The sequence below is a fragment of the Archocentrus centrarchus genome, chromosome 3 (assembly GCF_007364275.1).
Source record: "Archocentrus centrarchus isolate MPI-CPG fArcCen1 chromosome 3, fArcCen1, whole genome shotgun sequence".
Classification (NCBI taxonomy): domain Eukaryota; kingdom Metazoa; phylum Chordata; class Actinopteri; order Cichliformes; family Cichlidae; genus Archocentrus; species Archocentrus centrarchus.
The window spans coordinates 27,911,243-27,983,331 of NC_044348.1; the positions used below are offsets into that span (position 1 = coordinate 27,911,243).

Consider the following 72,089-nt stretch of genomic DNA (forward strand, 5'->3'; position numbering starts at 1 on the left):
CCTCTCATCACAAACCTAATCGTCTCACCCCCTCGGCAAGTACGTGCTGTGCGAATTAAAGCACCCCTGCCCTCTTTTTCGCTTTCTTATTCTTCTTTGTCTTCTTTCACCTCCTCCTCATCATCCTTCCCCTCCTGATAATTTTTGCCTTTTGTATGGAATGGGTGTCCGGCTTTAAGTGGCCAGAGCATTTAAATAATGTGTTTACTTATCTCCATTTAGCCATTGAGCTTCTGACATTTTCAATTTATGTTTACAAATTGCAAACATTAACATGTAAATGTGGAGGATGGCTCACCAGGCTTCCGTATTTATTGAAAAGGGGTCATGAAATGGGACAACAAACCAGCAATGGCACAGCTTGTTCCGAACCATCCGTGTGCATCAACGCCTGTTGTGTAGCGCTATTCTGTTGCTAATGGGCCCAGATACTAATACAGAAAATTGCACTTTTGATAGGCACAAAGGTCTCAGTTTATGTTTTAACTTGTTGATTTGGAATATGTGAGATTTTCTCCCCCACAAAGATAATTATAAAAATTCACAAAACACCATTTTTTCAGAATAATGTCCTTTCCAGAATTAGTGTCTATATATTGTCATTAAATAAATAAATCTGCTGTAACAGTCAGCCTTAAATTATTGGAACTTAACTCTTTAAAGGTGTAAAACAAAAGTTTTCATAAATCACATCTACCAAGTTCTCAGTATCTTAACCGATACGGCAAGCAGACTGCTCGTATGAGTTTTGTTTCTATAACTAAAAGTCTTATGCTGAAGTGTTAACACACTGAGTGTGAAACTTAACAAGCACTACTCCATCCAGCTGAGCAGGAATGCAATATAAAGCAAACAGAAAGAGTGTATCATGGCCCAGCTACTCAACTCCTCTCAGAAGGCTTTTCAATCAAGCCAGAATCCCTAATTCATTTTCTTCTTCAAGCCACAGTTGGTTTCAGTTCAAACCACAATTACATGGACAGACAGAGTGACTTAATTCTCATGAAAGAGAAATGAAAAAGGCGAAGTCTGTATTCAGGAGTTCAAACTACACTTGGTGCAAGCGTGGCTTCTGTAGACTGTAACAGAGACTGCCTGTGGCTGGGGAGAGGAGTAAGGCAGGAGTAATCTATAACTGAGAGGCTAGTAATGAGAAAGATGTGCCAGCCGTCTGCTCACTGTGATAAGATGAGGAAGTTCCCTTAGGGCTTAAAGCATCTCTGACCCAAACAACAACAAAGACAACAAACGGGTTACTGCCCAAACCATTGCTATTTTTTTCCCCCTGTTTTCATCCACCATTTCTATTCCTCCTTCTTTAGTCATCCTTCTCTCCCCACCTCACTAAACTCCTTTGTCTAGAGTTTTCTTTCCCCCACTGTTTCTGTCCTTTAATATCTTTCTTCTTCCTCCATTCTTCTCTCACTCTCCATTCGTGCCTAAATCCAACGCCATACAAAGCCCTGCTGCCATGTAATCAGTTTCATCAGCGTTTTTTATTAGCTAAAGAAGAATACATGGTAATTAAGGGGAGTGCGGCCAAGCATGACGGGGAGAGGCTTCACCCAGGCACTGATGTGGAACAAGAAGGAAAGAAAGAAAAAGAGGAAATGGAGGGGAGAGACTGGGGTGTGCAGGGGCAAGGACAGAAAAAAAAAGGAAACACAGCAGAGAAAGGGCAAAAATGAAAGCGAGAGAACAGAGAGAGAGAGAGAGAGAGAGAGATAAGGATGGTTTGAATGGCGACAGGAAATGAAAGGCTGGAGCGTGAGGGTCACAATGATTTTGGTCGCGCTCTCCAGTGTTGTGTGAAAGCACACGCCATCAGAATGGAAATGAGACTAATGTTGTGCTAATGTGGTCCGAGTCACACTGCACCAGTATGAGGACCTTGGCTGCCATCATCTGCCTAATCCCCTGTGTCCACTTAAATGGCCCATTCAGGACAAGTGCACCATGTGGGTGCTATCGGTACAATGACTCCAGCGTTGTTTCACGCTAGGTCAATTTTTATGTTCTTCACACTAGCTGAATGATACACGTGCTAATGAAGTAGACAAGAGATGCTCCTCATAGCTGAGCATGTTGGTAGTACTGAGAAGCACTGGGATTGATCCAATCCTACTTACACTCTCAGTGCACTTTTTTTTTTCCTGAAGTGCGCTTGACTTCTTGAGATTTATGGCAATATTTTGGCATCATAAGATCAAGGGCAAAAGCAAGTGTCATGAAAGATGCATTTCTAAATGTTTAATTGTCATTATAAGAAAATTACTTGCACACTACAAAAATAAAGTTACCCATAAGCTTTACCATTAGCAGAAATCTTTCATTTGCAGTATAATGAAAGTGTGCGTACGTGCGTGCGCAAAGCCACCGTTTTCCTAGCATAGAATGTTCATTTTATACACAGAGACTTTCAGCAGAAACCGGTGGACCAGAGAGACCCAACTCAGAGTATATTTCCTAAAACATGCCGACCGTTCTGCCGCTGAGCTGTGCTAACATTAATTTTCTGCTGAAACAGCCACTGGCCTGCGAGAGCAAGTTTGCCCAGAGCTGAAATATCAATTATACTGTTCTCCCTGGCAGAGAGTGCGAAGCTTTAATCTTCACACAACCAATCAAAATGTCGTCTGGACTGGACTGAAAGAAAAATTTGTTGGCCACACATAAAAAGGGCAGCAGTTTCAACCCATCCAGTTAATACTGACACAAAGAAAGTCTGTTGGTCAACCATTTTGTTGCCATGCTCTGCTTTTCTGTGTTTCTTTCTTGCATCCTCACTTTCGAATACCACATATTAAAACACCCACTAACCAAAAATGAAAACATTCACCTATATTTTCCTGAGTTTATCCTGGACAGGGTTGTGGGGTTTGGAGCTTGCCCCAATACATGAATAAGAAACCCTGGACAGGTCACAAGACTATGAGAAATGCTCACATTCACACCATCAGCCAAATTGTAGTTTACAGTTCATTTACCCTGCGCATCTGTGGATTATTGGAAGAAACTAGAGCACATAAAATCAATGTATAAATATGGAAGAGACATATTAATATGCAGGCAAATGCATATACTCATATATGCGCTTGCTAAATGTATTAATCCATATTTGAGCCTGATTCAAACAGGAAAGCAAAGACTTAATTCCAAACTAGTCCCTTCAAGATGAAACATTCTAAACATTCTTCAAGCATAGGCAGAAGTAGAAGAACACACACACACACACACACACACACACCCTCTGCCTCCACACAGGCATTATAGACTAAAACGTCCTCCCAATTCCTCTGTCTTCTTCACACAGCACTGGCCCCCACCGAGCAGTAGCAGCAGCCTTCCTGGCTGGCATGTGAAGACTGTAATTTTCCGCCACACTTCCCCTGCTGTTTGCTGGCTTTTTCCTTGGTACCGTGGAGATAGCAAGAGAGCGAGCGGTGAACAAGGTGCGGGCCTCGCCAGCTCTCCTGGCTCCCCACGATTATTAATGCAGCAGCAGCCAGCGTGGCCGCCAGGTTAAAGCAGCAATCAGCACACACTAAATAAGATCATTCACAGCCTCTTTAAAGGCAGACAGACAGAGCTGCATTGAAATACACACACACACACAAACACACACACACACACACACACACAAGCACACAAATACACACCAGCTTGCTCACGGATGAAAGAAGGTGCAGGTGAACGTAAGAAGGTAAAGTGTGCACAGATATAAAAAGTGCCTGTACAGACACAAAGACTGTGACAGACACACAAACACACACACAGTTTCCCACTGCAGCCGTAGAAGCCTGGACTTATTAAAGAGCATATAAATTTATGCAAAAAAAGAAAAACAAGAAAGAAAGAATCAATGTTTGTAATAAAGAGAAAGTTAAACTAATGAGCTGATTAATAACTTTTCTAACACTTTGCAGTGTAAAAAGTATTCCAATTTTTAAAATAGCCAGAACCTTGACTTTATTTATATAACTAAAATTATTGTGAATTAACTGATATGAAAAAGAAACAGTTGCCAGGATCATCAAGGTATCTGGTTATTTTTTAGGCTTGATGGGGTGGTTTTGTCAACAATTCACTACTGCATATAATTTGTATGTATATATACTTGTACTTTTCTTTCCTTTTGAAAACTTGATTGTACTCTGAAATGAAGTAAAATTTAAGTTCTGTTTTATTGTTTATTCTGTGCTGCTTTTTAAACTAAGTAAAGTCCTTAAGGGAGGTGGTACTTGTCAGGTGGTTCGTGCTGTGAATGAAAATCAATAGAAAGGGGGTTGAAGAGTAAACAGATTATTAACACTGTGTTCTGTGGCCATTTCACTGTATTACATACCTCTATGATTCCCAATAGATGACCTGAAGCACAATAGATTTTCAGCAGAAAGTTCTGCAGAAATCCATTAGTAATTTCAACCTGATCAATTATCCACTGAAGCTTATCACGCTCTCAGTTTAGTTTGTTTTGGTGTGCCTCTGTGTGCAATAATGACAAACTAGTTACTGTGGCTGAGTAGATTTTTACAAACAGTTCTGCAGGTTTGTACTAAACCTGAAACTTATATGCAATTGCATTTATTGCATAATATTTGCATTGTTATGATGTAGTATTATAAGTGCTGCACATTAATAAAAACAAATGGAAGGAATATGAATATGAATAGTTTGAGCATTTGTTTTTTAGACTGTATGGTCTTTTAATATCCATCCATCCATCCATTCGCTTCCGCTTATCCTGGTCAGGGTCGCGGGGGGGGCCGGAGCCTATCCCGGCTGTCATAGGGCGAGAGGCAGGGTACACCCTGAACAGGCCGCCAGCCTGTCACAGGGCCAACACAGAGAGACGAACAACCTTTCACACTCACATTCACACCTACGGGCAATTTAGAATAGCCAATTAACCTAACCCCAGTAAGTGCATGTCTTTGGAATGTGGGAGGAAACCGGAGTACCCGGAGGAAACCCACGCAAGCACGGGGAGAACATGCAAACTCCACACAGAGAGAGGGAGAGGCCTGGGCCAAGGTGGAATCGAACCCAGGCCTTCCAGATGGTATTCTATCTGTGAGGCAACAGCGCTAACCACTGCGCCACCGTGCTGCCCCTTTACTTTTAATATAATTTGGCAAAAGGGAATATAGTCTGCTAATTTTGGTCATTAAAATGTTCACACTTGTCCTTGGAAAGTAAAGATTTCCAAAATGTATCCTTATTCTCCCTCTGGGGAAGATTTAGATGAGAAAATCAACTACACTCTCATAGCTGTTGGTTCGATATAAAGGTACAGTCACAACCTTAGCGTTAGCTTAGCACAAACACTGGAAACAGGATAACAGCTATCTTAGATTTGAATATTTTATAAAAAAAAACAAATATACAAAAAATAAGGTTGTGTGCTGCTCAGAACTATGACCTAGCCTGGCAAACTGGTGGTTTGATAATTCAGTTATTGTACAAAAAACCCCAAAAACAAGCATAAATATAGAAGTTCAGTCTGGTGATAGGGAGATTGTTTGACAATTCCCAAAGGTAAGCAGCTCCATATCCTCCTGCTTCCAGTACTAATCTAAGCTAATCAGCTGCTACCTCCTATTCCGACAGCTGCTACTTCATATCAAACAAGAAGAAGAAGAAGAAGAAGAAGAAACAGCCTTTATTGTCCCACAGAGGGGAAATTTGGGTGTAACAGCAGCCGCAGTTATTATAAATATAAATAAAAAAAATATAATAATTCACACTATTAAGAAAAGAATATATATATATATATATAAAATCAACAAACAAGATTAACCTTAATACTACTAATAATAACACTATATACAATGTACATGATGTGCCTGTGTGTTGAACCTTAACAGGCCGGACTATTTACAGTATATTATATATTATCCTACATTGTGTAGGTTATTGTGGTTTTTGTTGGGAGCAGTGATGATTATAAAGCCTTACAGCTGCTGGGAGGAAGGATCTGCGGTAACGCTCCTTTGTACAAACAGATGCGGTGGTATCAAATTTCTCTTTTAGGCCTACAACATACTGCTAAAGGTCAAATTTGACTAACATGTATGAAACTCCACACTTGAAAAGGCCATTCTGTTTTGTGAATGCGTATGAACTGGTGATGGACTAATGAGTAAACATCTAACTTCTATTCATTGGACACTGCTTTGGAGAAAAATCTGAAGTTAAGAAACACACCTGTACCTGTACATTTCTATATGACCTATACTGGCACTACAATGCCAACCAACAATGGTACTTAAGTGTCCTGAATCTTTTCTCTGGCTAGCCATGAGTTTGAACTTTCTTTCCCATAGCATAAGCACACCTATCTGTTCTATATGCCAGTCTATGGTTTTGTAGCGTGACCTTTGGATGAGAGCCATAAAGTCATTCTTCAGGCTCTGAACTTTCTGGGGTATTTCAACGTTCAGCAAGCACAAAGCACAAAGAAAGAGCACTGTCTTCTCATGTGTGATTCCAGGGATTAGAGAATTTTATTTGCACTTGTCCAATCATCTATGGTTTGTTGGTTCAACATGTTGGTATAAAAAACACCGTCAGTGTCATCTTTTTTCTTTCCCCACCAGGAAGTTTGTTTCTCATCTTGCCAAAATATCTCTCCGACTAGGCAAAGTATGTCTCTAAATATAATCACTATGCCAATAACTGTAATTTAATCATAAGTACAAGTTTTGAAAATAATAATTCTCACTTGTTTCTGCCAACAGGCATTTTTTTTTTCTTTTTTTTTTTCATTAACTTATAATGAAGTAAATACTGACTGCCTGGTGCAGTGGCTATAGAATAATGACACCATCAGTATCAGCATCATTCAATCAAGTCTTTGTTTTCCTGGGGGTATGAAACCTTCTAGGGAATTGAAGACTTCATTGTGCAAACAGTTGCAACCTTATTAATCTTACATATACCCTGACAAATACTGAATCTTAAAAAGGAGGACACAAGATAACATTTTTACATTTGTATCCGTTGCAAGATGTATAAGTTTACCCCTTTAGTGGTCTTTAGTATTGTTCTAAACTGTGGGGGGAAAAAAATCAATTATTTATGTCTAAACCTTTGAATTCTGATTGGTACTGAACATTTCATATTTATTCATAAAAGCTTGAAGTGACAATAATGTGTGTGAATTCAAACATGCTGAAGACATGCTTTGTTGATGTGATTATAAAGGTTCATTTGATCTAACAATAAAGCACTTAATTTAAGAGCAAACATCAAGAAGTGAGTTTTTAATTTTCTTTTTTCTAATAATATGATTTGCATTCCCAAACATTACACTTCTGTCCTTTTGTGGATAAGCTAAACATATTTTTCCACACATTAGAAACTAGGATTTTTTAACTGACTTTGCCCTGCAAAGCTGGTGTTGATATTGAGGATTGCTGAATTAATCAGAAACTTTAGCACATGATCATTAGTGACTAAAATAATTCAATTAATATAGAACTAATACAAAAAAAGGCTCCATGTTGCAGGGAGATGATTTGCAGGTGCTGCCTTGTTTGTTTGCAAATATGTCTAGACAGGAAAAGACTTCATCAAATGAAACAATTTGGAACATTGTTGTTGCTACACATCATGCACTTCAATCAGAAAACGACTGTTTAGGCAAAGCAATTAGTCAAACATGTCACCATGAAGAATACTAGCTCTCACTTGTGTTAAAAATAATCTAATAAAATGTATGGAAAGAAAATTCTGGGTCAAAAAATTGATGAATGCAGAGCCCCACAACCTTAATCTGTTCTCCAGATAAAATTCTAGAGTCTTATTTTGTGTGTAAAATCCCCAAACTCTTTCTAAGAAATCCTCTAAGTAACCAGACATGGTGCGGTATTTACACCCTAACCCTGATGTTAAGTGAACAGATAGAAATAGAATGTGCAGACGAAATGAAGTGTGGCAATTTTTCAGTAGTCTGCACTTCTACAAATATGATGGGGCTGAGCAATGGAAAAAGAAAAATAAAGCATTTAGACAAAGAGCGATGTTGAGTGAAGAGATAGCGTGAGCAGGGTAGGTGGGGGAAGAAAAGGTTGGTTATTGTGCTGCACTATCCATGGTGAGGGAGTGAGTGTTTTTCCTGCTCTAAGAGGGTGGAAGAGTAGTCGCTGGGCAGATAGATGGGAGGAAAACGTGCTGCTGTGGCACTGATAAAGTGACTGAGGACCACTACTGCCACACTTGGACAATTCCAAACACAATCTTCTCCTCTCTTTTCTTCTCTTTTCTCTGCTGCCAACCCCTGTTGTTGCAGGCATAATAATGGCTCCTTCTATCTCCTGCCTCTCTCAGTTTATTCTACACACACACACACACACACACACACACACACACACACACACACACACACACACACACACACACACACACACACACGCGCAACCTTCCAATGTCCATCAAGATATGATGAAAAGTAGGAGGGGAGCCACTTTGGGATACAGTATAGCACTGACAACCTTTCATTAACAAGGCCAAATTAGAGGTTTGTAAACCCTCTTCCACCCCAGCTACCCGAGCTCATCCACCTCTATTTTATCCTTTGTGTCAGATTCTATATAGCTGCTTTGTAACATCTTTTAAAACTTAGGAGTGAGAAATAATTTCTAATTTGCACTTACACATTGTCACTGGGATGTAAAGATGCCTTCAGTGCGTACGCCACAAGCTCAGCTAAAGCTGGGCAAAAAAAGACATTAGCACAAAGGTTCACAGTTGACGGCATGCAGATTTGCTGACGCCTGTAATGAAATAAGGCTAGCCGGGTGTGCAAGAGTTGACATTGCGTATAGGTGTACAGCCAGGCATCTGCAAAAGAGCCTCTGCTTCTGCACACAGCCATCATGGCCTCGACAGATTAGAAATTGTGTGTGTGTGTGTGTGTGTGTGTGTGTGGGGGGGGGGGGGTTCACCGCAAATAATGAGAAATGAGTTTTAAATTGTAGCTCAGACGCAGTGAAAAAAATGGGCCTTGTCAATATGTGGTGAGTGTGATGCAGAGAAAAGGGGAGAAGAAGTGAGAGAGTATGTTAGAGGATTTAGGTGTGAGGGAGATAGACAGAGACAGAGAGAGAGGGAGAGAGAGAATTAGGGATCAGGGGATGACTTTGTTTTGGTTTACTGCTTATTACCATCATAATCCTTTGTCCTGTTTTCCACTCTGCAGTCCGGGCACACCTCTCGCCTCGTCTCTGCGTTAGACACTGTGATTGCCTTGTATTTAAGAAGCCTTCTGTGAGCCTCTGTTCCGACAAATGCTTTTCCAATACCAATCACAGCTGAGTGCACCTCATTTGAATCTGTGAAAGGGGTTTTGATTCCATCAGCAGAATGCTCCTCCAAGCGAGGCACAGACCATTCAATACTGAGGCAACGTGTGAAAGCCTTGGAATATTCTCACCTAGTATATGCATATACTGTAAAGGGTTTGGGTGAGGGGTGCCTAGTCTCTTCAAACCACTGTGTTGTTCATTAATCCCCCTTTTATTCACTACACAGGGACTCATTAGATGTTCTCCTTTCTCACATTTGGATATTGTAAGCTGTGCTTCATTTGAGTTTCAAATGTGTGATGAAACAAACATTTCACTCATCGTAAACTCTGATGAGAAATTGAAAAAGGCTAATTGTACACTCTGTTGTAGTGTTTAAAGGTCTTTATACCACCTGCTCACCCTCTAATGTGTGCATATATGTTAAGTGCGTATTGTATTTTACTGCAACTGACTGCACGCTGTACAGACCAGCTGCTGATATCTCCACTGCAGCAGCTTGTTGACCTTCAAACTTATCAGTGCATATCTTTTGTCAAAGCAATTGCCTGCCTTTTGGTCTGTAAGGAGTTTGGATAATGCATCCAAATTAAAATCTTTTGTAAATCCCATTGCTTGATTGCTTGAGAGCCACTGAGAGTTGTTCAACATTAATGGTGAAGGACTTCCTGATTCCCAAAGTAATTTTCTCTTCATTATTCAGGCGTGTATTAGTACCTCTTGTTTTCCACATTGCAATAACACCCTGCTACTAAACTGCCTCATACAACACAGTTAACTCAGAAGACACCCAATGACACAAAGACAATGTTGGGTTCAAATTTAGGTTGGAGCCTTTATATGTGTGCATCAAAATATAATGAAAGGTTCTAGATTTTTTTAAACATCCTAGCCAAAGATCCTGTTTAATTATTAAATTAGTCAATATTTTTACATTATAATATCAAATTTTCAATAATTAATGCAAATAGTAACTTGGATATTATTTTCTGGTGTAGGGAAAAAGAAATTTAAAAAAAGTTTCCATAAAAGTGTAAACGTTAGTTCACATGAGAAGCTATCCATCTACACTCAATAACAGGGAATCATTTTGACCTCAAAAGCCCTAATTTGGCACATTTTAATGCCAGTATTGCATTATGAGCACTGATTATAATTATTACATATTTTAGTGTGTTGCCTGCTCAGTTACAACTATAGTTGTTACTGCAAATGAGCATTAGGCGTCTTGTGTGTTTCAGCCCATCCAGAGTGTAAACAGCTGTAATCATTTAAAAACATGCCTATTCCCAACTGATCAGAAATTTCAAGAGTCATTAGACCCAATTTCTTATTTCTATTCGTTTATTTATACCTCCACTATGAGGTTTATCAAGACATGGCATAGTGTTATTTAAAGTATTGTTTTACAAGAGTAACTCTAGACTACTTAGTCTGGCTCTCCCTTTTCTTGTCTGTTGTGATGACCCTCTCCCCCCTACCCTCCTGCCTGCTTGTTTGTGACACCAAAGATATATTCCACACCTGTGGGCAGTAAGGAGATTACAATTTAAGATGATTTTGAGAAGGAATTTAATTTGTTACTCACATAGCAGAAAGAAAAAAAAAACCTGTGATGTGGAAAAATAAGGCTTCACTTATTGAATGTTGACTTATTAAAAGTACAAAGTAAATAAAATAATTAATAATTCAATTGACTTGCCCTTTTAGCAGGAAAGGTCACTTGAAATGAATATGAAAATTGTGTGAATGATATACTATAGCCATCGAAGTCACAAATTCTGAACTTACATGCTGGACAGTGTTCTGTACCACCATCATTACAGCAGTACTTGCCATCAATTATTATACCATACATAGTGCAGACAAACAGAGTGTTACACCTTCATCCGCCCATGTGTACTGTGCGTTCCATGACACTAATAACACCTCTTTCATTCAGCAGCCCTTACTTGGGGCATTGGGCCATTGCTTTAATCAAACTCTGGTATTGCACGCAATTAAATAAAGAAACGAATTAAGTTAGAGTAAGCAAATTTTCTACTGCTTGTAACAGCCTAATGCAAGATCAAGAAAATTTATCATTGTTAAAAACGTTACAGTTCAGCTTCCTGAAGGGTGGTGCACGACATACACACTGCTCAAACATATCTGTTGTTGTCGTAACATATCGTGCCAACTTAGAATTCCCTAAAGGAATCAATTTACAATCTATGGACAATAATTAGAAATACTCACAGAAAAAAAAATGTTAAGAGAAAAAAAACATTTCCATATTCATCACAATGTTCTCCTGTAATACTGTAAGTTCTGAAAAACTGTATTATTTGTGCTACTGTACATATACAGAAGAAGTCCAGTCCATATTTTCTTCTTCCCCCTTTTTAAAATTATATTAATCTACTTTTAATGTCTTTAAAAAAGATGTAAATTTAGGATAATAATTTAAAGAAGTTTGTTCTAGTTTACTCGGATATGTCCAGTTGTTAAAATACATTTTAAGGATATAAAATCATAGTTCTTGTGCAAATCTTAAAAATAATCTGAGTTGATTCAACAGGAGATAAGCTCTGCATGTAATTTTCCATTGCTATTGACCTTCTGATAAAACTACCAGGTGCAGACCTAAAGCACACTGTATATCATACTTCCAAAAAAAAAAAAAAAATCAAGTGAAACAAAATGAAATGTCAGTATGGTACAAATGTTAACTGTGTTAATTTTTCTGTTACATAAAACACAATTTTATGGTTGACATGGTGGAAGAGGATTAACATCCAATTTATATACCTTTAAAGGAAACAGACTGCTAATGCTGTAGCTTCTAATCCTCCCAGCACTCCAGGCGTGGATGTGTTCAGTCTGCTAGACTGACTCCAAGTATAGTGGCTGGCCTGGATAGCTGATGACTAAAGTAGTGACTGAGGGAGTGCAAAGGCTACAGGGAAATCAAGAGTTGTTGTATCCAGCAGCTAAGAGAGGGACTTGACAGTGTCAAAGGATTATGTACTGTGGGGCTAACAATACTAATGGCACTTCTTTTGCATTATGATAATTGCCAAGACAAAATTGCCACCTAATTTCTCCCTGTTTCTAATTATTGGGCTCTTCAATGTAAGCAGGCAGTGGGAGCAGAACATTGGCAGGCAATTAAACTCCTGCAATTATGGCTCTATTGTAAAGCACAGCTTTACCGAGGATTTGTAGGGCAGAGAGTGATTGCTCTCCGATGCAATTAAATACAGAATAAAGCTGGTGTGGACCTGTGAACAGATTCTTTAAAGTTCACTGCTCTGTTTCCTAACAGCCAGCCACCAGCCAGGAAACCTAAACCAAGTCTGTGAAGGAGGTCACTTGTCCGAGAAGCCATACCGACTAAACAACAACTCCATATCTGTAACTATACCCTTAAGGAATGCACATTTACACTAAGCCAAACCCACATTCAAAATAAAAATAACAAAAACAACCATTTGCATAGAAGACATTTCCAGGGAGGCATGCTGGTAGGAATAGCGCTCTTCGTCCTCTAGTGTGTCGGAGTGAGCAGTGACCCGATGCAAATGTCTGCACTAGGAAGTTTAGCGCTATGAACTGTGAGATACAAAGAAGCGTGGCCATCTGGAAACTCAGTGACAGGAAGGTGTTTATGAGAGACTAGGGGGAACAAGGATCCACAGTCTACTTTGTCTCATTTTGTTGTACAGATGCTACTGAGCCATTGGAGGATTGTTTAAAAGCTGGCTTGAGACTTAGAGGAAGAAGATATAAACTGGTCAATAAAATGGTTAATGTCGGTCAAAGAAATAGGCAAAGCTGTAAGACGTCAGCACTGGCAAAAAAAACCAAAAGCAGCTCTCCATATATAAATATATATAAAATCTGTGTTGGAGAGTTAAACTGATATCTGTGCAAATGACTACGGGCCGTTTTTTATGCAGTTTATAAAGACTAATAATCATCTATTGAAGTTCTAGCTACATTGCTTGCTCACTTTCAAAGCTTTTTTCCCTCTTCAGTTTCTTTGGATGTTGCTGTACCTTGATCTGAGTAGTTGAAGTTAAGCCGTGACAGTGATAGATGATTTATCGGATTACCTACCTTTTTGTTTTCCTGCCCTTTTCCAAACCATTTCCAGGCAATACGTCCCAGATTATTCCGTGAAACATAAAACATGTGGCACATCAGGTTATTTAGTACCTTAAATCAAATATTTTGGAAAAGAAAAGAAGTAAATAAACATATAATACAAGGCCGATTACAGTTTCTATGATGTAAAATGTCTTTTGGTGGCAGTTAAATAGAAATGTAGAAAATTAGCGGATGATGTGTAACACCAAGAAAATTTTCAGATATAACTTAACAGGTGTGAAATGACCAAAGTCTGCAATGTGCAAAAACACTGCTCAAGTAATGATGATATGACTTTAATAAAGAAACAAATGTGAAGTGTAAAGCTATATATCTTAATCCAGGACTTTTCCTAAGTGCTGACATGAAACTACTGAATAAAGTTTAAAAAGAATGATGAGCACAGACATCACCTGCTATCAGTTATCTCATCCTATGCTCCACTACCTTCTGCTGCTGATGTGGATTTACAGCCTGGTTTTGCTAAGGTATCACTGCCAAAGAGAGAATGGGAAATATTCAATCACAGCTAGTTGCTAAGTTTACAAGAGTCTGTCAAATCTGAAGATAGAACACATGTTAAGCTAGCAGTTGGGCTACATACAGACAGCTTTCATTTCAGTCCATACTTAATTCATACTGTTACGAGCTGTGGTTTGTTGTGGTACTATAACATACTGTACAGTACCAGCGGTGGGTGGGAGTAGCTGAAGCAATGGCTTGTTGATCATCTGGTATTGGCCTTTAATCAGATTTTAACTTGTGAAGGTTCTGATTGCACTTCAAGTAATACACATAGTTTTCAACTTGAGTAAAAAGTTATCTTAAAAATGATCAGTAGAGCTAATTTAGCATATTTCCATTTATTTTGCTCATGAGGTGTGAAAATCCTCTTAAGCACTGTGTTCAAGTCCTAATAGATCAAATTTCAGCATGCTCAAAGTGAATTCATGGTGCATTAAAAACAAAACATTTTCTCTTATTTCTCTAAGACTGAGGAAAGAACATCTACTAGGTGGAAGCAGAATGAGTCTCATACCAGCCTCGACACCAAAGACATTTCAGACCACAACCATCATAAAACACTAACTTCATTTTGATATCAACACACCTCTCGTGTCTTCTGAGTGCATTTTGTTATTATGCTATTTCATTGGTGAAGTCTTTCCATAGAAAAACATAAACACCTGACAAAGTACTTAAACCTGCCTTCATGGTAGTTCCTACCACATTAGATGTGTCCAGGAATACATTTTGCCATAATAACAAACACAAACTAACTCCCAGGAAACATTACCACTGCTGCTACTGGTAATAGTATATCATGAGATACTTCAAGAATTGCAAATAATGATCCCACTTATGATGTTCCCTAAAATGAACATCTTTGAAAATCTCTGGGAGATTCTTAACACGCTCTACAAGCAAGACTGCATAAAAATATATCAGAAATCAAATTGATCTCCAAAGAAAACTGGGTGAATATTCAGAAATAATGACTAAAAGTACTCTTTTGTGCCTAACACTGACATAAGTCCCCAAATTTTTGCACATGCAAATGTCCTCCATATTTTAATCATATTAAATAGAAAGTAACAGTGCATTTGAAGAAGTACACATTTTAATAGGTGCTAGGTGCAGGAGATTTATTCTTTTCAGTTAAAACATCCATAACAATATGTTAAATTTCTATAGTTTTACATACAACATGGTTTACTGGAGGCAGGATTTACTCTGGTGTACTTAAAAAGGCAACTTCAGCCAAGCTGATAAAAACCCAATATTATAAGTTTAATTTTTCTTATCTTAACGGTTCTCCAGGTTTTCTTTCTTTGGGCATTGTCTTATCTTTTTTACTCATTTTCAGTCCAGCTCTTGAACTTGAACTTGTTAGCTTGTTTGTTAAGCCACTTAACACAACATAAAAAAAGCACCTAACTCAAGGGATGAACCAGTGTGTGTGTGTTCACATACAGTTGTGTTTACACATACAGCCTCTATGGAACTGAACTGAAAATCAGTGGCAGCAGGTCTTATGGAGGGATGAATCCAAATTTGAAATTTCTGGTTCAAATCGTCATCAGTATGTATGAAGGAGGTGAGGACAGAGGTAAACAGTGAGTGTCTACAGCCATCTGTTAAAGTTTGGGGCTGCATCTCAACCAGTAGTGTTGAAGACATAGATGGATTTATGAATGCAGAAAAGTACAGTCAGATTTTGATTCATCATCCATACCATGTGGAAAGTTTCTGTTTGGCAACAACTTTATTTTTCAGCACGACAGTGAACCCAAACACACTGCCAATGCAGTAAAAGCATTCTTGGGTATAAAAACACCCAATGGAACACTTTCAGTCATGGATTGGCCTCCACATTATTGAATATTATTAAAGCAATATGGGATTGTCTTACCAGAGAATGGAGCAAAAGACAGCCAACATCCAAAGAAGAGATTTGGAATGTCATTCAAGAAGCCTGGAGAATTATTCCTGAGGACTACTTAAAGCAATGACAAGAAATGTTGTCTGAGAGAGTTTAGATTGTGTTGAAGAATAAAGGTGATCATAGCAAATATTGACTTTCAGGTTTGTTAGAACTGTAAAAAGGCTTCAGAGTCTTCTAATTTCTTAGTTTCCAACGTGTATAAAAGATGGACACAGCTACCGTGAAATCACCCACTGGGTTCTGAAATCCCATTTTTGAAGCCTTGAGTTGCACAGTCCCACAGTTGCCATCTTGGTTACAAGAACTGTATGTGATGAGGAAGGGCAGATCTCATTGGCCAACAACTTGTGACTGACAACTTGTTGGCCAATGAGTGTGCAGTTCCATACCACAGAGCCTCCACTTTAAAACATATGACAAGGATTTATAAAATAGACTTCATTTTTTTATTCAATATGACCAACAATGGTGACTGAGCCCACAAACTCAGCATTAAAGTGTTTACAGAGGTCAAGACACAGAGCCTTTTTCCACTTAGACTTCTATAGGACCATAGGACTTATTTGCAACCACAGCTATCGCCATCTGGTTGCCTTCAGATAGAGTGCAGGGTTTTAGGCGCTTATGCATTGACTTCACTTTTCCGGACACGGAAGCTATCTCCATGTTTTATATTATCTATGGCTCAGTCTTGACTCACTTTTGTGACGCTGTTACATGTAATGCTTATAACTGTGGTATCTTTTTGTTGTGACAGAATCCAAAGAGAAATTCTGATAATAAATGAAATTTACCAGCAGACTCAAATTTCAGCAGCTGTGCTCTTAAACAGCAGGGTGAAATTTGATGCTTTTGGTAGCCTACTTTAGGCAGGACACTGGGATTTGGTCTTTGCAACAAAAAATAATGTAGGCTTAATGTTTATTTGCATTTGAGCAGCCCACAAGTGGTCACTCAAGACATACATGAAGACACTTTCTAATGCCAAGTGTAATTTGACAAACTGAAATCTGTCGCCTGTAACTTTAATATATCCTCGACCCTTAACCTTGGTGACAAGTATACTGTACATTGCACACAAGATACAAGATACATAAATCTTTATGAAATTTTGCAAATAAATAAATAAAAATTAAGATCCTTGTGCAATTCCAACAAATGTACTAAATATGGTTGAGTAAAGAAAAATTGGAGAGTCTTGACTTTAATGAACAAGCAGCATGTGGTCTTACAGCAGGCCATTAGTTATCATCAGTCAGCTTAGAGTCACTGGGCCACTCTTTTAAATCCATCAGTATAAGAAAATGTCCACTTTACGTTACAAAGGCAAATTCTTACAAAGGGGGAGTGATCCGAAAATGGACAGGCTTCTATCAGTTACCTTAAATTAGAGTTGCACTGTTGCATATTTTGTAGCTACTAAAACAGGGTTATAATGTAAAACATACAAGTTTTTACAAATGTTGAAAAGGTTCAGTTCACAGACCAGATACCATTAATCCAAGCAATCTTTGGTACTGATGTTGATGATTCAGGTGCCATTCTTCATGTTGTGGCATGCCTAATACTTTGTCTACAAATATACAGTAAGTGGCACTAGGATCCCAATTTGAAACCTACAGAGTTAGGAATACTTCCTCTGAGGCACATATTTGCTTTTTGCATTTGTTTCAACATGGCCAATTAATTCTTTATATAATTGATCTTTTTTTTTTTCTGTGAAATCCATTAACTTTTACCCTGAGGCCTCACAAAACAGAAGTACCAAACACAAATACTATTTTCAACTGCTGTTGCCAATTTAAATTGGAGACAGTGTCGTTAATCAAACTGTGGGAAAGAGTACACCTAAAAGCACAGATCAACAAATCTTTTATATCATGGTGGTATTTCAGAAGCATCTAAACATTCATTTGGTGACATGATAGCTTTGCAATGCTGTTTAGTTGATGAAGTTGAAGACACTCTTTTTTGTCTAACATATGTTATATGCTTTTTTCATATTTTAATGCTGTGTCTCTAAACTTGAAAATGAATCAATAAATCACACACACACACACACACACACACACACACACACACACACACACACACACACACACACACACACACACACACACACACACACACACCACCATCTTCTGTTCCTTCCACCACTGTTTCCATCTTTGTCATGGCCTTCCATCCTGTCTCTCATGTTCCTCTTTCATAACTGTCTTCAATGGAAGTTTTCTGCCACTGTGTGAGACATATCTGCATTGCAGTGCCAAGAGGAACGCAATGGCTGGAGTAGAAGAAATGTACATATGAACAGCTTTAGACTGAGGTGCAAAGAGGAAAAACAGAGAGAATAAGGAAGTGTGGCCTGTCATTTACAAAAATAATGGATGCATGAGTGACAGGAAAATATCACTTTGTTTGTTATTTGGTATATTATACCATCCTGGTTTTACTTTTTTCTCTTCTTTTTTTTTTTATCCCCTTTTGACACAAAAACATGCCCATTTAAACGTCCAAAATCTAATACAAACACAACCATTTGCATCTCAAAGTGCTGTCATAGGGAAATCACAGACAGGGTCATCCACCCCCACCTCCCTGCGAGCCTCTGAGCCTCCCTGTTATTAATGGCGTCATCATTTTTCCTCTGCTCACTCTATTTCCCTTCTGATAGTGGGGCCTGCTTCATCGTGTTCTGCCATGTTTCTGTAATTGCTCCAACAGCCTGCCTTATGCTGAGCATATAGTTTTTTTGTGTGTGTGTGTGTGTGTGTGTGTGTGCCTGCCTATCCAGTGGGTGTGTGCCTGTCTGTAAGTGTGTGCATATGTATGAGTGTGTGTTGCTCTGTTCCCCCCACCAGGGCTGGCTGTGAGTTTGTGGGGCAGAACCAAGCCGCGGGCGAGCTCCACACAGAGTGAAATGACAGCCTCCAGGCCACCGTTGGTTGATGACCGTGAAAACACTTGCGGTTAACGTAAAGTGAGCGACCGGCTGTCACAGTGAGACACTGCGCTTATGTGCAGCCCTGACAACAGCACAACAAGCTTCTCTACAACTAGACTCTGCAGTGCTGTAACAAACAACAAAGACACAGGCCTGCGATTCATAACGGCAACCAACTTAGACACCTGAACTACATAGCAAAGCGGGAGAAAAGAAAGACACAACCACTACCATTTGTCATAGTCTTTGTTTATCTTTACTTAAATTCTTTTGGGCAGGAGGAAAAAGTCGAGGGTGGTTGTTCAAAGAGAGAGAGAGAGAGAAAATTCCTGAACTGTCACAGATGCCAGCCAAGGTCACATAAAGTGAGGAGTAAGTGCTTGGAGAGCTACAGGGGCAGAGGCCAGCTCTGTGGAGGAGGTGTGAAGGAGTGAGTGACCAAGCATGAACATCGCCTCTACCCATCATTAAATGAAGCCACTTAAAGGAAAAAGGCTCTGCTCAAAAAGGTCAATACACAACACTTTTGCAAAGCTCATATGGTTTTATTTAGCCATCCAGAGAAGAGGTTTTTTTTTTTCTTTGATGGAGACAAAAATGTTTTTAATATGTGTCTGAAGACACTGCTCAGAACCCTGCCTTTTTACTCAGAAGCTGGGATGCATGATCTATCACATTCCCTGCAGAAAATGGGTTCCTAAAGCTAAACTGAGAAGCAATAAATGGTATGCCAACATCGTGTAGTAAGAACGGATGATTATAGAGCTGCTTTTATCATCAATTTTAACCTCTCTGTGGTTAAATCAGACTTCTTTTACCCCATGCCCTCTTGTGTTTCTTTCGTGCCTCATCTCATTCTCACTGAACATGGACATGTGCGCGTACACACAAACACAGTTTATTATGCAGTAACATTACCAGATCCCCTTAGGCAGCTGTGCATCTCTGTATGACTGATGAGGGTAATTTCTCCCAAACAACAGAATGATCACTTTGGTGGTGAGCGCTACAGACCCTCCCTCCTCCCTCTGTCTTCCCTCTCTCCCATCTTCTTTTTAGTTTACAAAAAAAGCAAGAAAGACATTTGCTACAGTGCCTCCTGCATTGTCTGGAATGGTACCAAAGATAAACAGCTGCACCACCTTATGGGAAATATATTTTTTAAAGTCAATAATTCCATGGATACAATCAAACTATTGATAGTTCAGTGAAGATTCATATTCAAAATAATAAAGGACTTTGAAGTTGGATTGGCGGGATGGGCGGGGGGTGTCTTTACTTTTTTCTTGATTACCATGGGGATCTAATATAATACACATGCCATTGTGAATTAGGCTCAACATAAAGCCTGGGCGAGTCACAGTGAGTTTATACTGCTTGTGTACTACTGTGCACCATGGAATACACTGAGCTGAAAGCAGTTAGTACTTGTCTGGCTCTCTCGCTGCCTCATAGGTTCAGCCTCAGTGGGCTGTCTTCACCTATTCTTTCATCTGTCAGTCACACACGAAAACAAATCCACCTGTCGACCAGTAGACTGGGCTGAACAGGGCTATGTTACAGATGTCTGGGCTTGACTCAGTCAAAGTGAGCAGGCCAGCGCCCTCCACTGGTGATAAAAAGCCCATTAAGATGCTTATTACTTCACCTGTCGGCCCCATCGCCTCACCTCCACATATAGTACAGTGTAATGAAGACAGTTACCATTAATACACCACTCTGAAGATAAAAGTCATGCTCGTATGCATTTTGTGGTCTTTGTGTCCTTGATCTCAAGGATTATCCAGGCTTGTAACAATATAGCAATCCATGCGTTAAGAGACATGCATTCTTACCGCACCACTTGATTGCCTCAACAATGAAGCTATTAATGGTGCATTATGTAAATAGTAATGGTCACAAACATCTAATAGGATAAAGGCTAAGTACAGTGCAATTTAATGCTGCTGACTTTCAGTAGCTCTTTGAAGGATGTTTTCAATTACAACAGAGCTAATTTAATTCATTGTTTCGTAGCTGAAAATGCATTTTTAAAGGTTGACTGAGTCTCTATTTCAGAACTCAGGTTTAATCAGTCATGTACATTGAACACTGGAACGTCCTCTAAAGAGATTGACAAAGTTGCCGGGGATCTGCATTCTAGGTTTTAAAGGGACACAGTAGTCCTACCCTTCTCTTTTTCCTCAGATGGCAAGCTTCAGTTGTGGAGGGGAGGGTGTTCATCTAAAAGATGAAAAGACCTGTGCCTTTAAGAGGGCTGTCTCCCCTTTCCCTCATGCTCCCCCTCAGCCACACAGACACTCCTCCTGTGAGCATTTGTGAGGCAGCTTCTGTCCCTTATGTCTCTTTGTGGGGAACAGAACAGACTTCCCAGAGCATCACTGAAGACAAGACAGAACTCTAGGGACGACACCCCAGTTGCAGACATCTATGTAACCCAGGCCTCATCTACAGTGGATGTCAAAATGAGAACACGGAGAGGAGACACAGACCTACTCAAGCTGGAGTAAAACATCCAGAGGTCCAAAACAGGATGTGGAACTTAACAGCTGGACATCCCCAGATGTCAGTTTCGAGTTGAAGGTGACATGATCAGCAGATCAAAATTAGCAGCGCTGGATTGGATCGCTAAAGAAAAGGTGGATTCCTAATTTGAGCTTTTGGGTTCTCTTCAGAAAAGTTTTGCTGAAGACTCAACAGAGCACTCCGTATTTTTTACTGCTATTCAAGAAAAAAAAAAAAGAAGCCTGGTTTGAAATACATACAAATGAAACAAAGTGGATAATTTAGTTTTATATTTTGAATTTTTATCCATCTTCAGAACACTTTCCAGTCATCTGTGGTATGAAATTTAGATGCTCCTTAAAGAACAACTTGAAAGGTCCCAGCAGTGCTCTTAATTTGCCAGCAACACATTTATATTATTTCTGCAGCTCTTTCTAGGAGAGCATTAAAGACTTTTTTCATAGTGCTCTTGAGGAGGGGGTAATATGAAGTCTTGAAACTTTACAGCTGTTGACTGGAGAGCGAGAAGTGCCACATGCATAAGAAAATTATGTTAAGCTGTGGGAAAACTGTGTGTCTGGACTAACATTACGGTGGATCACTGAGGACTGCACAAATGTTCACAGAGTGTGGCGTGGTCAGTGGCCAGAACCAGTACCTGAACAGCGATGCCGTGAAGCCCCACCCAGGACTGGACTTAAACAGACCAATCCAAATGGAGAATGGGGTAACTTCAGGCATGTGCCCTGTTTATCAAAGCCAAGCCTATAGCAATGCTGGACAGCCAGGTGGGGTTAATAATGTTTCTAGGCCGCTGAAACCAGCGCCACTCCCAGTCCCTCCTCCTGCAATCAAATTAGGGCAGGAAGGATTCAAAAAAGTGTGCCGAACTGAGGAGGACAGTCCCTGTCCCTTCCCAGGGCTTGCTTCTGGGGTGCTGGAGATGCGTGTTAAGGAGGGAAGCAAGATTCGCAATTTAATGGGATTTGCCATGGCACGGATGCAAGGAGAAAAAGGTGTAAGTGGGGTAAATGTGAGTGGTGGTGGGCTCAGACAAGTAGTCTTTACTGGGTCAGGTCGCGCAGTCACGAAGACTATCACTTGTGCTGAGATCATGAAACGAAAAGTGGGCTGTTTGCACCAGCTGACCAAACTGCGGTATAAGGTGGTAAAAGAAGTGTGGGAGAGTACTGAAGGAGGGACATCTGAGATGACAGTGCACAGGACTGTGCCCTCCATCAGCATCCTTCTTTCCAAAGATCCTCTGGATCCCCAGGAACCAGGCTATCAGCCTCCAGAGACTCTCAGTGCATTGTGGGAAGAGAGAGAGGGTACCGAACCTGCAACAGCATCCAAGAGATCCCTTGGACCTTTGCCATACAGCAGTTTCCCTGACTGTAAGAGAGTGTGCTTAGGGCAAGGAGTCTCAGTCCTCCCTCCTCCCTGACTGGCCCAACTGGTGTCACAGTGGACAGGATTGAATCAGAGGAGTTCATTTGGCACTGCACTCCACTCAAGCACAATGCTGAGACAATCAGAACATTCACTCAGACAGAACAGTGCTTTCTCAGAAGAACTGACTACCAATTCCAGCCTCCAGAGGTCAGTTTGACTGGGACCTAAAAGGCTGCCTCTGGACATAAAGCATTTACAGGACATCTTTCGTGGTACGTCCATCATGGTCTGTCACATCCAGAAAACTTTGATGATGTGTGCCACCATGCTAATGTATGACATGTAGAAAAAAAATTTACATCCCATTTCACACTGACAAAAAGCCATGAATTACACAGGTTCCAGGTTACTGCTTTCAGTAAATTATCAACAACCTGTGGACAAAATCATTCTTTGGCATTATGTTACAATCAGCTCGGCAACCATTTTCCCCATGCTTTTAAATTTAGACTAATGTAGATTCAAGTACACAGACATACACATGTGCACAGACACACACACACACAAACAGCTTAAAGCCATTGGTGACATGACAAATGCAAAGCATACACATTTTATTTGTCTGAGTATAAACTCTCATGAAAACAAAATTAAATAAATTCTTTTTTTTTTCGGTGGGAATTTTCATTTGTATTTCATCTTTCTTACTCAAACATCATTGAATTTGCAAAGCTGCAATTGAACAAAAAAAAACAAAAAAAAAAAAAATCACAGTGTGCTGTTCTTTTGATAAGAATAACAGCAGTGAAATTTGTCTGTAGAAAAAGCTGATTTAATGACAAAGCCGTTGATAAGGCGCAGTCCTAAACCAACCCAGCTTGACAGAAATGCCTAGGGCAGAAATACAGGCGCAGATTATCATTAAGATAACAATATAACATCACAGAACACAGTGGAGAAAAGGATTAAAAGTAGGTTTGACAGAGCTTCATACTACACTGGCCCTGCAAAATATTAAACCAAACCAACAAACAGCTCTCCTTCCTGTTTCAGCTTAAAGGCCTACACACCCACCATATCTATTATAACCTACCTCTTCTTGTATATTCTTACATTTCACAAGCAAAATAATACGCTATAAAATGTGGTCTAAAAGGAGCCAAGTTTTCAAAGTAACGCTATGCACTTGGAGTTGACAGACATAGCAAATGAAATGGCTGTGTACTTTTTTCCAGTTGACGTTTTTTATGCATTTTCCTCCCTGCATTTTCACACCATTTAGATACCATTTTAGTTGCAAAAGCGGTACCTCTAAGTAATTGCAGAAGCTTAACTGGATGCTGCAGACATTTTGGCTGCTTGGATCAAAATTCAACCCTCTGCAGAGTGCACGGCAGTAGGGAAAAAAAAACAACTAAGGGCATATGTAATGAATTTTCTGGATTAAAGATTTCTTTAAAAGTTGTTCTGAACAACACAAACAAAATAACCCTTCCGGAGAATTAATCTATCCAAATACTTAAGACCTTTTCCATTTAATCACCCATATGTTCCACGCATAATAACTTAGATAAGTGGAACCTTGTCTTAATGCTGATCTTAATGAAAATCTGCAAATGCAAATGTCGACCCCCTAAAGTAGATTAATCAAAGTGACTCCTAATTGGAAGGGGCATTGTTGCTGGATTTTAAAAGAGAAGGGGGGAAAAAAGAGTCAACTCCTGTGGCATTTGCTCTCAAACTCATCATACAACGAAAGAAAAATGCTAATATTTCATATAGTAGTCATGCAGCACTTTAACAGTCTATGACGGACATAGTGATTAACCTCCCTCTCGATCCCATTAAATGAATCAGAGCACAGCAGAGCACCCAAGGTTGAATACAAAACGCTGTGACTATGACAGGACATATGTAGAAAACTGTGTGTCCTCAAGACTGCAGGAAGGTTATCATTTTAGGGTCATTGTTATCACAGAGTTAACAACTTTCATCCAAGAGCCTATGGGACAATCAGTCTGCGATCCAGGACGAACAGATAATGCCGCTATAAGAACATTTCAAATCGACCCGCATCTGTTATGTTATTAAGCATTAAGAATTCTGGGCCAAGTGTGAAATGCAGTGGGGGTAATTAGGGATCATGGCAAAGCATACCTGACTGAGAGAACAGATAAAACATACTGACAAAAACATTATCCCAGAGCTAAATCCAATGAGGCTGGCATGAAATAGTATGGTGAAGGAGTCAACAAAGTGCATTATAGGAATGTGGACAAGGTTATTCACAGGCTGAGAGTCTGCTTTGCCAATAATGTTTAGCTGGTTGTTTTCAAGCATGCGGTCAAGGTGAATTTTAAGGAAACGCAGGCCTGGGCTTAAATTGTGTTTAGTTAATACTATACTTTTATATTAGACATTTAAACAGAGATTATAAGGATATTTAATTAATTTTGAAAAACCTGAGGACAATGAACTATATATATAATGCATTAAATACTCATGAAATAGTTAAATTATATTCAATTATGAAGTCATAAATGACAAAGGATGCCATTATTTTAAGACTGATCACGGTTTTCTGTTATGGTGGACACAACAGTAACCTCCTGTTTGCCAAAGCCAATGACTACATGCACTGAATGTGAATAAATTCATTTTGAAGTTAACATAATGAAAGTGTTGGCACTCCATTTTTCCCCTTCTCTGCCGCTGCAGCAGATGAGAGTGAGGTCTCTGGGATGGCGTGGGAGTTCGCTATCTCCCAGCCTCCAGATGGCTCCGTCTTCTCTTATCTAGAAGAATGGGTGCTGCCTCAATTTTTCAACTCGCCTTATCTGGGAATCCTTTAAATTGAATATTTACTGGGCCTATGTTTTCTGCCTGTGTTAGCCCTCTGAAGTCGACATTCCTCTTGCTTGTTGAGACAGGCCAAAAGGTTTTTCTCACTCATACACTCTCTTTGTCTGCCTTGTCAAGTAATGGGCCAGTGATTGATTATGTGATTGCTAGGAAAGAATGGAAGGTTAAGCAGTTAAGCAGAGAGCAGTGGAGACATATTAATGAATGGCCATAGAGGAAATATGTTGAACAATAGAGAAACATACATTACCCAAACATGACATCAGGCACCACCGCTATATGGCAGGTCTAAAGTAGATTAAATTAATCATTTTCCAAACAGTCTATTGTTTTCTGCACAGTGTACACTAGAGGTTAAGAGAACACTTAAGCAGTCATTGAAAACATCTTATTGCCAATTGACTGGCTATGGTCTATCTGCATAAACAAGCTGTGCCACAGCTACTCCCTGGTAAGTGTCTGGAAATGTCTTTTCAAAACCATTTTGTGAAATGCCTCCATGTTGGATTAATCAGTGCAGCTGAGGATGTAATTGCTCTGCTGAAGTCAAAGCTGTAAGAGCAGATAATGAACACTGACTACAGGGCTGCCAGAATCCAGGGCAAAAGAAATGAGAAGTTTGAAGACCAAAATGTCTTCAGCATTCTTTTAAAAGCTGAGACTGAAGATGAAGGCTTGCTGTATTTAAATTTATTTAAACTGAATGCATTTTTTTCCAAAAAAAAAAAAAAGAAAAAAAAGAAAAGAACACAAAAAAAGCAAAACATTTACTCAGAGGTTGCTAATATGAAAATGTAACAAAATCTGAGACAACTATGTTGGGTTTTTACATTTTAAAGGGAAAATGGGGCAAAATTGAGGATTTTCTGATGCCCTTTAAATTATTGCCATGTTTATGTATTTAGTAAGTGGCATGGCGTTGCCAGTTCTATACATTACACTGGTACTGAATTAATTTTCTTACATGAGGAATGGGCTTAGAAATATGAAAACTAACAGCTGCTGCCCTCTAGTGGAGAAGCAAACTCCAAGTCAACTGCAGAAAAAAATTTGCTCAAGAGTGTCATTATTGATATATCTGACAGACATAAATGGCCCGGCGCAGTAGAGGGTTTCCACAACAAAGCTAAATGGCCACAGAATAGACCCCCATTAACTGACGAGCTTATTATCTATAATACCGTTTTAAGAATATAACAAAGCATTTACAACAAGCAAATGGGAGCTCTGGGCTATGCTATTTTTTGGATCATTTAATGGCAATCTCGAGCCTGGTATCCTAAATTCTTGCCTTTTCTCTGAGACAACATTTCACCCTTTTATCCTCATTTCCTTCCCTATACAATAATGAGAGGATTCAATTAGATTAAAGAACTTGAATCAGTGAGGTTTCATAGTAACACATTACGCACCATATCTTTTCTGAAGGGCCTTGATGAGGAACAAAGAGGCTAGGCTTAGGGACTAATATATGTAAATTAAAGGGGGGAAAAAAAAACAAACAGCATTAGCTTCATACTTTTCCAGTAATGCTCAGAAGAAGATGCAGGCAGGAAATAAACACTAATGGTTTAGCTGGAAACAGTAAGGCCCTTTAGTTTTTCCAGGCTTCACTTTTTTGATCTCAACTGTGCACACGCACAATAAGATGCAGTGCTGCAATTAATATCGTGACTGAGCTGCTCAAAAATGCCGGCTCTGTTTAGAGATGAAAACGTGCCATTTATAATGTCCGGCACTCTCTGACTGCATTTATTGGTGAAACTGAATCCTGGTTTCCTGTGTGAGCTACACAAGTACTGAAAGGAAAGCATTTTGCCCTCTTATTCTTATATATATTTTTTCATTCACAGAGGGACACAGAAATTCACCACAAACCCCTACAGGACATTTTTTCCTTTGTTTGGTTGAAAAAAAAAATGTTGGTATCCCTCTTTGACACCATTTTAACTTGGACTGACACTGATTTCTAATATCACAGTGACTGCACAGTGTATTGAGTACATATTACTTTGCATTACACACTATTTTAAAATGCATTCTAACTATTTTAGAATGCATTTTAGTTTGCATTCTAAAATAGATAGATGTTTTCTCTTTCCTGATTTATTCAGTTCATTTCTGTTTGGAATTATTGGAAGCTGCCCCCCCACCCCCTCCCAGCTCACATGAGACGTCATCCCTCCCTGAGCCTGGCTCTGCCGAACGTTTCTTCCCATTCAAAGAGTTTTTCCTTTCCACCGTCACAGAGTGCTTGCTCATAGGGGGTCATCTGATTATCAGAGTTTTCTCCAGAATACTGTAGGGTCTTTATATTACAGTATTAAGTGCCTTAAGGTGACTGGTATGATTTGGCACTATATAAAACACCTCCATGATTATCTGCTATAACACTTACCTCTAACCAGTCAAATAAATGACGCAGCAATAATACATTTTAAATGGCACAATTATCATTTTAAGTACATTGCTACATAAATGTCAGCATTTAAATTAAAACAGTGATCACCTTGTTACATGACTTTAATTTTTAGGTTGCTTTTCACGTGCAGAATTGCATGTCATTCAGAAATCATCAAAAGAGGGTTCACAATGTATATTACTGGCAATCAGAGTAATATAAACAAACAGATGACACCAGTGGCATTAATTAACTGCATATTTGTTTTGTTTTTTTTTCTCAAGGTCAAAATGTTTTCCTGTGAATCCACCTCCACAGAAGACAATCATAATTCTTTTGAAAATCTATTTTCTGAAATGATTCGCCTGAAAGTAGCCTAACCCTTGCACCCATATTTTCAATCTCATTAATTAAAACAAACGCAGAAATCTGCTAAGCTAATAAAAAGGATTTGGCTTAATATCCCTCATCAAACTGTGAATACACAGTTTAAGGTGCAGGATTTCATCAGTTATTTTGCCAATCACATTCCACAGCAAGGTTGACAATATGACTAAATGATTTGGTTATTTGAATTCAAACAGTGCCGGTTGGGGGTCCACTCTGCTCAGTGGGAGGATTGGTAGAGTAATATCAACACAGTTGTGATTACTCCATTGAAACAGTAGGGTGCTCCAATCAGAGCCGAATCACTCTGCTCATTACAGACTACAAGGCCAAATATCAGTGGGTGGACTACAAAATCAGGCTTTGCATGTTCCCACTGAAATTAATTGAAATTCATTTGTGGCACCCTGATGCTCCCCATCAACACCAGACTAATTCACATTCACACAATTCAACCCAGGTTCATTAAGTGCAAGCATGTTTCAAGAAAAAAAGCATCCCAAAGCAGGGGTATAATCAGTAATCTGAACCTCACCTTTCTGGAGAAATTGTATGGTAAACTGCAGTTTACATTATCTGATATAAAGAGTTATCTCATCATTGGAGGAGTGTCTGAATGGATTTAACCCTGATACCGGAGACTACAGACGCCTAGGCACAAACTGAACATGCATCAAGACCCGGACAGAAATGGTTGGTGGGCCCTAGCCAACTTGCTTTGATGATCAGGCTTTTTTTTTTTCTTCAGCAATCATACATATCATACAGGAATGTGTATATACATGTACACAAAATAGTTTTGAGATACTGTAACCTTACTGGAAAAAAATTGAGAAGTAACCATTACAATTTCACTAAAAGCTCTAAATGGAAAATGAAGCAGCCAGACATTTTTCTTGTTTTTTTTTGCAATAATATTATAATGTAAGTTTTCACGCATGCACGCACACACACACACACACACACACACACACACACACACACACACACACACACACACACACACACCTGGTGTTATATTCTTCCACTCTTATTCTTTCTGTCTCCCTGACAGTCTCCTCCTTCTTTCAGCGCCTCTTGCCAGCAACATTCCTGCTTCTGGATGAGTATTGAAACAAAAAAAAAACAGAGAGACAATTTTGGGATATGTCCACTTAGAAAAGGATGCAGATAAAACAGAAATATCCACTAGATACTCACTTCTTCGGTTGCGAAGGGCAGCAGATGCTCCACTGGTGAGGGCAGCTGGGCTCCTTCATTTAGCTCCAACCAAAGTTTTACATCATAAATTCACTGCAATCGTGAGCTGTTGCTACAGCTAACCTCCAGATTATCTTGCATGTCATCTTACTGAATGTGTCAGCAACTTTGAAATTAACTGTATTGTTTTCATCCTGAATTGGCTGAACCAAAAATGGCAATTTTCAACATCTGGCTTACATCAGTAAATATACCAGTGAGCATAATCTCATGTATCAGATAATCTAATCTCCATATATTAATTCTTACTGAATACTCCAGAAACAGATGAAATGTCAAGCATATGATTATCTGTCTATGCCACATACTTACACCACATATGTAGCAATCTCCATTAAGAGTTCTTTGCGTGCGTCAGCTTATGACGTACACAGTGTATGCACAGTATTAGTACAAAACAGGAAGAGGTTTCATATTTCTAAAGTAAACCAAGCTAGCACAAAAACCGTAAACTGGTAATGCATCACAATCCCTCCACTAAGCTACTCTAAAAAGAGACTTGCTCTTTACAGTAAAGGTCAAAACTTTCATAACCAGGAGCCTCATTATATGATTAATAGTCAATACAGGATTACTATTTGATATAGATGATTCTTACCTTGAAGTTTTGGTGGTGTGCTTCAATGTAAAACTGCAAATACTCACTGTCACTTTCTAAGCATCAAAAATCAGCCAGCATCCCAAAAGCACAATTTTCAGTCAGTTGTCTAACATGTACTGTTGTGAACTGAGCTTATTATTATAACACACAGCAGGAAAAATGTGTGTAGGCCTAAGTAATAAAATGAATAATGACTAAATTCAGTCTTGGCATTTTAAGTTTTCAGTCATGATATTACTCATGATTCCTCCCTCACCACAGGTAATGTGATAAAAGCCACTGTTTTCCTGGCTGTGAGGATGTCTGTTATGAAATAGGCCTGATACTGATCTGATATCCTCTAGATACCAAAGCAAGTACTTTTAATTTCATTTTCCCACACAAAAATAAAGATTGAACATTGTTTAACCATACTTCAGCATGTTTTCACGACTTCTATTTCACAAACCTTCCAAATTCACCTGTAGTAAAACAATTCATTAGCTGAGCAATAACAGTTAAACTTTTAACCACTGTTACCTCATCTGAGCTAAACCAAGATGATGACCATAAGGCCATGTTTTTTGCTTTTTTGTTTTCTCCTAGCAACAGGCCTACCTCCCCAGCTGATCTTTTGGCTGCTCCTGATAGGGGCTGCCACATCTGCCTCCATCTCACCCTATCCCTAGCATCCTCTTCTGTCACACCAGCTATCTGTATGTGTTCCTTCACTACATCCCTGAATCTTCTCTGTGGTCTTTTTCTTTTCCTCTTTCCTGGTAGCTCCATATTCAACATCCTTTGTCCAGTATATCCACTCCTCTGTATTTCCAAACCATCTCAGCCTTGCCTCTCTAACTTTGTCTCCAAACCACTCAACCTGAACTGTTCATCTGATATTTATAATCCTGTTCCTCATGGTCACCCCCAATGAAAACCTTAACTCCAACTCTTCCAAATCCAGCTCTGCCTCCTGTCTTTCTGTCAGTGCCACCGTCTCCAAACCATATATCATAGCAAGTCTCACTCCCATCTTCGAAACCTTCCCTTTCACTCTTGCTGGTATTCTTTCATCACAAATCATCCCTGACACTCACCTGCACCACCCTGCCTGTACTCGCTTCTTCACCTCTCTTGTGCACTGTCCGTTGCATTGGATAGTTGAACCCAGGTATTTAAACTCACCCACCTTCACTACCTTCGTAGCTGTTCCTTACTAATCAGTGTACTTCTACTACCGGTCCCAAACCGGAATAAATGGTTAGTTTTGGGCCATCCGGCGTATAATCTTTCCCAAATCAAACATATGGATCATCAAGAATGTTATTTCCTATCTAGCCAGTAGATGGCAACTGCAAATAATCATGGTTTCAATTAGGCTTTCAAACGACGCTCGTAAATTTGTCATTTTTAAACAAGTCGACGCAGTTTAGCACATTAATATATACGTAAATTTGCACACGCTACCTATGGAACCTACACATACAACAGTAGAAATACGTAAACAAGGGGAAATAATACATTTTCTGTAGTTGTCTCACATTGTTCTTTTTGCTTATCCATTGGTGGCAGGGTCATTCTCTGAATTCGGTGCACCACAACATTTCTTTAAAAACAATAAATGGAAATCAGCCTATCACTCACTACAACACTAACAAACTTGGAAGCTGCTGTAAAAGTTAAAAGAGAAACGATGGAACGAAGAGAAGCATGACCACAGTCCTTTCAGATCCCAGTCCTGCAAAATGCATCAAGTCTGAAATGATTTCTATCAGTGAGGGATTTTCCGACAGTACGTGAATGCAGCACAGCGCAGTTCTGTTGTCAGTTCTATATAGGTCTGTCATGCATTTGTCCGGGGCGGAGAGCTGGAAAGTTCGTACAGTCTGTATACCGCTGCTCAACAAATTGGTCAAGAACTTGCTTCTCATCGACCTCCCTGGTAAGTATATTGTTCAGATTTACTTGTTTCGCGCTGTTTCGTAGACACAAATAAAAGAACACGCGACCCCAAAATACTTTATATATTAGCGTTATCAGAGTTATAGTTCACTGTATTCCAGAACTTAAACATGCGATAAAGAAGAAGGAAGTTTTTAAAGATGTTATCGTGTTATATTTAAAGCTGTTTCTGTAATATTCCTGTAATACTCCAAATAGGATTCAGCTGTGCTGCGGTCCTTTCAAAATAAATTACAAATCTAAAATACTCCGTGTATGTATGTGTTGATCATGCAACTGTAATTCTTCTTTACCTTATCAAATAACTTTAACCCACTGGTGCGTGTTCTGTGTTTAGGATATGCCTCCTTGGAAAAGTGGAAAACATGCTTTACACTTTTGGATGCAGTTTCTCAAGACTCTGGTGGTGTTCTCTCTGTGTGGCATAATATCTGCATACTCTAATGTACATGAATTAATGTCCTCATATCCACTGATTGATGGGTAAAGCGTGTTTATCAGCTTTCATACACGAAAGATATAAACAATGACATAAATTTAAATGCCGCTCCATCTGGGTTCACCCGCTTTCCTGTCTCTCCATCTGTCAGTCATAATGACTTAGCTCTCCAGCTGAGGATTCGTCACAGCAATTGCCTGAGCCGAATTGACCTTCATAATGTCAGCAAAGTGGCCACTGACATATCCCGTCTCCAAGCAGGCCATGTGCAGACACAGGTATTATAATTTCATCATGACAATGGACAATTTTAAAGGGCGCCCTGTTTCAGAGATTACTCCAGCAAAAACATGTTTCAGCACCATTATGAAGCCTAATGAGCTTTAAAGAACAGCATTTATGCAAGGTGTGAAAAGCTCTAATCTATGACATTCATTACAGTTACTAAAATGTGTCTTTTTCTTTTCTTTTCTTTTCTGGTGATATATGGCATCAGATGTTTGCAGTCTACGTGCTTTGTGGGGCCCAGCAGAAGGATGCTGTTAGGCTCACTCTGGAACAAATAGATGTGGTGAGACGTATGTGCACCGAGTACCATGAGTTTGAGCTTGTCACATCTGTCCAGGGTATTGTACACCTTCCTAATAATAATAATAAATTTTATTTCTATACCACCTTTCTAAACCAAAGTTACAAGGTGCTTCACAGAACTTTAAAAAATCGTCGCTTTAAAAATAATTCAAACTACAAAAAAAAAAACATGCAATCAAAAGTCAAAGACAGCAAGAGTAAAAATTTAAGAAGATATTATAAAACATTATACAAAAGTCAATCTATACAGATTTTTTTTTTTTTTAGGTTTTTTTTAAAATGATTGTGCTCATCTAATGATAAAAGGAAATTTCTTCCACAGCGTTGGGGTAAAACAGTGAACCATGGAACCTGTAACAGTAATTGATTCTCTGATCTGAGAATTTTGATTCTTAGCTCTGTGATACAAAGTGGTGCCATACTGTACCATGGAGTGATTTAAAAATAATCAGTAAAATCTTAACATTGGAGTCTGTAGTGAATGGAAAGCTATTGTAATTCTGCGAAGACTCAAGTGACATGTTCATCTCACCAAGTATTGGTGCTGCCATGTTTTGCACTAACTGTAGATGTTAGATTGCTGCATCATTTAGGCATGTAAACAGTGAGTTGCAATAATCTAATCAGGAGGAAATGAGGGTGTGGATATAAGGTTGCCAGTTATATTATTCAGAAGTATTGGTCTGACCTTTGCAATATTTCACAACACAGAACTAGTCTAGACTTGATATGTTAAAATTGAGATGTTGATCAAAAATAATTTCCAGGTTTCTAGCAGATTATTTGGGTCGTTATTAGTTGTCCAAGGTGGGGAGTGACACTGTAAGAAATATGCTCAGGACCAATAATAAGGACTTCAGTTTTATCAGAGGTTTATCAGAGAAGAAGATTCATCCAGTCTTTGCCAGTGAGGCAGGAATGCAGGGAGTCTAGATTTTTGTGTTTTCCGGGACTAAATGAGACATTTAACTGGCAATCATTGGCATAACGAGGGCAAGACACCTGCATATAATTATGAATTACATAGCCAGGTGGTAACAGATATAAACTACACAAAGCAGGTCCAAGAACTGAGGCTTTGGGGCAGTTGATGACTTAAATTGCCCACAGTGACTCTAAATACTGTTGGATAGGAGGTGTGCCCTTTCACCTAGCAGCCAAACCTCATTTCTAAGTCTGTTAAGGAGAATGGTAGTAATCTAGTAAAACCAGAACTACAAAGTTCCAGATGACCTGTCCAGGGTGTAGCTCCTTCTTGCCCCATGGCAGCTTGGATAGGCTCCATAAATACGCTGCATCTTGTAGTGTGGTGGATAATGAGTGTCCAGTTATGAATAGAAATGAACAAGTGGAACCCAGTGATGCCTTAATATTATTAATGTATTTAGATTATTCTGATAAATCCGATAAATGAATAATATTCATTAATAACACCAAAGACTGCATATTTATTGTTAACGAAGTGTTTTGGAATTTTTGTTTGTTTGTTTGTTTATTTGCTGGCTTTTATTGTATGTTAACTTTTGTTTGAATTAACTGAACACTCGCACTGAGGACTGGAGGGGGGATTGATGTCCAATAATGTGTTTATGTGCTTTGTATGTGTGCCTGTCTTTGCAGAGCTAAACAGTTCTAAGGACAGGGGTAAGATAGCCTGTCTAATAAGTATTGAAGGAGGCCACTCTATTGACAGCAGCCTTCCAGCCCTGCGGATGTTTTACCAGCTTGGGGTCCGCTCCATGAGTCTCACACATTCTTGTAATACACCCTGGTAATAGGAGAAGACTTGTATATGCAGTATATGTAGTACTTTGTATTTAAAAAAGAGTCATGTCTCAATCTTTTCTTAAATGTCATTGAGTCATTTAGGTTTTGAAGTCAAATTTTTTCTTATCAAATGTGTAAGCAGTGGCTCTGTGAGGCTCTATTGCTAGATAGCAACATTAAAGCAGGAACTGCTAAGCTACATTTAATCTAAGAAGTATTTGTTTATAGAATAGGAAAGATAGAAAGGTGAAACATATTTTCATTTTACTTTCCTTTTCTTTCATGCAAATTAACCTATATATGTCCTCTCTCTGAAACCTCAAATTGTATATAGCTGAGTGTGCCTTAGCCAGATGGAAAATATAGCAGTTCCCTTAAGATACCCAAATGAATTTTATATATTTGCAAACAGTGAGGGATATGGAAGAATTATTTGCATCGTGTGTGACATAATTTTTTTTTTTTTTCCCTCTATGCAGGGCTGAATCATCCTCAGATTTTTACAATGTTTTTCAGAGACAGAATAACAGCCTGACCCCCTTTGGGAAGGTAAGCCTAAATTTCAGTAACATCAGCCGCAGCAGTGTTTGATTATCTCACATTCCACACAGCAGTACGTCAGCATGCATGCCCATTTTGCATGCCTTTTTTCAGAAAGCATCAGAACATATCAGTCGTTCTATACTCTACTGAAGAAGTGAGAGACGTCAAATTCGATTGCTGAGATAAAATTGTATCATAAAACTTGGATTTTTGTTTTCCAAGTTGCATATTGTCCCTTTGAAAGCACTCACCAACAGCATGCTATAGCTACTTAATCAGTGCATTACTATTTTTGGCAAACAAACAGACAACCACATTATCACTATTGCTATTTTTACTTTAATAGAGGTCACAGAGTGCTGTGTATACTAAATCTTCTCTTGAAAGGAGACTATTGAAAGAGAAAGTTTATTAACCCAAACTGGACTTTAGTCCTTTAGCAACTACTGTAGACATCTTACTTTATCATAGAAAACATCTTTATTACACTTTTCCTATTCAGTTGGCCCTCTCAACAGCAAAGTGTAGGGACATTCTTGATTGTTATCTATGTGAGTGTGTTTATATAGTTTATATGTACGGTGTGCTGTCCTCTGAGTAATTGACTTTCTTCCTTCCTGATGCTGCTGAAATGTTTCTCATTGTGTTTTTGAGGCTGTGGTGGAGGAGATGAACAGACTTGGAATGATAGTGGACCTCTCCCACACCTCTTGGAACACAACCTTGGCCGTGCTGAATCATTCTAAGGCTCCAGTTATATTTAGCCATTCATCTTCCTACTCCATATGTAACCACAACCGCAATGTTCCTGACAGCCTGCTACGTGAGCTGGTGAGAAAAACAATTAACTGACTAATCCATTACCTTCTTAATTGCTCGATTGGCTGGCTGATCAATCACACTGATGATTGGCTTATTTTATTTGTGTTTCTTTGAGTACCTAACAAAAAACAAAACAAAACAAAAAAACATGCACTATGTTTTTTTGGGGTTTTTTTAGGTTTAGGCTGTTGTTTATCAACAGCATCAAAAATTTATGGACAGATCTCCACCATAAGAAATTATTCCATTTATGCCAGAATGGATTCTAAATCCTAAGGGTATATTTGGGCAATCAAGAAATCAACTTATTGACTTCCTCATAATTTACACACTCACGTTTGATTCCTGCTCACATCATAAACATAGGCAAATATGCACCAGCAGGTGCCAGTGCTAACTTGCACCAGGTGAAACCAAAGTATTGTGCCCCACTAGATCAAATTAAAATACTACAGCAAAGTAGCTGCATTTGTTTATTTATATATATATATATATATTTTTTTTTTCTTGCATAATGTAAACACTTAAAATAAGACCTATTTATGAAAGCATAAAATTGAGAAACATATTTCCTCATGCTGTTTCTAAATAATTGCTCTTATACATAAGTTCAGTGAATTGCACATTATAAGCATTTTAGCATAAAATTACTAAACAGGCACAAATTGCTAAAGCAGCTGAAAAACCCTCTTGACTCCCAGTCATATTGTTCTTCTTATTGGGTTCTGAGCAGCATATTGACATATGTCTGAAATAAGACAAGTATCTATTTGGTGTTTTTCATGTACAACATATTCAATATAAATAAAGTGCACACATGCATAGCTTATATTAGTCTGTTTGGTGGTATTTAACCCTTTTCTTTAGCCCTGGTAATGACACTGTGCTTATTTTCTTTCAGAAAAAGAACCAAGGGTTGATCATGGTGAATCTCCACAGCCAGTTTATCTCCTGCAGAGACGTGGCTAGCATCTCTCATGTGGCTGGTGAGCTGTCCATCTAGAATGGATGTGTTCGTATTTTTTATATCTCAGTTGATTTATCAGTCCATTCGCTTTTACAGACCATTTTGATCACATTAGGAAAGTGATTGGAGCTGAATCAATAGGAATTGGAGGGGATTATGAAGGCGCTACAAGGTAAGAAATATCAGTTTGGAATCACCAGATAACTGGAGGTAAAACTGTAATTTATGTACTGCTTGAAGACAGAAAATCTAGAGTAGTTGCCTTAAATCTTCTTTATATCCTATAGTAATGACGTATGAAACCCTTTGGAGGCCAAACAAAGCTAATACTAATAGGCTACTCACTTGTCTGAAGCATTCTCCTGACAGCACATTTCAAAAGCTGTTGTTGAGCCAAATCAATTGTGCACTCTTTGTTTGCTTGTCATGATATCAGCAATTTAGCTGTCCAGCTGTCAACAAACTGAAAAGTGTTAAAAATCAATAACTTTATGCCTCTAACGGGCATAAAGGGAAGGCTGCTGCAGTAGTTTCTGCAGAATGGTGGACATCGAGTTCTTGCTATGCATACAGAGAAGGGTGACAGATTTAAGGAAAATCTGAACCTATAACCTCTACAGTGAGGGGATGCAGTGGCTCTGTTGTGCTGTTGGGGACATATTGCTAACATGTTTTGGGTCCATTTGTCCCCTCAGAGTGAAGGGTCTCAAACAATCGATATTAGGTTAGTCTGAGTGGCTGCCTTTATTCTTTGATGAAACACCATAGGGTAAAGGACATTACTGAATGGTGTAATGAATATGAAAATACCATGAATCATGGCCCATGGCCTTAGCAGCGACAAGATGTTAAGTCCAAACTCTAAATATGGGAATTTTTTTTTTTAAATGAATCCCTCTAATAGAGGCTCATTAACACATAGAGTGAATGTCGGGGCTGTTATTCCAGGATATGGCTGCCCAAAGGCTCACTAGAACATTTCTTTTTTTTTTTTTTTTTTTTTTTTTTTTTGGGGGGGGGGGGGGGGGGTACTTGTTTTTATGTTTGTATGTATGTACACCATCTATAAAACATAAAACAAATCATGCACACATTTTTACTATTGTAATTACATGGGATCTTTCTGTGTGGAGTTTGTCTGCGTGTCTCCGGGTACTCCAGTTTCCTCCCACAGTCCAAAGACAAGCACCCGAGACCCTGAATTCGATAGGCGGAAGAAAATGGATGGATACATTTCAGAATGAGGGCTCTGTTTGTAGAACACTTCACCTAAAACAATAATTTGTGAGTAATTTTGTTTTTATTTTGTTTAAAAGCTTCCCTCAGGGGTTAGAAGATGTCTCAAAATACCCTGCTCTAATCCAGGAACTGATGAAAAGAAACTGGACCGAGTACGAGTTGGCTGGCGTCCTTCGAAATAATTTCTTGCGTGTATTTGACAAGGTTGAGAGGGTGAGCTAGAGAATAAGTGGTGAAGGGTTCAAGGGTTTAAGTATTTTATATGTTGGCTCACTTTCTTTTCTTCCTTTATTTTCCACCAAGGTCCGTGATCAGTTGAGGTCAAACCTTCCCAGCGAGGTCCAGATCCCATTAGAAGAGGTGCAGAACCCATGCAGACTAGTCCTTAGACGTCCTGACCCAAAAAGCCTGCTCTCAAATCCATCCTCCAGAGCAGAATGCGGATTACCTGATCTACTAATCCTGGCCACAGTCCTGATGCTTTCCAGACTAATTTTGATTGAATGAATATTAACAATCTCAGTTCAGTTGTGCCATCTTTTTTTAAAGTTGTATATATGTATAAAGGAGAACTTAATGAGTTTGCTGTAGCCATTTGTGGGTCATCACAGTGAGTGCTGCACATGTCAGTAAAGATTATCAGGGATTAATCAGTTTCTTACAAAAAACATTTAAAGTTTTTGCTATATTTTAAACGCAAAGTCCTGTTCATACATTAAATCAATAAAAAAAAAAAAAGCAGAAAATGTCTGAAAGACACCTCAGAGTTTATTCCTATTTTTTATTCAATATTTATTTTGTTAATTAGTTTGCTTGCCATACTTGACATAATCTCCATGGAAGAATGCAACATAAAATAGAATGATAACACCAATAAAGAAAACTGTAGCGATCATACTTTGTATCTATTTTTGACCAGCTTTAACTGAAGGTGAGATTGTTTGGCTAAGGGAAGTTGATCTGTGGTCCACTCAAGTGTGTAATGTTTTAAGCACTTTAACAAAATTGTACAGTAGTTCAGTTTGAAAACAAATATTTTTATTTGATCTTACAGCATAGAGGATACTACGGAAGTTTACAAAATGATGTCTTTTTTAGTGTGAGCTATTTTGGTGAGCAGACAACTGTATTTCATTTTTCATGATAGTATTTGCATATAGAAAAATTGAAACCAATCACTTGTTTCTCACAACTCAGTGCCAATAAAGTTGATAAGAATCTGCTTTGGTGAGCTCACTTCAAGTGGTTATGTTGATCTTCACATAATCACAGTGCTTTAACATAGTAGTTTTATTGCTTTTTAAGAATTATACACATAACTTTGCTAAAATATTGCTCTATTAAAGTTCCCATTGAAATAGTATACTGTGCAAAAAAATGTAATAACCAAAAATACTTGGATTGCTGGCACTTAGCAGTGATGTGAAGGGGATAAATCCACTCTAGCCTGGTATGCTGGTTAACAATTGCACACAATTTCACTAGTTACATCTCCCACGTGAAACACCCTTAGCTTTTAAAAAACAACTTTAGTCAACTTAAAAAAAAACAAAACATACAGTTGTTCCAGACACTACATGTTGAGCTAGAATACTGATCAAGAACAATGAAAAAGACAAAAAAAACAAAACATATTGAGCAGATCAGATTAACTTAAAGCTGTAATCCTTGGCTTGGCTTTCAGTTCTACTTCATTTAGTGACACCGGTGGTAACACCGAGTACAGTAAAAGCAAAAGCTCGTTTAGCAGCTTTGAAATTTTAAAAGGTGTATGTGTAGTTGGGAAATTTCAATCCAGGGCAAAAAAGCAGACTTTGCCACAATTAATTAAAAATTTCATACAGCTAACCATTGTTTTACAGACTGGTTTTGGAGTGGCGATTACAGAAAGGTTCTTAACCATAAATAGTATGAATAATTGGGTTTAATTTAATGAAAACCATAAGGATTCTAACTTTAAATGAAATCATCTTGTTTTTAATAGCAGATAAAATTTTTCACTCTAAATGTAACAGTTTTTTTCTAATCTCTTAAAAAAAAAAAATACAAATTATAACTCTTCTAAAAATCTTGCTTTATGATGTCCATCCAGATTTACAATCTAGATTGTATGCTGCCTGTACAACGTACATAATACCAAACACTTTGTTCATTACCCACAGTAACATTTTCTTTATCCTCACTGGGGAAGTCTTGATAAAATAAATAAATAAATATTTGTGTCTCCAAAATTATAAAAAAATGTTTTAGAATAACAATCTGGTATACTGTTAAAACTGCTCTAACGTGTAAAACTCAGTATAATCCTGGCTACCAAATATAGGTTTAATATCACATGCAAGCGGTACAGAATCTGTGACCAACAACAACAAAAACAAAAAAAACTTTCCCAAAATTTTGTTTTTGACAAACTATTGAAATCTAATGAAGATCAGTGACAGTTTTATTTATAAAGAAGGAACAAACAGGTTGATATGTACTTAAATGTGTCCCAATATTCTACAAGAATAGAATGAACCTCTTTTGTACTCAAAAGTCCATACAAAAAGTATCGAATTTATGCATCTATGCATAATTGTCTGCAAGCAAAGTGGGTGCCACCTCCTGAGCAGAGGTGGAATGTATTTTGATAAGGCCAAAGCCCTCATATAGCAGCTCCTACTTAGTCATGAGTAGATAGTAATAACCTCCCGCCCTCCGCCTCTCACCAGAAGCACCCTTTCTAAGCCTTCAGTCAGCACCTCCAGAAACTCCATATCTGAGTTATCGTTAAAGAAATTAGACCACATAAACAAAAACCTATACATTTTCTATGCAGACTGCAACCCAAAACACCCTTTTCAATCTCACTGGCAAAGGATACAGTTCTCATCTCCGTCTGTGTTTCGAGGTGGTCCTGGCATGTTGAGCAGCACTAAACGAGCGTCATGGGACCTGTTAACTATTACCTCATTCAGCTTCACGGCCGTATGCATTCTTCGCACATTGGATTGATCCCTGGAATGTAGCAATGGAGAGAGTTTGATTTGAGCCTCTAAGAAACTTTTTTTTTTTAGCTATTTGAAAGATCTCACTGAGTCGAACAAAGAAACACACTTAAAAAAAGCAAAAAAGATAAAGTTTAGATTTAAACATTCATGCTTTTACTGGTTAAAACTTTTATAATCATTTTAGAAGACGCTGAAGGTAACTTAATGTGACTCACGGTTTGAGGCTCATGAGCTCTCTAAAGTTTTCAGGTGCATTGTTTTTGTTCCTCCTCTCAGCTTCACACTTCTCTCTAGTCCACGTCATATGAACCTTCTCTGGAGGAGCTTCAACCATCTCCTCTTCCTCATCTGAGTAGAGACTGCCCATACGCACCAAGGAGTGTCTGTCCTTAACCAGCTGGGCCTGGGGGTTCCACAGCAATGTTACGAGGCTTCATTTTGTCACTCTGTTAAAGCAACTGACTGGCTAAACTTGCAAAATGTATGAATCTTTCATTTGCAAATTGCTAATTTTCCAAAGTGCAACAACACTCAAAACAAATATACCTCTCTCTGTCTTTCTGCACTGGACAGCCTCATTTGCCTCAGCATCTGGGACCTCTGCTCCATCATTAATGTTCGCTCATAGGTGTATGCTGAGATGTCACTGTCATGCTGAAAGCACATTTGAAAAAGTGTTAGCGGCTACTGTAAACAAAACATGGGGAATTTGGCAGTGAAAACAAATTCACTCGTGTTGTTCTACTATCAGAAATATTAAGGCAAGCAGCAGTTTGTTCTAGCCTTTCAATTTTCTACATGTACAGGCTTGTGGAGTCAAAGTTGATATATTCAGTATTTTATTACTGAGTCTAAGTGACTCAAACTTTGTTCTCCCCAAGGCATAAAAAGAGCTGTGTCAGTAAGCATTTTCTCTCTCTCTCTCTTTTTTTTCTTTTCAAATTAGTAGTTATTTAAGTGGAACTCTCACCATCTCTACCACCTCCACCTCAGCCTCTATTCTCAGTTGATAAAGAAATGTGGCCAGATCTTTCTTCATCTGGATGCTATTGTCATCCATCTGGGCTACAGTAAAGATGCGCATCTTGCATTTCCTCCAGACCTAAAATGCAAACAAACTCTTGAGGTATCACAAAGAGAATATACAGTGTAACACTGAAGGCATGTGCACTGAAAACTACCACAAAATGAAAGGCAATAAAAAGAACCCCCTCTTGAAAAGGGAATTCACAGAATAACATACAAAGTGAAGCTTAACAAAGACCGGCCAAAGAAAGAATGAGGGTTATTTAATCATGTTGATGATGAAACACTTTAAAAACCTACGCACACTATAAACTCTGAAGTAAATCTCATATATATGTAGTGCTGTCATCTCACCTTATGCTGTTTAAGCAGGAAAGGCAGCAGCATTAACATCCCCCCATCATGGACAATCCACCACACATCAATGTTGCCATCTGTGAAGCGTTCATGGTTGCTTGGATAGAAGGACACATTTTTGGGCACCATCAGGGCCAGGTGAGCAGCTGTTGTGCAGCGAACTGTGTCTGGGTTGGGATGAAAACATCCAGGCTAAGATATTTACAGAAATCACATACTAACAGTGTACTGGCTACAGATAATACAGACAAACGAATGCCTAACTAGATTTATCTCTTTCTATGCAATTCAGTAGAAACCCAGAGTTAACTATCCAAAACGTATATTTACAAGACTGATCAGCTGTACTATAGAGGTGTATAGGTTGTCTGCAACATAGTTTGGGATAGCAGCCATCATTGGGGACCCAGCTGAATTCAAGTGTTTGTGATGCTGTATTATCATCAGATTCTTACTTATAAAAGTCTTCCAGGCTCGAGGGTCCTCGCTCTGTCGCCAGCCATACGGCCATCCCATCACCACGGTGTTGTGCTTCATCCCACCCAGACCGCAGGACTGGATCAAATGGACAACACCCTCCCGCACCTTAGATGCGACCACAACCTGGCAGAAACCTTTGACACGCTCGATCTCCATCATATTCTTAATAGCCTTGGAGGGAAAATGTGGAGAGATTGAAGAGTAGGTCAAAAAAAAAAAAATTCTAAATTACACATAGCAGACCTACATAACAATTATTAAAGATAAATACATAATGAGTTTTAGAAATGAAATCACCAGTGAACAATAATGAAACCATTTCTCAGATAAAATTACATTTAAGTTGCATCCCTACTGTCTCCCTGGAGAGCACAAATCCTAATGAAAAAAATATGAATAAGCTGAGTGCTTAGTGAACTAAAGATGAGTTGTAACAGTATTTTCTTGTGGCATAAGCAATAGAAAACTTGGTTCAGTTGTTAAATTCATTACCACTCATATCGCATTAGGAAAAATCTTACAGCACTGGCCCCTTATTCTGTCTGAAATGGCTCACTGGATGTTAGACTGCTAACAACAAGCTGTTTGCTGCCATACCCTTTGAATAACATCACAAAGGCATTAAAAAATAATAATAAAGCAATCACCACAAAAGAAATGTGTCACAATTCACGCTGAAGCATTTCTCTGCTTCATTGTGTTTTTCAAATTACAAAGGGTGCTCATTTGTAACAATCAGCAGCGCAGTACAATAGAGAACAATGCAGTGCCCCGTGCAGCCCTTTCAAGTATCTACCTGCTCGGCTGCCTGCATTTCTCCATAGCTGTCCAGGAAGTTACCATGGATAACAGAGCCCACAATGGTCAAGCCTTTTCCCGCCTTCAGCTGCGAGGCAAAGGTGAGCAGTCGGGGATATTTTACATGGAGGTCCTCATCTAGTTTCAACAGCACCAACAGCTGAGGTCTGCAGTGCACAAAGTCAGAGATTATATGAGGCAAAACGCATCCCCTCAATTTGCAGTGTACAGTTTATGATTAAGTGGAGAAACTTTAATGCAGTGCTGCAACTCTAATAAAGATAAGGGCATGACTATGAAAAAAAGACTAGTCACCAGGGAAGGATGAAAGACTGGGCTGTGACTTTGTACTTATTCATTTCACATTTTAACCATTATTGTTTGAGTCTTGAATGCTGAACCACCTGTGTTCCAGGTGTTTAGACCCGTTTCATGTTTGTTTCAGTGTGAGTGAGATCCAGTCTAAATACTGAAGTCATGGAATTGATTTTCAAATAGATTAGTTGAGTACCAAAGTTAGCCCTGTTACATAGACAGTGATGTTGCCTCACTTTAACTGTATGCTGTACGGACTGGCTTTTTTCCCCCCAGGGCAACAGGAAGTGGAGAATTAGTGTATTTATCAGTGTGGCAAGCTAACTTACTGAAACTGCCAAGAAGTCACGCTATCAACTAAAACAAGGAAAAAAAAAAAAAAAAAAACTCCTTCCAAAACTTCCAAACATGATGTATGCACATACTTTACAAATAACAGTTACTCATTGTGTGCTCAACATGTAAAACAGCTGGCAGTAAATTTCATCTCATACTTTTTATGTTGTTGTGGTATTTGCTGTTAAGAGGAACCAGTACCAATGTCAGCTATTTGTTTGTGGTCAGAGGGTTGCAGGATGTCTGATGCTGCTTTGTTTATTGCGTGTACATTCTTCTCAGGAATGAACACACGTGGAAACTTTTACGTCCTAGCATGCAGTTCCTTGAAAATGGAATCCATGTGTCGAGAAGCTCCCAACACTCGTGCAGCTTTACCTCCAGTTCTTTGTGTGTGGGGGTCCGACTTCTAGTCTTAGCAGGGCATAGCGTGCAGCACTAAGAGACAGTCCTCTTATGCCATCTCCCCACTCCTTTTCTGCTCTGTTTTTGGGGGAAAAAAAATAGATAAGGGAATAAAGATGAAGTAATCATTTGTCCATCTACATCCACTACTTATATGCAGAGGTTACACAGAAACACAACTAAAAACAACACCAAAGCAGTGCAAATTTAGATTGCACTCCAGACGTACCCCTGGTACTCAATGTACTTATAGATCATCCCAGCAATGCCCATGGCCACAATAGCATAATACCAGGAGGAGATGAACATCAGAGCCAGACACATACTCATGCCCAGAAATGACAGAGCCCTGTTAGTATGATACATAAAAGAAATTATTTGTTTGCATGATAACATAGATGCCACTAGTTCTCACATTTTACTAATAAGGCTATAAAGGGCAAAAAATTGGTAAAATGCATCGTAAAGCTTAAATATACAACATGTTACTGTAACATTTTACTTACCAGTGGTAATACTTGAACCTTGGCCTCCAGTTGGGTGTGCGTAAAAGAGTCTGCACTGCACAGGCTAAGTTCACAAAGAGATAGCACATCAAGAAGAACCTGTTAAAAAGGACAAAAAACAAAACACATTTAAAGTTAATAATATAGCAGCGCACCATATTCAGGAAATCTGACACAGTCACCCACACGAATTGGTATGTCAGTACAATATTTTACAATAGCATTTAGCATACTTGTGAGCTTACATGGAAAGAATAGGAGCCACCATGTCCAGGGAGGCAATAAGTATCCCCAGTTCAGCGATAAGCCCAGTCAGCAGCAGTGCCCATGTAGGCTCTCCATTGGTCTTACCGTGACCAAACACCTAAAACAAAAAAATTCAAATCAGCCACATGCAGCAATGCAAATCTCTTCTTGCTTCATACCATTTCATAGTCAAACAATCTTTCAAGTCAGATATTACCTGATGCAAATCGTATTTGGAAGGTATCCTAATTATTCAAACATTTGGGGGAAAGAACAAACAAACAAAAAACCCCAGAAAACTGGGGTAAGCTATTTTCTGAATATATGCTGTATGTATATGAGCTATTTCTGTTTTGCAGAATTTTATTTAAATGATTTTATTTATTTATGTTTTGGTGTTGCTGTTGTTGCTGTTTTTTGTTTGTTTTTTTTTTCCTACAGAAATATCTGGAGAATCACATCATCAGCGTGCGCTGTCCTACCCTCAGGAAGGGAATGATGTTGTCCTTTGCAATGGCTTGTAGAAGTCGTGGAGCTCCTGTAAGAGATTGGAGGCCCGCCCCAACAGTAGAGAAGAAGGAGCCAATAACAATGACCCACGGAGATGGCCAGGCAAGAGTCCCCACCACCAAATTTTTTTTAACTGCATCCCCAAACCTGCAAGTAGAAGCTGACTGAAGAAATGGCTAACTTTTATAATGAAAAATTTTTTTTTTCTATTGATAAGCCTTACCATTTACTGAAAGTGTTGTAATAGTAGTATGATAATAAAGATAAAAATGAACTTACTTGTCCCTCAGCACTACTCCTTCAATGCATGACCCAAACAGGACCACAGAACTTAAATCTGATTACCATAAGTCAAGGATCTCAAATTGAAACCAGTGTGTATTGCACACTTGCTTTCCTGTCATCTTTAAATTGTAAAGATTGTGAGTGTGCAGTCACCAAAAGTTGGGATACAAACAAGTGAAGTGGTAGTAATGGCTAAGATAGTGCCCACAGGGATGGACTTCTGAGCATCCTTCAGATCACCAGATCTATTGGAGCCTGCCATGATACCTGCAAAAAGGATAGACCATAGATAAAACAAAGCACATGTAAAAACTGTTAAACAATGCCCCCTACTGTCTGAATTAGAAATGTTCAACGCTCCCCTTTATACAGTTTCACAAGGCACGTGTTTTTACTCTAGAAACGAGAACATGAAAGGCAGCAAAAATTACTAAATTTATATTATGGCTTCCAACTGCATGAAAAATATCCAGGTCTAAATAGCTTTCATATACACCACACACTCAAGCTATTGTCAGAACCATGTCATATTAATTTCCATCTTTAGTGGTGTGTAATATTTAAAAAAGGATTTTTACCCTTCCAGTACACTCAGGTTAGTATCATAAAAGCTGTATATGGACTGGGGTTAAAGTTAAAGTTAGGCTGCCAGCTTCATCATACTGTTATACCTGTGGCAGATGGAAAGAAGATCCCCACCAGAAGTGTGAATGATGTAGCAATGTCTGCTGACACATACATGCCAAGGTTCTCCAGAGCACCATGGGCATCCACAGACTGTAGTCCAGCCTTCTCTAAGAGTTCCCCTTTCTGTAGGTAGTTTCCCCACATGTTGTCTATAACATAAAAAAAAAAAAGATACTTTCCTGAACACCTCAGTGCCATTGAAGAAGAAAACTAAATATTCCTGATATCACAATAATCTACTGGAACTTAGATTAAGTAAGATTACAGTAAGGCTACACTGGGATGGCATGAGTTATCAGATTTCCCACCAACTTTTATAGTCCGTGCCATCTCAAGGGCAAGCTGCCGTTAAATCAAAACTGCAGCATGCTAAATACTAATAACTTGTCAGTTTTACCTCTAATAATGCTGCTGCCAAGTCCAGGGATGCCCTGTATCTCTGTCACATTGTTCTGGGTAAAGTAGTCATCACAATGAGCACTGCTCATGTTCCCTGGCAGGCAAAACCTATCCCACAGCTGACTGGGCACTGTGCTGTTGCCCTTTATTACAGTCTTAGCGCAGACATCGAAGCGATCTCTGGCCAAAGTCCTGTTGCCCAACATGCAGATCCTACAACAATAAGAATGACACAGACAAAAGATGAAAATATTACTGTTAACTGTTTTCTCTAACACACCATCATAATATAAAATACATCTACTGCATTAGTACAACAAACTGTTAAATTCAGACTAATTTTGTCATTATTTTTCCAAGAATGATGGCCTCAAATTAAGCAACTTCACTGAACCTTTTTTACTCAAGTAACTAGCTGCAGACGAAAGACGTAATTATAACAGTACAGGGAAAACAATACAGAAACACATCTCTTGCCACATAAAACTCTAATTCTATTTTAGGGTCCACCATATTTCTCACTGCCTCCTGTTAAGACATGTTTATTTTACCATGACTTACGGGAATTCGGGTGGATGAGTCACGGATTTGATTGCCCCAGCATAGATAGAGACAATTGAGATAATGACACAGGCCAGGAAAAGGGAGGCCAACTTGTTGACATATTTGACTCCCACAAAAACTACCACAGCCATCAGGCTGAGGCATAAAGATCCATAGACTCGCATATTGTTCAGCAAGGCACTGTCACTCCTATGGAGCTCTGTGGCATGAAAGATGGCTGCCTGGGGGACCAGATATTTCTAAAGAGGAAAAACAAAATCATAAAAGTCATAGCAGGGTATAAAGCCTACACAGTATAAAACCCATATGCAGTGGAATGAATGAGCCACATCTAGAATCACATTTTGGTATGTAAACATGAGCTTGAATGTAACAGCAGATTATCATTTTAACAAACTGACCAAGAAGATTTCGATGGCCCCCAGTATGTACATGGCCGACGCAAAGGTAGTGCCCAAGTAGAAGCACAGCCCAACCGCTCCTCCAAATTCAGGGCCAAGGGAGCGTGAGATCATAAAGTAAGCTCCTCCAGCTATACACAAAGGATATGAACACAAAAAAATCATTGGAAATATCTTTTAACTACATTCCATGTATATGACAGTAAAGCAAAGTAAAGTAAAGCTGTATTAAAAACATGTATTAAAAAAAATCCCCTTTGCCACTTTACTGCACCCAGCAGATACTATACGAAATGCCAAAGTGCAGTTTTAATTATTAATTGGTAAAACAATCTGCACGTATATATAAATGGTAAAAAAAAGAAACCTTTACAGTGAATTGAATAGAATGAGAAAGTTCTAAGTGTTACCTGGAACAACACCATTAGTAGCAATGGCGCTCATAGATATGGCTGTCAGCATAGTCTATAAAACAAAAGAGAAAATAAGATACATGCAGAGCAGGAAACACATGCAGACAACATGGAAACCTTTTCTTGGGTGTAACGCTAACATCTGCTGATCAAACAAATATTACAGTCTCATCTAACCCCACAAAGTTTTCCACATGTAACCTGGAAATTAGTACGTGTACAGTATTTGTTGAGACAAGACAGTGGGGGAAAATAGTGAGTAGAAAACAGACTAACTGGTGCTGTTTACATAACCAAACGTGGACTGGTTTAGCAACAAAACACTGGCTAATGTCCCACATCATTAGGCAAACCAAGCAAGCTCTATAGGGTGTGTTTGTGTGCATCTTTGGGTGTAGTTTGTGTGTGCATACTAACACATGAACAGCACATAAGGACAATCAACAGAGATTGTATAATGCCAGCCATCCCAACAATCCATGTCAGTCGTAGAAAAAGAATAACACCAAAGATGTTCTGGAGACACGGTAAGTAGACTCCCATCAGAGTGCCCATGTTGGGAGACTGAAAGAGAGAGAGAGAGAGACAGCGAGAGAGAGAGAGAAAATTGAGTATGACATTTCAGGAAACAAGTGTATTGATCATTAGTATTGATTGATGTACTTTTTAAAGGTCATTCAATCATGTTATCAGCTCGTTGCATGTACCCAGGTCTTTCACGGCCACAGTCTAAATGCAGAGTGTAGAAAGGCATTAGCAATCAATCAACAAGCCTTAATAACATGGATATGGAGGCAGGGAGAGAGCCAGCAGTGGAGTATGTTTCCAAACCTCAAAAGACAGGGTGTACAGATTATAAAAACAGTGAAGTATACTGTTCCCTTGCTCTGCCCTGACTTACTGACCTTGGGGGTCTTCCTACGTGAGGCCTCAGCACTCTCCTCCTCTTCATGCTCTTTGGCTCCCTGGGTGATGTTGGTGTAGTTGACCAAGCGGCTGAGCAGAGAGGAAACCTTCGGCCGGATGTCCAGCTCTTCCTGAAAGAAGACAGGATGTGAAGTTCCAGTTAATTTTAGTTTATCATTTGACCGAAATACTAAAAAAAAAAAGGAAAATTAATAAACCTCAAATAATGCCAGGTTCCTGTCATAGAAGTCATTCCTCTTGCTAGCAGCATCGGCACTGTTAAGGAAAGGACTGTCTTCTTTATGATTGCCATGTCCTGTTAGAAAAGGGAATGGAAAACTTAAATTAAACAATGAAAACAAAGTTGATGAGTGGAAAACCAGCAATTTAGTTTAAGCCAAACAAATGTGTTTCCTGACAATAAATATGGCAAACAGTGTTCTCATTCACAATACTAGTCCCTGCTTCACTAACATGAGATCTTATTCCAGGGAAATACTTTTTAAGTAGATCTGAAAATGTATAATTTACAGTTTAATATAGTGTGTGTGTTTGTTTTACATAAGACAACCACTATGGATTCATGGGTGTTTGGCTTAGTGAGTCTCAAATACCATTAAAAACTATTGATGGATACACACTAAAACACACATCAATGCTGCAAAAAGATCACTTTATAGATTTCTTTTTGTAAATTTTCCAAATTAAAAATGATCTAAACTATGTAAAGTGTGTAATACTATTACAATAAAGTCTCAATTTGAAAAAAAAAAATAACACTATTGCTTGTCACAGAAATAAAAACAAACAAACACCAACTGATTTTTTACTGAATTACATACTAATTCTTAGCTTTTAACTATCACTGCTAATTTGAATTGAAAATTCTCAATCCTTACATGGCCATAATCATTAGAAACACAATTCATGCAGCAAAATTGCAATGAAAGGCCGAAAGCAGCACAAAATGACAAAGTCCAGGTGATAAATAGGCTTATAATTAGATTTTTACTCTCATTAATTTTTGCGTTTGAAGAAGAGAATCAAACAGAGACAAGCACAGCGCCTAGGGCAATTACTGCACGCAAAGCAGCTCTGCTAACTTTATCACACACACATTCACACTCACGGGCATGAACACATCTCATTACCTAGAAATTACCTAACCTCGGGTTATTGGAGCATGTAAACTTTAACAGTGGCATCTTAAAACCCAAATGAATCCTGCGACAAAAAGCCAGCCAACTTACCACGTGGACACGAAACTAAAAAAAAAAAGTATTCTCAACTGTGCAGAAAATACCAGCTTTACTGCAGTTGGGTTGGCTGAACTTCCACGCTGGTCTTCACTCACCTGTGTTCTGCATCCCACTGCTGCTAACAGCACTGTCGGCAAGCATAGTTATGCACTGTGTGCAATGGCGTATACTATGTCCTACTATCCAGGACACCCAGTCACCCAGGGTGAATACTCATTCAGGGGCCTAATCTAACACATGGTGTACTGTGAGGAGGGGTAAGAGGTGGGGAGTGGTGAAAACATTGAAAATTCACTGACTCACAAACACAAGCACACACTACTCAAAGATAATAGGAATATAACGGCTGGGATGGCTTGAAGGGATCTCAGTAAAGAGCAGCATTATATTTAATCTGTATTTCTAAACTGTGCTCATGCTCACTTTGGATATATCACATTTCAGTGCGAATGCTTTCCCCAAGTCAATGCTCCAGGCCTGTAGCAATAACCAACTCCATATAAAATATAGCGTAGAAGATGCAAAAACCTCTTCTTTGCAAATTATCAGCAACAAAGTGTAATTGGAAGCTTTGACCTTTCTCTTTACAAAAGAAAACAAGGTGATCAGTTAAAGTTTAAGGTCAAATTAATGTCAAACTCATATCTGCACAGCTGGAGTGCAGTGATCACTCAGAAAGAGAAAAACAATCTCAATACTGTCCTCTAGTGTTGTCTTGATGTAATTGTAACAATAAGTGTATTTGAAAACAGCATAGAGGGAGACATGAAGCTGTGTGGCTAAGACAGAGAAGAGAGCTGGGTTTGCCATGAAATGTTCAATTCTTTCCTGGCAAGAACTGTGACTCAGTCATGCTGAATACTGTCCCAAACAATGTCCTCTACAATTTCCCAAAAGCTAAAAGTTAAAATAGTTAAGTTACAACTACTTCCTTTTTTTTTTTTTGGGACAGGCTACATAACTTTCCCTTTAACAATGAGCCAAGGAGACAGTGGGGTTTCTTGTTAATAACCTCACATTAAATGTCTAATTTAAAAGATTAAAGATTAACTGCTCTGTTATGAAGGCAAACGGCAGTCCTGCTGTGAGCACAGAACAGCAGCTTTACTGCTACATGTGCTAACATGTCATCTGTGCTGTGGGCAAAAGACCTCCCAGCGTAGGAGATGCTCACTGTTGGATTAACACATTTATAAACAGGTTTATATAAGGGAAAACCTTAATCACAACTTGACTTTTATGCACACTTTACTTAAACCATTATCTACAAAAATCTATCAACTTTCTAGCTACAAAAAAAAAAAAAATTATCATACAAAGAAGTGTATAGTTACCAGCAGTGATAGCAAAGCTGATACAGTTACAAGTCTCTGAGTATGTGCCTGTGCCACCACAACAAAATGTGGTCCTGGGTACACCTACTGTAGAAGAAACTAGCACAGGGTAGGCAGCACAAGAGTTTCAACCATGCAACATGCACCCTAAAATTTCAGAGATGTGTATTTTAGATTATAAAAAAGGCCAAGTTCTAAATTGGATGTAATCCACCTCATTCATGTAAGAAGACTACTCACTATAGGCTTCACAGCTGGTGTGACCCCATTGCAAAACTGTCTTAAATAAACTTAAATACTTCATATACTACTTATTTTAATGATGACAGTACAAGTTTTGTTTGTCTGAAAGTGATGGTGGCTCTAATGTTGGAAAAAGTCAGCATGATGTGTGCTCATTTATCACTTTATAATATTATCTATCTGGCTACTTCCACTTTAACAGTTTTGCTCTATTCAGTTACAACATGTACCAAAATCTGTCTGTGTTTCAAGGTGTAATTTTGTTGAGTATTAGCAACTGGATCCATTTCTGAGGAAATTAATCATTTCAAAGTATAATTTTGAAATACACACACAAAAAAAACAACAACCAGAAATTAACTCCCAGAAAACAAGATTTCTCACCAAAAATGTATTTTATGCATACTCACAGAATTGAAAAATGCATTAATGTTAATATTATGAATGATATCAAAATTATATACAAAATGTATTCCATAAAACATCTTATAAAAAAAGAAATAATAATAATATCCATCCATCATTATCTTCCGCTCTCTTAGCGGAAGAGAAAATGGATAATAATAATATGGATATCACATTAATATTCATCAGGGTCAATTTTAGTTTTGGAGTCATCAACAGTAACAACTAAGACCACAGGGTTAAGGGTTAAGAGGGCTGAGAGAGAGGGAGAGAAAAAATCTAGAAAGGTTTTTGTTCTTTCTAAAGCTGATTAGACATGGAAAACAATATTTAGGTCCATTAGCTTCTTAGGATTTGAAAAAAAAAGCCTCTTTGCTAAAGTTCCTCTTTAATAAATATTTAAGACTTAACACTCAGGGAGATAAGTCATAGCCCCGTCCACTGAACATAAAGTAAGTTGGCAAGAATGTTGCATTAATGACAGGTGATTGGAGGTGGTGTGTTCAGTTAAGTGTGTGTGTGTGTGTGTGTGTGATATTCTTTTCTTTATTTTATTTGCTTCCTTTGCTTTTATACAATGAATGTCTTTAAATCACATTTAGATCTGACTATTCTGCTGGGTTGGGCAAAGCGGATGCAATTGTTGCATGGGAGCAGCACAGATAGTTAAAAGGTAAACTTGTTCTCCATTGCCCACTCAGTTCAGCTCTTTAATTCTCTCTCAAACTGTAAACTGCTTCTTCCCACTTTCAAAGCCCACCCCGACAAGTTCATTCTACTATGTTTTTACGCCATAACTGCAAATAAAAACTATGTTTACACTCAAAGTAACACCAGCCAGAAGTTCTAGGACCTAAGATTTCTCAGCGGAACATTTTCAGCCAGTTTTCCTTCTTACTGCAGTGTTTGAAAGACACTGTAATTCAGCCAACCAAGCTATCTTTCTTCTTTTTCATGGTCTAGTTCTGACCCAAATATGCTCATTGTAGGGAGTTTTTGCAGTGGACAAGAACCAGCACAGGCAGTCTGACTAGTTTGTGGTCAACTATCCTATACACATGAAAATGCTTCTAACACCATTTTCTATCACAACCACTGCTCAGGTTTTTAGCAGTTTATGCAAAGTAACTCTTCTGTACAATCAAATGACACAGGTCAGCATTTTGTTCTTCACTGAGCCTCTGGTGCCTGGGATCCTATTGTGGGTTGCCTGATTGTTCCATAGACCAGAAAAACTCCATAAGACCTGCCATTTTGGAGATTCTCTGATCCAGTTGTCCAGCCATAACAACTTGGCTCTTGTCAAAATTCCTTAGATCTAACATTTTCAAAAACTGGCCTTCCACCTGCTGCCTAATGTATTCCACCCCTTGACAGTTATACTGTAATTAACTTATCCTGTCAGTAATATTGTAGCTGATCAGTGTACTGTATACGCATTAAATTTTAGCATATTTTGAGCAAGGAAAATCAATAATCAGATATCTACTAAAAAAAAACCCAGACATTTACCTTTCAAAATCTATATTTTTAATTAAAAAAAAAGTTTGGTTTCACTTTACTTTCCTCTCTGTCTTAGCCTATGGCAAGAAACCATGTAGGAAAGCAATGCTGTTACACCAGCGCTTGCTGTTATGTATTTCATAAGGCTGTAAGAGTCCGAATAGAGCAGAGGAATGCTAACCTGCTGAGACTTACAGCCAAACATATTAGCTCTGATGTGTGCTAATGATGAGGAAAGGGTGGTAGCTCACTCTCATTACCTAAGGGGGGTTAAGGTAGGTGGTAAAGGGTTCGAGTACAACAGATTTCCAAAAACACACAATTAAAATAAATGATGCTGTCAGTGTTTCTGAAGTATTTCATAACAAACTTACTGTAAAATGTAGTCTGCACGGGGGAAACGTCTGCTGTGTCTTTGCAAATAGTTTAAGGCTGTAGAGAGAGTGCATTCTCATGTGTTAATGCTGATCTACAATCTGCTTAGAATCATAAACAGCATGCTCTAATGGAGCAAAATATCAAGATACTAAATGTGTATTTCTTAGTAGCTTCAGTACAAATGTTTGTTGTTTGTTTGTTTTAATCTAAACAGTGTTGTACTAATGTGCCAACCACAACCACACCAACACAGCCAATAATCACTGGTAAACCCAGGACACAGTGAATGCTGTTAACTCTGTTTGCTCTGATGTCACTTTGATGTGAACCCGCACAGAACAAAGATGGCTGATGACTGGATGGCAAGATAGTTGCATCATAGGAAATTATGCATGAGAATTTAATCAGTGCATGACAGTCTATGTCACCAATGAGGATCTTTAGAATGCACTACACAGACATGAAACTTAGAGTTAAGGGTTGTGGATAACTGTGCTTGCAATACTGTGTGTGTGGTTTTGTTTTAGCTCTGTCACCAGCTCTATATTTCTGCTCCATCCAAGTATGTTTATCTTTCAGGTGGTGTCTGAGTGGAAAATACAGTCAAGTGAAAAAGAAACCTTTCACAGGACTCTATGCAAGCTAAAAGCTACTTTCACGCAAAGCCACAGGGGGTCGCTCAATATGTTTGATTTGGCAGAGTTTTACACCGGATGCCCTTCCTGACCTAACCCCACTGGGGATTTGAGCCTGCAACCTTTAGCTTGCCGATAAATGTGTTAACCACTACACAGGACTTAATGCAACCCTATGAAAAACTAAGTACACTCTCCATATGAATTAGAGTAGGTAGCAGTCAAGTGCTGCTAATCAAAGGCACTTGATTAAATGATTATCAGCAAGTTTGAGCACCTCTTTAAAAGCCGAGGTTTTGGTATGTGCTGGGCTGGTGCATTCGGGTGTGTGTTAACACAATCTTCCCAGGATCCTAGCACATACACTCCAAGGTCAGACCGTGCAATGCTCAGAGAAATTGCAAAAAAAAAAATTAAGAGCTACATCTCAGAATCTACAGGTCTCAGTTGTAATGCTAAATGTCAAAGTTCAAGACAGTACAATTAGAAAAAGATTGAAATGAAGTGAAAGACTTGTTTGGAAGGGTTGCCAGGAATTAGCCTCTTCTCTCTAAAAAGAACACACGCAGCTTAGGTGCTTAGGTATTCTTCAACTGAATAAACCACAAGGCTTCTGAAATAATGTCCTTTGAACAGTCTATCTGTCCAGTTGCCAAAGCTTGGCCCAAACTAGATCATGGAACAGGACACTGATCCCAAGCACAGCAGCAAATTGACAACAGAATGGCTGAAAAAGAAAAGAATCAAGGTGTTGCAATGGCTCAAAGTCCAGACCTCGACTGGATTGAAGTGCCCTGGGTTTACCTTAAGAGAGCTGCGCATAAACAAACACCCACAAACTGCAATGACTTGAAGCAATGTTGCAAAGAAACGTGAGTGAAAATGCCTCCACAATGATATGCAAAAGTTATTAAGTCATACAGAAAACAATTACTTCAAGTTTTTGCTGCTCAGGGGCACTTCTATAAGCTGCTGTATCATGAGATGCACTCCATTTTTCACAGGACTTCATAGGGTGCCAGGTTTCTTCACAGCATAGCACTTCATAGCACGACAGGTCACTCTGTTCCACAGAATTAGAGAGGCAACAAATGGCAGTCTCCAAATCTCCTGTCATTGCACTAGCTCCTCAGAAGCTGTCAAGCTTGACAAATTTTCACTGTAAGGTCACATCGGTTCCCCAACATCTTACTACTTGCCAGCCACATGAGAGAAAATAGCCTGTGGCTGGGTTGGTACTGTTGAGTAAATATGAATTTTAATTATCACCTAAATGTCATAATGTCACAAAAAATATGCAAAAAACAATCTTAATAATGAAGAGAAATGCAAGCACAGACAGAAGATGAACAAAAACTACAGGACGGGCACTTGCCTCAGATGTCTGACACGTCCCTTTCTTTTAGCTTTATAACACTGAGAGATTCATCTCAAACTGACTAAACAGAAACTTCATACTTATTTTTAAAGATTAACTCTTTTGTTAACTTACTGTTCAAAAATTATACAAACAAGATTTTAATCAGCTATCCTTTACATCATAGATTGCAATGTCTACTGTGGAAAATTTTTAATGTTAATACTATTTCAGGGTCTGCATTACAACAACATAATGACTACATGGTCAGTCCCATCCGGTAAGCTGAACAGAGCTGAATTCAGAGCCTTAAACAGACTTTGCACTGTGTCACTTCCTCCATGCTGCATTCGTCACACTATGGCAGACATACACTGTACAGCATGTAACACTGCCAAGCACACCACTCCCAGGATGAAATCATCCAGATCATGCACCCACTTTGTAAACTGTTCACCACAGAGTACTTTTCCAGTCATGTGTTCTGTTCAAATTTGGATAAAATATATTTCTTCTGAATTAATACTTTGGTCTAGTCTGATTCTAAAATAAACTGCCCATACATGTTGAAGAAAAGATATGCTATAAAACTTCACTTGAGTAGGTATTAAGAGTTTAATTTCTATGTGACTGAACATTAATAGCAACACACTGTGTGCCCTTCTGCTAGTTTCACATCCCTTTTTTTCTTTTCCTCCTTCTCATACCATCTAGCATACTCATCCATGCTGCTTTCTGCAACATTTCAGGAAGCTCTGCTTTTGCAGGTTACAGAGAATTCTGACAGCAGAAGAAAAAGGTTAAATAGCAAAAATCTTGTGGGAAGCACAAAAAAACCTTTAGAGTTATTTCAAGACAATTTGGACCATTTTTACCACCCTAAGGGATGACTTCTGTGCATTCCAGAAATACACAAGCCACCAGCTGCATCAACATGTGCTGAGATTCCTTCTTGCTTTGCTTCAGATAGCAGTCCACTTGAGCCTTTGTCTCACTGAAGCATGTGTAATCTCATCTGCATCACGGAAAATGATTTGCCCACACAGGCACTCACACATTTATAGCCAAACCCATTGCAATGCACATATTTCTTTGCTAAGCAATGGCTGGACTCGCAACAGGATAAATTGACAGGCACAGTCATCTAGTAAGAAATGTACAGTGATGTACTTGTGGTCTGCCCTGCCTTCTGGGCCTTTAATAAACCCTGGGTGCCTCATTTGAAGGCCACACCCCATGTGTTTCTTTTATTTAAAAAAAAATCCCCTTTTAGCTCCTGCTCTCAGCTCACACAAATTGGAACTACTCTAACATAATCCCAGCCAGCGGCTACAAACTGTGCTTCTCTCTCCTTGTCTTCTCTCTGTCCCCTCTGTCTTTGGCTCCACTCTTTCTATCCTGACGCACTGTAGAAAGCTGAGTGCGAGTTTAGGCAGTAAAGTGGGGAGGGAGAAATCTGCTTCTGTTTTGTTTAGCAGCCAATCTCTGTGAAAGAAAATCTCTGGTACAAAGACAGCTCCATCTTTTGTGCGAGGAAGCACTTGAGGCCCTCCTTGTTGCCGGAGTACAGGCCCCACTCACACAACACCATCCCCTTTGTTTCTTCCCACCACAGTTCTCACCCCTTTCATTGTTTTCCCTTTGTTACTCATCTGCCCCCGAGTTTACGTTAAAAGACTTGTACACAGAGGGGGAAAAAGCAGCTCCAAAATAAGTGTTTCTCTAAATATACCCTAAGTGAGCTATCACAACACAATCCTGCTTTCTGGCAATGGAGAATTGCCATGGTAACCATTCAACCAGCTGTTCAGACGGCTCCCGGGAGAAAACAAAGCTCACCGATGCTGCGTCCATCTCATGAATTATAACTTTAAGGACGCACTTTTTAAACTACAACACTTATAAAGCCCTCCTGCGTAAAAGTAGAGGACTGCGTAAAAGTTATAAGACTTACCATCAGAGCTGACAGTATCTTGATGATCAGGGTAGTCCTGCCCTGTGTCCCTGTAATCAACCCAGTTAATCCCCTCTAGGCTGTCGTAGCTGGACTGAGCTTGATCTTTCACTGGTACTACTGTGAAGTGAGGCATGTTCTCATCACTCTCTTCGGTGTCTCTAGCTCAAACTTATCATAGCAGGCTAGCTGTTGGGCAACTTCAGCTCAACTCCCACTAATGGCAGCTACATTCCACTACACTGCGCTCACTTCCTCTGAAGGGTATTATCATACTCCCCGCCCACAGGCCAGCCTTCCTCGGGTCTTTTTGTGGGAACTGAAAGGTTTCAGGGATGCGTTTAGAAAGGCACTAACACCCGACCCTCACCCCCCACACCCCTCTCCCATCCTCAACGTCCAAGTGGGGCAGAGCTCTTACTGGAGAGTCGGTTTTGTCATCCTTGAGTCATGCATAGGCTGAGAGAGTGAAGGGTTTCCCCCTTTTGGTTTAGCTATCATGATGACATCTAACAGAGTGGTCCTTGTCTGTTCAAGGTTCGCACAGGCAGTCCTCTGTGTAAGCAGGCCTTCCCTAAAACACACAGACAGCAACGTGGCAGTCTGGAAAATAATCAATGTTAGTGAAGTGAAACCACAGGGTGAAAAAAGAGGGGGGAGGGGGAACATTTATTACTGTGAGAGGGAAGAAAAAATTTATTCTAGCAACCCATGTTAAACAGGTGGACAGTTGGATGCCATTTCAAGATTTGAACCCAGAGCTCTTTAGGATTTAAATGTATTTTTAAACTAGCATTTGTAAAAATCACTGAGTGGAATCAACGGTAGGTCAATGAATTGATGGTCTGCAGCTGTTGAAGTTGTGAGGAAAGCCTCTGCAGTGAGTTTACCCTCCATTTTCCAGGAATAGTAACTAGTTTACAACTATAAAACCATCAAAACCAGGAGATCAAAGACACTTGAGAAAGGCTGGTATTAGAGTGCCTGTTTTGTTTTGTTTTTTCACATCTTGCTGCTACTACAGCACAGACTTTGAGTACCAAAGCTTTGAGAAATGTTTTTTTTTTTCTTTAATACTTATTTTTCTTTCATACCTTTGTTTTACCTCGTTATAGAAACAACTCTTTACAATTGAAAGATTCAAAGATTGAAAGACAAACTACAAATGAGCCAATGTTTTGAGACCATTAATGACAGTCATGTACTTTATACAGCAGAGGAAAAAAAGCTTCTTGCACCTATGGATTTATGTGCTTTACAGTTAGATACAAGTTTTTGTTCAGTGACATTGTTGATAGGACGTACAAGGCAAACTGAGAGTTCTGATATTACAGAAATCAGGCCCAGCCCAAAAAATGTCTGCATACTTGACCCCTGACTATACAGTCCAGACTAATGTATTATCATAAGATGTTTGGAGGTTAGATCTTTGGGAGGGTTCCTTCAGGGAAATTAAAGTTCCAGTAGCACTTTTACATTGTAGTCACACAAGCAAACCCAACAGTAGTCAGAAATATAGAAGAAATATACAAGCAAATGAATAAATAGATAAATAATAAACAAAGATGCAACAAAGACAAAAGAAGATACAAAATATCTCACAGATGATGTGGTATTGGACCATGAAATTGCCCATTGTCCAGTATTGCTTTATGCTGCATTGTGTTTGGGGTCAGGCTCAGGCTACCCCCCCCCCCCCACCCCCGAGACAGGAGTTGTACAGTTTGACGGCATGAGGGACAAAGGAGTTTTTCAGTCTACTAGTCCTACACTTGGGAAGGAGCGGTCAGTCACTGAACAGGCTCCTCTGGTTGCTGATGACAGTGTGCAGAGGGTGAGTGGCATCATCCATAATGTCCAGTAGTTTGTTTATAGTCCTCTTCTCTGTCACCGTCACCAGAGACTCCAGTTTCATGCCGACCACAGAGCCGGCCCACCTGATCAGTTTGTCCAGCCTGGATGTGTCCTTCCTGGATGTGCTGCCCCCCCCCCCCCCCCCCCCCCCCCCCCCCCCCCACACACACATACACACACACATCACAGTGTAGAACAGAACGCTTGCTATAACAGTCTGATAAAACATCTCCAAGAGTTTTCTGCAGATGTTGAAAGACCGTAGCCTCCTCAGAAAGTACAACCTGCTCTGCCCCTTCCTGTAAAGGTGAGCCATGTTGCACGTCCAGTCCAGCTTGCTGCCCAGCCACAGTCCAAGGTACTTGTAGGAGTCTACAGCCTCTACCTCAGCTCCCTCAATTTGAACTGGTCTGGACTTCCTAAAGTCAATGATCAACCCCTTGGTCTTTGAGGTGTTGAGCTCCGGGTGGTTCCTGTGGCACCAGACAGCAAAGTCCTTCACCAAGCTCCTGTACTCCTCCTCTCTGTCATCCCTGATACACCCCACAATGGCTGTGTCATCAGCAAACTTCTGAATGTGACACAGCTCAGAGATGTAGCAGAAGCCTGCAGTGTGCAGGGTGAAGAGAAGAGGGTCCAGCACTGTCCCCTGGGGTGCTCAGGTGTTGCTGGTCACAGTGGCAGACATGATGTCCTTCAGCCTGCCATACTGTCAGTGAGGTAGCTGGAGATCCAAGTGACCAGGCAGGGGTCCACTCTCATCCTGTTCAGTTTATCCTGAAGCATAAGCATTTTGAGTTCCATCCATCCATCATTTTGAGTTTTGAGAGTAATTAGGAGCAGTCACATTATTTTGCAATAAATATAACCCTGAATCTATGAACATAAAAGCCTTGGTTGTCTGGGAACATAGTGCTTTACTTTACAAATAATCATATTAAAATTCAACATCATATTCTTACAGGAAGTTTTGGTGAGCAACCCAAGCACATTAAAGAAAACACCCTCAAAAATGTATGTGTTTTTACTTCTTCTTCTTCTTCTTCTTCTTCTTCTTCTTCTTCTTCTTCTTCTTTTCCACCAGTTTGCTGGCTTGGGAAAGTAATGCACACAAGATTCTGTCCATATAAGGTTGTTTCCTAACCCATGCAGTGCTGTGTACAAGTAAGGGTCAGTGAATAACAGACACTGACTCTGGCTTTTTTTTCTACAATGATTACTCATTCTTGTGAAAAGATGTGTTAGCAGGATTGTAGGTTCCAGGAAACACGAGACCCACAAGGGTCAGCTTGTTTACAGCATAGGAGATAACTTGGGAATTGGTACTGTGAAGTCTGAAAGTACAGTGATAAAACATGTTAACAGTGATTCTCTTCTACACCCTACCACAGTAGGCACTGTAACTGGTAGACTCAATATACTGAGTCTGCCCAGTCCAGTGGCTCATCCTTAAAGAAAGAAATGACTGGTTGAGGTCACCAGTGGTGGACATGTATGTGGGTAACTTGTTTCCAACTATAGATTTAAATAATCTTAAAATCAAGTGTACTTTGACACTCAGGGTTAGTTTCCAAAGTACAACTAACTCTATTTCTCAATCCCCTTTCTCTTATATTGCAACAGCCTAGTGCATGAACACCTGTAATCCCACAATATGTGAAGCTGTATATTACCAGAATGATATCATGATGAATCACACGCCATCTTCTGACCTTCCTTCCTTAATGTTGTGGTTTTGCTTGGTGCCAGCAGTTGCACTGTCACTTGTACATACACTATCTGACTTGTGATTCTGGTTATCACCCACTAGATGGCATTGTTTGAACACCTATTCATCCTGGGAAAGCATTTAATATCTAATAAACAACAGTGTATGATATTTATTTCAAGATCTTCTTCTCTTCTCCCAGCATTTAACTTTACAAGAGACAAAATAAAAGGCAAAACAGACACAATACAACATGCTGTTTATTCATAAGCAGAAACTACAGAAAGTTTTCCTGACTTGTATTTGGAAATACAAGCCTGCTTTGTTCAGAACAAAGAGTTATACAAACCTTTTTTTAGTTTTAGAAAATATTAATAACTTAGCTCAATAATCCATACACTGACAAAAAAAATCTAGTGTGAAACCAAGTACTAATGATGCTTTTTAAATGTGGTGTTGGAGCTACACTTTTGTTTACATTATGAAACTAACTGGTATGAAACTTAAGCATAGTCCAAACAAGCACAGGATATGCTGGGTTCGTCAAGTGCGGAACGATCGGTGTAACAAAGTCTCTAATGGAATATTTGCATTACATTTCTTCTGAGCAATGCAGGAATCAGTTACGCCAAAGATGCAGGAAAAATGTCATATGTATATGTGTAAATCTATTTTTCAGGCTTTGTCATTACCAACTTTTCCCTGTCGCTCTACCTTCTAAAATTTCTTGAGAAAAAGAAAGCATTTTAAAGACAATTGTCTGAATGAAAAGATTTCTCTGTGTTTTTAATGAATGGTTCTTTTATGGCTAACTGTAATTGGTTTTGAAAGCTGAGCACCCCTTGTCTTTCTGCCAATGACACTGATTACAATTTTCTAATACCGGGCCTGTGGGGACTTAAGTCAATCCAATTACCTTTGGCTGCCATGATTAGCTTGACGTGGCTGCAGGGTCCTTCCACTTTGTCTCCAGCACTGAAAATCTGGATCTGCGGACAATGAATGTCATGAGGCCTGGCTGCTATTGTGACTAAATACTGGCATCATCTTAAAAGCACATATGTTTGTCTTTCAATTTAGAGCAATTTGTGATGGCTTTAGACAGCTTGGCTCTGTGGAAGGTCCTGCCTATGTGGGAAAAAAAAAAGATGGTAAAATCATAAAAGCAAAAATGAAGCATTTGTTTACTAAAATCATTGGGTTTAGAAAAGGCGAAGCAATCCCTCTAGTCACAAAGTAAGGGCACATAGAACAACAGACATGAAATAAGGATTGGCTCTATAACTGAGCTTGGCCACCAGAAATTGTCTCCCCTTTCCTTTGGTCCATTTATGTGTGTGATCCAAATGAAAGAGGAAATGCCTACAATAAAGTAAAAAAAAAGTCTTGTTGGGAACATCATGCTTTAAGACTTGCAAAAAGTATTGTTCTTTTAAAAGATCAGTACTCATTCAGTCTATGAGAAATTAACCCGGAGCCTTACTTGATTTATGATCTCAATAAATATTTTCATGACAAGCTTTTTGGTCCCAATCCCTACTCTTATTAAATACAAAATGATGCTATTCTATAAATTATGGGCCTGTTGAATGTGATTGCTTTTTGAGTGATAAGTTACTACTGTATGAGCATGAAGTGGGCTTTGCTTGTGGAGTGACACACTGCCAACAGCACCATAAACAAATAAGAAATAACTAATTTTCCTGTTTTGTAACAGACTACAGACTGGCAATTGGATGAGGATAAATGCCACCTGACCTCACTGAAAGCAACGCAATATGGACATTTTATTTGACAAATAAGAGCATTATTGGTTCAGCTATAATCTTAAAACTATAAATAAATGTTTCATTTGCAGTAAGTTTCATAGAAGTAATGATAAACAGAGCTAAACTTGGACTGGTGCTTATTGCTTTTAATGCTACTCTGAGCACTTAAAGTGCTTTTTTCCTACAAGCCACAGTCACCCATTTACACACTTTCACACACTAACACTCAAGTGGATGCATCTGGGGTAATTTGGGGTTCAGCTGCCCAAGGGCACTTTGGCATACAGAGTGGAGGAGCAGGTGATTGAATCCCAAACCTTGGTAGGCAACCCCCCTCTTCTTCCTGGCATCATTAAGCTACATACTCTCATTTCCCTCAGTTTGAAACATATACTATTACACTGTCTTTGTTATTAACACTGACAACTTCAGTTGTAATATACAGTTTCTGTTCAATTATGTAGAAATTAAATGTTTGTATTAAACAATTCAAATTTTTATTAGAGATAGACAAGTGAAAGAAAATGAATGGAAATTTTTATTAGATGGCACTACAAAGAAGTAACATATAATGTTACTTAACAAATAATTCAAATTAAAGGAGGATTAAAACAACAACCACAGACTTGCCATTTGTAGCTAATGATTCTGTCACTGCTTTCTCTCCAAGACAAGAGAGAATGACTCTGATTCTCACAGTAATCTTGTTGCTCTTGAGCCCATTGTATGTCTACACTTAGGTCCAGAAATTTTTGGACAATGACACACCTTTTGAAACTTTGGCTCTGTAACTGCCACAATGGATTTAAAAATCAAATAACCAAGATATGATTGAATTGCAGTCATTTAGCTTTAATTCAAAAGATTGAACCAAAGTATTGCATTAACTGTGTAGAAAATACAGCCACTTTTAAACAAAGACCCCTGTTTTCAGAGGTTTAAACCTAATGGGAGAATGGATCAGCAGTTTCATGGCCTGTCTCATGACAAATTAAGCAGATAAAATATCTGGAGCTGATTTCAAGCACTGAACTAACATTTGATAGCCGTTTGTTGGCGCTCTCAGTATGAGGTTCAAAGAGACGTAAAAGGAGGCCATCATCAAGCTGAATCACCAAATTAAACATATTAGAGAGTTAGGAAAAGCTTTAAGAGGAGCCATATCTACAATCTGGTACATTCTTAAATATAATGACTGCACTGGCCAGCTCAGCAACACCAAAAGGCCTGAAAGACCAAAGAAGACAGCCACAGGGGATGATCACAGAACTCGTTCATTGTTGAGAAAAACAAAACAGCTAGCCAAGTCAAGAAATTCTCAAGGAGGTAGGCATAGCATTGCCAAAGTCTACAATCAAGAGACACCTTCATAAACTAGGAAACATCTAAAAGAGCCTGCCTCAAATAAATAAATAAAAATCTTTGGACAGATGAAATCAACATTAACTTGCATGAGAATGATGGGAAGAGAAAAGCATGGAGCAGCTCATAATACCAGATTATGTGTCAAACATGATGAAGGCAGTGTTATGGCATGTTCATATATGGCTGTCAGTGGAACCAGGTCACTGGTGTTTATTGATGAAGGAAGGATGACATGTACAGGGCAATACTCTCTGCTCAGATTCAGCCCAACTCTACTAAACTGATCTGACAATGCTTCCCAGTGCAAATGGATAATGACCCAAAGCATTCTGCGAAAGCAACCCACGAGTTTCTCAGGATAAAAAAATGGATATTCTTAACCCAACCGAACATGCGTTTTGGTTATTAAATGCAAAATATAATGCAGAAAACCCCACTAACAAGCATGGCCTGGCAGAACATCTCAAACTGAGTCAATGGCCAAAAAGAACTTTCATCAAAGTATTAAAAACAATACATATATTTAAAATTATCTTTATTTGTCCAATTACCTTTTGAGCCTAAATTAACAGCTGGGATACCTAAACTGTTGTAGCAATGCTTTTGTTAAACCCCTTGAAGTAAAGTCTGCATTTCTATCACATCTTGATTGTTTGATTTAAAATTCACTGTGATGGTGTAGAGACACAAAATTACAAAAACTGTCACAACGATGTGGCACAAACTGTATCTGAATACTGTTCTCAAAACTGCTGGAATACATGGAAAACAGTAAAACGGTATGACCTTAGAAGAAGAGATTGTCCATATTGATGTTTTTAACTTTTTATGTATGGAGTTGGAAAATGTTTTGATCTCACATTCCTCCTTACTTTTCTGTGACATTCTTGATAAAATGATCAAGAGTTCAGAGGACACGAAACAAACAAAACAAACAACTTTTTTTTTTAATGTCACATACACAAATTTTAGTCTCTGCATTTAACCCATCACACATGCAGCACACACACAGCACAACATGCGGCCCAGGGGGCAGCTACAAAGTGCCCGGGGAGCAACTGGGGGGGGTTAAAGGCTTTGCTCAAGGACCCACAGTGGTGTACTCAGAGTGGAGACAGGCAGCAGGTGAACTTCAATATTCCAACACCAATGCCAGTCCGAGGGTGCTCTGGGGCTTCATCCCCCGACGGTTTGGATTCCAGATGGTTTTCAATCCATTCAAGAACATGCCATTCCAGAGATTCAAACCAGCATCTCTCTCTCTCTCTCTCTCACACACACACACACACACACACACACACACACACACACACACACACACACACACACACACACACACACACACACACACACACACACACACACCACTTTTTATGAACCACTGTTAAAAAAACACAAAAACAAACAAAAAAGCACGCAAAAGCCTTTATACGCTCCAGGTTATCTGTATTTCCCTTTGTGTACCACTCAGTTCCTTTGTAACTTCTGTGGATTGCATCTTCCAGACCAGATGCCCTGGATGAGACTATAAATGTGTCTGATAAGAAAACATCTCAGATAATTCAGCCAAATGTCTCATCTCACACACACCTTAATGCACATGTTGAGTCTTATCACAGGGAAAGGGTGGCAAAACAGGATACCACACACTGATATGTCACAGACAGTCCCCAATCACATTTGCAAAGGAGAATCAATGGCAGATAAAATCCATTACAAAAGTATTACATTAGTAGAAATACATTTACTCATCACCTCTTAAAAGAGTTAACAATTTTATCTATGTCTACAGGGTCTTATTATTTTTGTTTAGCATACAGTGTATGGAGACTACACGATAATTATACTTATTAAAGTTGCGTGATTGAGAATCTGCAATATTCCTTCTTAGTTTATGTATCTCACAAAAGATTAGGGCTTAACACGTAACTTTTTTGTCCAGGACAGACAGACACATGCACCGCAACACGCACCATCCTCTCAGGAAATGTATTGCTGATGAGCACGATAACATGGGGACCATATTCTTTTTTGACAGATTGCAGACTAGGAATCAACTCAAACAGGATTTCAAATGAGAGAATAAAAGAGACACAGAGAGAGGGGGAGATAAAATAGAGATCACAAAGAAACAGAAAACGGGAACGTGGAAGAGAGAGGAACAGAACTGAGAAAGAGCCGTGGACTGGAGATCTGGAGCGATAGAGACATTAAGCCAGGGTTAGGTGAAAACAAACATTCTGTTCGCAATCACGACAGGACGTTTTTTGTTTGTCCTCTTCTGTTCTGCTTTGTCATTGCAGCGGCCCTTTGCACGTCATCCAACTTCAGTAGTGTTAAACACCGTGTAATGTCGAGAACACAGGCCTGCAAAGGCCGGTGGAGCTTCTCCAGTTGCCTGTTGGTTTACAGTTTTTCTCATTCTTCTTCTTTTTCTTTTTTTAATGCATTTATTTTTAGCAAATTTCCCATCTATTTTTTTATTTTCACAGCATTCCTTTCCACAGGGACATTGTTACACTTTGTTCTGGTTAAAACTGTTTAACTCTTGGCAAATTACATAACAATTTACCACTCAATTAGATGTAGCCTTCTCCAGGTAACTTACACTTTGCAACATTTTGTTTGTTTTCCAGTAAGCTTTTTGATATATATTCCAGTAAGCGTTTTGGTGTGTGTGTGTGTGTGTGTGTGTGTGTGTGTGTGTGTGTGTGTGTGTGTGTGTGTGTGTGTGTGTGTATGTGTGTGTGTGTGTGTGTGTGTGTGTGTGTGTGTGTGTGTGTGTGTCATTCTTAAATGACTGAATAAATATAAACATCCTCCTTCAATAGCAAACTTTTTTCATACTCCAGCATTCATCATGCTTACAGTACAAGCCCAGACTGCACCTCTGATGGCTTCTCCTCACTTTGCAGATCTGAAAAATCCTCATGTAGATTACATACTGAACTTGTCAAATTGTGATTTATTAGCAATAATGCATTGTATCTAAATTAACAGTACAGCCCAGTAAATGTCATAAAACACAGACAGAAACATACTGAATGGAAATAAATGTTTCCTGAAGTAGATGCGGAGCAGTGGAACACAGTTGAACTGATTCTCCAGCTTATGTTCAAAATAGTTATTTAATGTGCAGAGCAACATTGTGCCTATTTTTAAACATGAACCTCACAGTAACCCTCCCAGAAGGATTCATATCAGATTTTTATGGTCTGCATGTCTCGAACTATGTGCACGTGTATCTGCATGTGTACAGTAAGTGTGTGTTTGTTTGTTCTTGAATAAAAAAATAAAAATAGTCATATGCATCTAGGAAAATGTATTGAGGCATATAGGCAGTATGGATGAACTTAAAAGCTGCTTAACAAAAAATATAATGTCAAAGCAAAACAAGCCCCCCAAAAAACTCATTTTAAAGTGAAAGCCATGTGGAAATGTGTAATGAGACAATTTGGCCTATTTATGCAATATTCTTAAAAGAATGATATCTTTAATTTGACAACTGGTTCATCACACAGCAGGAAGTGGACAGATCATTTTTGAAGCAAAGTTTTCTTATAATTCTGGACTATCAGAAATGCTTACTGTACCAGGAGTTTTGAGAAGTAACCATATGTAGCCATATCTTAAGTGGGAATCAGAATTTGACATTTATTAGATTCATGTCTCCTTTTTCTTGGGAGACAGGAAACAGACACTACTCATTTTAATGGAAAATTTTGCTTCTAAGAATAATAAAAATGGATGGACAAACCACACATGTGGAGGAGCAGGTCACATAAATTTTAGAGTTATCTCATTCTTCGGAAGACAATTTGGATATAGTCCAGTTTTTTGTGGTATACATAGCTGTTCGGGGGTGGCCCAAGAAATAAACAGGAAATACATCATCCAGAGAGTGTGCCCTTGGGAGGAGAGGAGTTTCCTGAGGTATGCTCTCCATTGTGCTATGCCCACGGCTACTCTGTGGTTACTTAATCTCCAAGTCAGCTGTGTGCTTAGAGACTTCCAAGGACTTGAGTGAACATGATTATCATTTTTATTATAGATACAATATTATGAGTGTTGGACAGAAGAAAACACAACAGGGCTCAAATTAATTTAATAATCAAATTTGGCATCCAGTAATGGAAAACACCTAATGGGGCATCCTTTCCATCCAAACAGAAACAGTCACATGCTAAAGAACCTGGAAATGTTGTTAAAGGTCAGACATTAAAAGATTATTTTTTCTCACAGTTGGAAAACATGATGGAAAAGTTCATTGCTCGGTGAGTTTCCGTTATATTTCCAAGAATAATAAAGCATTTTTGCTGGACCAAAAAGAGGAACTGATGCCTGGCATTCTGTTAATCCTTCAAAGCCCAGAATAATTGTTAACCTAAGACTTTGTTTGTCAAAACAAATGAGATTTACTTCAAACTGTGTGCATCATAATTGTGTGAACTAAGAAAAACTCCAACTTTAACCAGATTTATGTATGACTGCCTTAGCTCATGGGACAAAGACAGAGCTGACATTAAAAACTACATCTGAAATCTGACACATTGTTGTCTCTGTGCTATTATTTAATAATAATTTAATAGTAGCACAGGAAAGCATACTTCTTAGTTATTGGAAACAAAAGCTACATCGATCCTTTATAATATTTTAAACAGAAGATGTTACACTATTTTTGTAGCAGCACATTCACTACACTACTTGACTAGGATTTCTCTCCAGGACACCAGAACACTTTCCTTCCAACCAAAAAATATTTTACTGCTCAGTCATATGGATTATTTCAAGGCAATTGGATTGTGAGCATAGAACAAGTCCTCTGTTTAAAGAGGTGGATTTAAAAAATGACCCTCCTTTGCTCAAATCCTGTTAGTGCTGCACACAGCTGACAATTAGGAAGCAGTCTATGTTGGTCTGGTCTGACTTTTATTAGCTTAACAAATTTCATGAAAGTTTGTGGGTTTGACCTTTTTGCTGCATTAAGGTAGAACTGAAACTATTCAAACCCATCATCAGAAAATTATCAACTACAAAATGTTCATCAGAAAATGTGAAGCAGAAAACACAATTTTCTTAGCAAGTGAAATGAAGTAATTTCAATTTTGCAAATATGTTTCCGATTAATCACTTTAGTCTAACAAATCCTAGAGAAATAATAATGTGAATTATGTAGTTTAATGTTTATTACCCCTGGACTACACTGCTTCACTCAAAGAATGCAGGAATGCTTTTCTATTTATTTATGCTTATCAATGACAATACTTAAGCTTCTGAATTTGTTTTTTTTAAGTTAATACAATGCCATTTATTGAAACATAAGTCTTCCTTACATTTGGAAAATTCAAGAAGCTTAAGTGGAAGACAGAAACAGTTGAACTTTGGATTTATGTTGTGACTACACTCCCAGTTCTTATTACAAATCCCACCCAGTGTATTAAAAATGCCTTCAGGTTTTACTTACCATGTCATGGAATAATTATAGGCAAATAAAAGTGTGAACATTCAAATCCAAGGAGGACCACACTGTTTTTTTGAGCAGCAAAGGCAGCTTTTGCACTCTTTTCTTGCTGAAAAAGGTCTGTGTTACATAATATCATCCAGAATGTCAGAAAAAATCCTAAATAAAATAAAATACCCTGCAATTGGATTTTATACTGTTGATGAGTTCCAGAGGTGGGAAGTAATGAAGTACACATAACTTTGTTACTGTACTTAAGTAGAATTTTCAGGTATCTGTACTTTACTTGGGGGTGGTTGTAGCTCAGGAGGTAGAGCAGGTCACCCACTGATTGGAAGGTTGGTGGTTTGATTCCTGGTTGCTCCAGGCTACATGTCAAAGTATCCTTGGGCAAGATCTGAACCCCAAGTTGCTCTCCGACGCAAGCGCTGGAGTGTGAATGTTAGATAATAAAAGTGCTTACTTAATCATGGAAGTGCTTTTGTGAATGGGTAAATGTAAACATGTTGTATAAGCGCTTTGAGTGCTCAGACAGAGTAGAAAAGAGCTAAATAAGAACTAGACCATTTACTTGAGTATTTATTTTTCTTATAACTTTTTACTTTTACTTGCTACATTTTTACACAAATATCTGTCCTTTCTACTCCTTACATTTTCAAGACAGACTCGTTACTTTAGGTTTAACACGTCG

At 38.9% G+C, this 72,089-nt stretch overlaps 3 protein-coding genes across 3 annotated transcripts; 2 read left to right on the plus strand and 1 right to left on the minus strand.

Annotated features, from left to right (window-relative positions):
* The first annotated feature begins 21,171 nt into the window (after positions 1-21,171).
* Positions 21,172-23,330, plus strand: LOC115778133 (ribonuclease P protein subunit p25-like). Its single transcript, XM_030726178.1, has one exon. It carries the CDS (start codon positions 21,951-21,953, stop codon positions 22,779-22,781), a length of 831 nt encoding a protein of 276 aa, XP_030582038.1. The 5' UTR covers positions 21,172-21,950; the 3' UTR covers positions 22,782-23,330.
* Positions 23,331-32,040: 8,710 nt separating this feature from the next.
* dpep2 (dipeptidase 2) lies at positions 32,041-39,287 on the plus strand. The gene is made up of 11 exons (XM_030758713.1): positions 32,041-32,161; positions 32,519-32,664; positions 32,772-32,898; positions 33,117-33,246; positions 34,832-34,982; positions 35,458-35,527; positions 36,176-36,352; positions 37,245-37,329; positions 37,407-37,482; positions 38,627-38,762; positions 38,853-39,287. Exons 2-11 carry the CDS (start codon positions 32,522-32,524, stop codon positions 39,054-39,056), a joined length of 1,299 nt encoding a protein of 432 aa, XP_030614573.1. The 5' UTR covers positions 32,041-32,161; positions 32,519-32,521; the 3' UTR covers positions 39,057-39,287.
* An 89-nt stretch (positions 39,288-39,376) lies between these two features.
* Positions 39,377-59,473, minus strand: slc12a4 (solute carrier family 12 member 4). The gene is made up of 24 exons (XM_030758702.1): positions 59,242-59,473; positions 50,392-50,489; positions 50,173-50,304; positions 49,685-49,831; positions 49,265-49,319; positions 48,855-48,985; positions 48,451-48,692; positions 47,888-48,102; positions 47,475-47,639; positions 46,972-47,070; positions 46,798-46,855; positions 46,491-46,665; positions 46,008-46,126; positions 45,763-45,861; positions 45,486-45,605; positions 45,230-45,334; positions 44,199-44,367; positions 43,378-43,573; positions 42,920-43,089; positions 42,510-42,641; positions 42,086-42,193; positions 41,755-41,942; positions 41,413-41,546; positions 39,377-41,307 (listed from the first exon to the last, which is right to left on the minus strand). The coding sequence occupies exons 1-24, from the start codon at positions 59,375-59,377 to the stop codon at positions 41,216-41,218; spliced, it is 3,285 nt and encodes a 1,094-aa protein (XP_030614562.1). The 5' UTR covers positions 59,378-59,473; the 3' UTR covers positions 39,377-41,215.
* Between the last annotated feature and the right edge of the window lie 12,616 nt (positions 59,474-72,089).

Coding starts and splice junctions, on each gene's coding strand:
- LOC115778133 (XM_030726178.1), top strand. CDS start 21,951: ATGTTCACAGAGTGTGGCGTGGTCAGTGGCCAGAACCAGTACCTGAAC.
- dpep2 (XM_030758713.1), top strand. CDS start 32,522: ATGCCTCCTTGGAAAAGTGGAAAACATGCTTTACACTTTTGGATGCAG. Junction 32,665..32,771: donor TCATATCCACTGATTGATGG/GTAAAGCGTGTT, acceptor TCCATCTGTCAG/TCATAATGACTTAGCTCTCC. Junction 33,247..34,831: donor GCTTGTCACATCTGTCCAGG/GTATTGTACACC, acceptor CTGTCTTTGCAG/AGCTAAACAGTTCTAAGGAC.
- slc12a4 (XM_030758702.1), bottom strand. CDS start 59,377: ATGCCTCACTTCACAGTAGTACCAGTGAAAGATCAAGCTCAGTCCAGC. Junction 50,490..59,241: donor AGATACTGTCAGCTCTGATG/GTAAGTCTTATA, acceptor CTTTTCTAACAG/GACATGGCAATCATAAAGAA. Junction 49,832..50,172: donor CACGTAGGAAGACCCCCAAG/GTCAGTAAGTCA, acceptor TCTCTCTTTCAG/TCTCCCAACATGGGCACTCT.